General features: G+C 36.4%; 5 protein-coding genes and 1 pseudogene across 5 annotated transcripts; 4 read left to right on the forward strand and 2 right to left on the reverse strand.

Annotated features, from left to right (window-relative positions):
- Positions 1–3,012: 3,012 nt before the first annotated feature.
- LOC116860459 (olfactory receptor 5M3-like) lies at positions 3,013–3,945 on the forward strand. Its single transcript, XM_032846514.1, has one exon. The coding sequence runs from the start codon at positions 3,013–3,015 to the stop codon at positions 3,943–3,945; it is 933 nt and encodes a 310-aa protein (XP_032702405.1).
- A 7,355-nt stretch (positions 3,946–11,300) lies between these two features.
- On the forward strand, positions 11,301–12,233 carry LOC116860439 (olfactory receptor 5M3). Its single transcript, XM_032846495.1, has one exon. The coding sequence runs from the start codon at positions 11,301–11,303 to the stop codon at positions 12,231–12,233; it is 933 nt and encodes a 310-aa protein (XP_032702386.1).
- Positions 12,234–17,801: 5,568 nt separating this feature from the next.
- On the forward strand, positions 17,802–18,735 carry LOC116860456 (olfactory receptor 5M9-like). Its single transcript, XM_032846511.1, is given in 2 exon segments — positions 17,802–18,059; positions 18,061–18,735. Coding segments are annotated over 2 exon segments (933 nt in total).
- Positions 18,736–24,241: 5,506 nt separating this feature from the next.
- Positions 24,242–25,196, reverse strand: LOC116860491 (annotated as a pseudogene).
- Positions 25,197–38,206: 13,010 nt separating this feature from the next.
- On the forward strand, positions 38,207–39,166 carry LOC116860407 (olfactory receptor 1038). Its single transcript, XM_032846462.1, has one exon. It carries the CDS (start codon positions 38,207–38,209, stop codon positions 39,164–39,166), a length of 960 nt encoding a protein of 319 aa, XP_032702353.1.
- A 15,132-nt stretch (positions 39,167–54,298) lies between these two features.
- On the reverse strand, positions 54,299–55,240 carry LOC116860465 (olfactory receptor 5AL1-like). The gene has a single exon (XM_032846520.1). The coding sequence runs from the start codon at positions 55,238–55,240 to the stop codon at positions 54,299–54,301; it is 942 nt and encodes a 313-aa protein (XP_032702411.1).
- Between the last annotated feature and the right edge of the window lie 7,927 nt (positions 55,241–63,167).

The following is a 63,167-nucleotide window of genomic DNA, read 5'->3' on the forward strand; positions in this document are numbered from 1 at the left end:
TTTTCCATTTCTCTCACTTTATCCAGTGTCTGTCTCCTTTCCTCTTTGTCCCCCCATACACATGTGCAGAGTCATGGGATGGAACTTTTACAAGTTCTACTGTCTGTGCTCAAACCAGAAATATGTTCCAGCACAATGACTGACAAGCCCACTTGCTCTGAAGACATTAAGAAATGACCCTGTACTGTTTAAAACACACTACTCCTTTTCTGCCCCCTTCCTTCTACATCCTTGATGTTTGGAGTAAACCTAGAGAAAAGCTGGGAGAGCAATTTCACTCTACATGAGATTTTTCTGTAGTTCTCTTCTTTGTTAAAAACAGCACTCTTAAGATGTCTGTAAGATGCTGGCAGGTTCACTATGGGCCCAGACATTTCCAAGGGGAAGCAATTTTCTCGGGTTGCCTGAGGTGTTTCCCAGGATGCAAAACCAAGATATTCCTGGGCAGATTGGATGGCATTTGATCATACTACACATATTCCACCACAGACTGAACTGGTCACAGACATAGATGGATGTCCTTAGTGTCAACAGTTTGAATCTCATTTTGTTCCCCTGTCCAAATTTGTCATTAAATAGCTACTAAAATTTAAGACCTTCCTGAAACTGGAGACTGAGCTCATATGGCTTGTCTTACTCACTGATAACACTCCTCACTTCCTAATAGCATTTATCTTTTTCTTCTATGTTTTGATCACATTTGCCATAGTGAAAAAAAGCAGTTAAAAATGTTTTAATTGTTCTCATTACATATTACACATATGGTTTATTAATCATCCAATAAAGCAATGAATTTGTAAAAAAAAATGTTTCTTAAGAGTGTTTGGATAGAATAGACTGAGAACATTAAAAGGTTTCTTGCGTAAATGTGTGGAAATTGGGTAATTATTTGGAAGAAAGTGAATGAATCAGATCTCCCTGCAAAGCGAAAAGGATCTGGAGTAGAGTTGACAATGCCTTCTCTTTCACCGTTCTTCAAATTCATGGTTAGAGGAGGTAACAACTCTCTGAAGGTACCATTTTGGCAGAGAGGACCTATCATGCAATCCTTTTTCTTTTGCCTCAGTCACTCCCAATAGTCTAGGAAATGATGAAAGACATCTTGTTTTTCCAATCACCATCTGATTTCTGTCACATAAATTTCAAGCAGGAGATGAGCAGTGGGAGACAAATATAGCAGGAACACTAAGATAGAGACAAATCCTGGAGAATAAAGAGGGCAGGACAGATCTCAGATGATAATGGGTAAGAAAAATTAGATGTCTTTTCATACAAGAAACAGGTTGAACATAACAGTTTATTATGGATAAGAGAAGAACCAGTGATTTTTCTGGAAAGTATTAACTACATAAATGAATGAATGAATGAATGAATGAGTGAATGAATAAATATTAAAATATTGATTATGATATTTTTCTAACTTGTATTTTGCTGGCAAATATAACGGGATTTTATGAAGAACCAATTATCAGTTGTGCAATCTATTGTTTCATAAATAAATAGAATATATGTAGAATATTACTGCTGGCAAATGAGCTCAAAATTTTTAAACTAGTGTATTAGAATGTCCTAAATGGTATTCAGAATCCAGACCGTTAGCCATCTTAATTTTATACAGTGAAAAACTAAAAATAACTTCTCCAACCCTTCAAAAATGTCCTTAGCTTTTTGGTATGTTTTAGAAATGTCATTACTTAAAGTTTCAATATTGATAGAGGGGTATTGTAGGTCCCCATTCATGTCTCATTGTTCTTATTTTATTTAAAGTTCTAAGACAGAAAGAAAGGAAGAAAGAGGCTGTCATAGGATTTGGTAATGTTTCTAGACCCAAGGGAGAAGACATTCTAAAGAGAGGTGGTGTTTCAATTTATTCTTATTAGATTTGTTTGCAATGTGGGCAAATGCTGGCAATGATTCAATTCTCAATTAGGTTGATTTTCAAAATTTTAAAAATCTTAAATCAATGTGATGCTTTAAAATATTTTGCTTTTTTTGGATAAGAACAATTTGTTTGTAGTAACCCATTTTATACAGTTGTATTAAGTCATTTTTTGAAAAACAGTTCAATGTACAAAATTCATAAATGGACACTGAACTTTCTGATTATGAAACAACATTTCTTTGTGGCTTTGAGTAAATTTCTCTATATTATAGACCTTCAAAACTCTATAAATATAGTGAATAAAAATGTATGCACATTTTAAAATGTGGGGCTGGTTTAAAAGGTCTTTTCAGGAACTAGCAAGAACAAACATTCTCCTTCTGATTTTTGTTTGTTTGTTTTTGTTTTTGAGAAGGAGAGAGAGGAAAGAGAGGGGTAGCAGGTAAAGGAGGAAGAGAGAGAATCTTAAGCAGGTTCATTCCAAGGAAGGATTCTCACCAGGGGTCATTCAGTCACTGGAAGGAAGTTCTCCCAGTAACATCTGCATTAGCCTGCTATATGAATAAGATAACAACTTCTACTGTGCAAAACCACCAAGATTCCAGAGATTGTTATGACTGCTAACATTATTTTCTTTAAGATTTATTTATTCATTTTAGAGAGAGGGAGGGGAGGGGTAGTAGAAGGAGAGTAGATCCAAAGCAGATCCCCATATGAAGTTGGAGACTGATGCTGGGCTCGATCTCACAACCCTGAGTTCTTGACCTGATCTGAAATCAAGAGTCAGTGACTTAACTGACTGAACCATCCAGGCACCCCTCTTAAAATTTTTGTGTAGACAAGAATAACTATCACAAGTTCTATTGGTGTATTTCTATAATTTTATATTATTTTCCTATTTTCTCTATAAAAATTTCATACAGAGTTACATGCATAAGAGAAAGAGATACTGAAGAAAAGATGTCTGAGGGAAAAAAAAAACAAAAAGAAAACTAGCAGAGGAATTGAAAGAGAATGGGTTAAGAAATGATATTATACAACAAGAACAGCTATATTTGGTCTGTGTATTTTGTGATTTCTGTTTATTTTATTAGATAACATGCATCTTTACCTGGATCAGATTTAAGAAAATGCTCAATTTTACTGATGTGACAGAATTTATTCTTTTGGGATTAACCAGTCGTCCTGAACTACAACTCCTTTTCTTTGTGGTGTTCTTACTGGTCTACATTATCACACTGATTGGGAACATTGGCATGATCATACTAATCAGGATCAGTCCCCAGCTCAACAGCCCCATGTACTTTTTCCTCAGTCACTTACCTTTTGCAGATGTGTGGTTCTCCTCTAATGTCACGCCGAAGATGTTAGAAAATCTAGTAGCTGAGATCAAAACCATTTCCTATCCTGGCTGTATAGTGCAGTGCTTTTTCTTCATTGCCTTTGTCCACGTAGAGGTGTTCATCCTTGCTGTGATGGCCTTTGACAGATACCTGGCAATTGGCAACCCTCTGCTCTATAGCAGCCGGATGTCAAGGATCATCTGTATTCGACTGATCTCTTTTCCTTATCTATATGGCTTCTTCATTAGTTTGATCTCAACACTGTGGACACATGGTTTGTACTTCTGTGGGAACATTGAGATCAACCACTTCTACTATGCAGACCCAGCCCTCATCAAAATGGCCTGTGCAGGAACCTTCATCAAAGAATACACCATGCGCACCTTGGTAGATCTCAACTTCTTTTATTCCTTGCTAGTCATTATCATCTCCTACATATCTATCCTCATTGCCATCTTAAGGATGCGCTCCGCAGAAGGAAGAAAGAAAGCCTTCTCCACATGTGGTTCACACTTGACAGCTGTCGCTATATTTTATGGAACCCTATTCTTCATGTACCTCAGAAGTCCAAAGGAAGGGTCTGTGGAACAGGGCAAGATGGTGGCTGTGTTTTACACCACAGTAATTCCTATGTTGAATCCCATGATCTACAGTCTCAGGAACAAAGATGTAAAGGAGGCCATGAGCAAAGCAGTCAGTAGAACAATTTTAACTAAATAAAACGGAAACCTCAAATGCAGAATGAGACCCATAGTTCACTAGGCATGTAAATTGACTTTCAAATCATTCTGAGAAAATTTGTTATTTCTGTTTTCAATAAATAGACAAAGAATACATAATTGAGACAGGAGTAATAGCACCAAGAAAAGGGAGGCATATTGTAGACCAGACTCTCTGGGTCTCTGAGAACTGAGATGATAAGATGTGTTGACAATAGCATCCATTCTTTCCCTTTCACCCAATGTCAAATTCAGTAGTTTATTTTGTGACTGGGAATGTTTGTTCATGGCTTCTCAATACCTCACTAGTCACTCTTTTGAGTATGATTTTAAAAGAACTGTAATGGTCTCTTCTTGCACCTAGAATAGGTATTGGTTTGAGATGATAGGCTATTATCTTAAAATGCTTCAGTTGAATATAAATTCACCAGGAGGCATTGTTAAAATTGGAGACGACATCCCTGACAATTGGATATTTTATGTAGGATATGATATCATAAGATTTATATAACCATGGTAATTAATGTAACTATACTAGATGATTGTCTGCCTTTCAGATATATAATAATTAATTCAATAAACTTCATTTCTAGTGAACATACTTGACATCCTATGGTATCCATTTAAGATCCATTTTATGTCTTTTCTTACAATGACTATCAGAAGGTGATAACACAATCTCAGTGAGTTTTGGAACTTGGATTGTATTTCAATAAATACATTTCAACAAGTTACCTATAGAAAATTTGGGGGAGTGTAGAGATAGCTTTACTCTTTTTTTTTCTTATATGTTTTTTTAAATAGTTCAATTGGGTTTGGTGGCAGTGAGAAACTATCGAACCCTTAGTGTTTCTAGCACTTGCCTTTGTATATCTTGTCACATGACTCATATCAGACTTTCAAGTGAACACACCATTGTTCATATATAACACAAGATCTATCTTTTTTTTAGAATATTATTGCCTCAGTTTCAAAAATGCTTTTTAAAAAAAAATAAAGGTTTCGAGGCAGGAACAGCTAAATGTTATTGTGATTTACAAAATCTATAATCTTTTTCACAAGTTTAACAAGTTTCACAAGTATACACATGTATCTGTATGCATATTTGTATAGTGTGTATGTTTATGTGCTACTAGAAAGTGCTATCCAGTTGACTACTCTGAAGTAGTTTTCAGAGTAGTCAACTGGATAGCACTTTCTGGTAGTTTTTAGTGAAGAATTTCCTTTAGAATCCAACTTGTTGTCACATAAAATAACCACTATGATTATATCACTTATAATCTTACATGTCATAATATTATGGGTTTTCTTATTATACTACATTATTTCCACTTTCACTACATTTAATTTTATAAATCCAAACTGCCTACCTCTCTAAGAGCACAATTCCTTTCTCTACATAGCTATACCCTGACACACATTGTAAAACTTAGTCTAGTTATAGCCAGAAAATTTCATTTTTACTTCTTTTTTGCTTTGTTTTATCTATTTCTTTTTTGCAGAGTTCATATTTTTTGTACTGAAGCAATTATTTCTCTGATACTCTCTGTTTTATAAATGTTATCTCATTGTACATCAAGTTCTATGAGAGAAGAAACCATTTCTGTCTTGATCATCATTATAATACCAGCATTATAAACTCTGTACATAAGAAGTGGCTACTAAGTATTTGTTAATTAGATGAATAGACTGACTATTTTATGTCACATCTTTGTTTACAGCTTGGTGTTCATCTTCTAATTTAGTTTAGAAATGTGTTTTTAAAACATATTTATACAATGAGATACCACCTTATACCAGTCAGAATAGCTAAAATTAACAAGACAGGGAAAAACAAATGTTGGTGAGGATGTGGAGAAAGAGAAACCATCTTACACTGTTGGAGAGAATGCAAGCTTGTATAGCCACTCTGGAAAACAATATGGAGATTCCTCAGGATATTAAAAATAGAGCTACCTTACAACCCACAATTGAATTACTGGGTATTTACCCCCAAAGATATAGATGTAGTGAAAAGAAGGGGCACCTGTACCCCCATGTTCATAGCAGAAATGTTCACAGAGCTGAGATGTCCTTCAAAGGATGAATGGATACAGAAGATGAGGTCAAATATACAATGGAATATTAATCACCCATCAGACAGGATATCTGCCATTTATATAGACATGGATGGAACTGGAGGGTATTATGCTAAGTGAAATTAGTCAATCAAATACCACAATTATCATATAGCTTCACTCATATGTGGACCATAAAGAATAGTGCAGAAGACAATAGGGGAAGGGTGGGAAAACTGAATGGGAAGAAAAAATTGAGGGAGACAAACTATATGAGATTTGACTCCAAGAAACAAACTGAGGGTTGTGGAAAGGGAGGTGTATGGGGGGATGTGGTAACTGGGTGATGGGAATTAAAGAGGGCATGTGATATGATGAGCACTGGGTGTTATATTCAACTAATGAATTGTTGTACACTAGATACCTAGGCTAATTGAATTTAAATAAAAATATTTAAAAATTAAAACATTTTAAATAAGTATGTAGTCAGATCAACTAAACTCTGTCTTTGAGTTTCTTCATCAGGGTTGTCATAAAGAGATCCTTTGTCAAATGTTTAGTGGTAGAGTATGTTATGTTGTCCCCAAATCCAGTCTTCCCTTTTAGTGAAAAATAAAACCAAAAACTAGATGTGTTTCTCAGCTGTGCAGGTGGAAGTGTGTATTACATGCCCAAGCCTCACCATAACAGTCTCCCATGAGTCACTGTCTATTAACCCTTTATTTTTGTTTGTTCTCCAATTACAAACAAAAGTCTGTGAAGCCCAGGGATGGTGTGGAGTCACAGGAAAAAGTTCCAACTCATTCGATCCCTAGAAGAAAGGTCTCCCAGTAACATCTGCATTAGCCTGTTATATGAATAAGATATCAGTGTGGACTATGCTAAGTCCCAAGGATCTCAGAGATTTTTCTGACTACTAGTATTATATTAACCAATATGAACAGACTTCATACCAAAAATATGTACTTAAAATATTTATAATTAATTTAAACCACTTAGAATTTATTTTTGTTCATGGTCTGAATCTAGAATTTAACATTAATTTCCATAAAACTTCAACTACCACTATTTGTGTACTAACTCTCTATCCCTCTAATTATAAAATAATGATAATATTGTATATAAATTTGCTTTTATTTATTTAGTACTATTTTTTAGCATGCTAAACTGCTGTTTAATCAGTTCACTCATTCCTCTAGCAAGTTTTAGCTGAGTGTATTTATATACCCGGCACAGTTTTAGGTATTTGTTATCAATGAACCAAACAGAAAAAGAAATCTTTGGTCTCATGAAGCTTATATTCCAGTGGTGTGAGACATACAAAAACAATTATCATAAAATACAAGTGAATCATATAATAAGTTAGTAATTGTATGGCAAAATCTGAAAAAAAATTATTGTACAATAATAAGAGGTTCTCTGACTAAAGCATGAGAATGAAGATAAGTTTTATTGAGAAGGTGACGGTAAATCTATGGCCAGACCACCCTGAACACGCCTGATCTTGTCTGATCTCAAAAGCTAAGCAGGGTTGGTCCTGGTTAGTACTTGGATGGGAGAAGGTGACAGTAAGCAAAAACCTCATGAAAGTGGTCTAGATAGTAGCTATGCACATGTGCTTATATGTGTATGGGGAGGTAGTGCTCTAAGCACAAGAAACATCTAGAAAAGAGTTTAAATGCAAATATTCACTAAATATTCAAGGAAAAATTGGAGGCCATTGCTGTTAGAACCCAGGAATATGAGAAAAGTGATAGAATATGAGATCAAAGGCATAACAGGGTCTTAGCATAAGTAATATGAACTAAATTGTAATGAAATACAGGGGAGGAGATCACTAATTTTACATAGGGGCCCTCAAGGAAATGTTTAAAAGAAAATGAGTTTTTCATGACCCATATAGGTAGATAATTGCATTAAATAATCTTTGTGGTCTGGAGAGATCTCTGGTTAGAATAATAAAAACTCAACTTTCTTTCTCTGTGCAAGTTGTTCTATCTGGATTTCTCCATGCTAAATGAGAAGTTGTCCTGGCTTTTTATACTGAGAACCACCTTTTAACATAAAACCTAGAGCAATCACATCAGGCTTTTTAGTGTCTTGTAGAGGTTGGCCTTAAAAATTAAACTTAGCACAATATTTGAGGGGATAAAATGTAATTAACTTACCATTGAGAGAAATTCTGGGTCAGAGGTAGGTTACTGTTTACGATGTAGGCCCAAGACTTCTGTGGACAGTAAACCTTTGGTCCTAAGTAGCAAACTTATGCTCTCAAGTAGCAGTTACTCTCAAGACCCACACAGAGCTGTAACTCATATATACTTAATCAACACTCCTCAATTCCAAAGTATGGTTTCATGGTAAGCCTGGAGCATCTCGACACTATTCTGAGAAATATCTAGGTGATAGTTAGACATGTGCTTCTCTTAGTTATAGAGTTCACCTATTGAAAAGATCATTTCACCATTTTCTTTAGTCAAAAAATATTTCTTGTATATCTACCATGTGCCTCCATCCTAGGTAGGGCCATGAACAAGGCAATTGCTCTGCTGAAAATCTTCTTGCAGTGAGAGAAGAATGGATTTGGTGGGAAACCAGCAATTCCTCCACTGATCTCGATAAGCTGAAACAGGATCTTGTTGCCAGAACTAAAGTAGAGCTGTATGAGCATGACTCAGCAGTCAGGCCAGAAGAGGGAACAACTTGGAGGACATACATTGCCACGCACTCAAGCAAAGGGATCAAATGCATATTTTAGCTATACAAAGAACATATTTTTGTTCCTTCAAGTTCATAATGACTTTGATAAAATATACTCTATAGAATATATTATATACACCAGTCATATAGTAGAAATGAGTCATTTTGGATCAGTAGTTGAGATTTTGATCTGCACAATTAATAGTTACTTTTGGGATTGAGATGAATAGCAGTACAAACTCTGGAATCAAAGTCTGGAATCAGGAACCTAGACCCCGATTCATTAGAAATATGACCTTGAGCAAGTCACTGAAACTCTCTAAGCTCTAAGTCTCTTGACTGTAAAATAGATATCATAATAATGATGGTGGTGGTGAAAATTAAGTTAGCATGTGCAAATGTAACATATGCTTTATTGTTGTTAACCTTCTCATGTTCTTATTCATAAAATGAAGGATGTGAAACAGATACATTTTCCTGCTCTGATATGATACAGTTTTCATTGTAGGGAATGATGCTACCTGTTTCACCTTTCACTGGAAAAGCCCAGTGGCACAGACCAAGGACTGCAGAACACAAGACTGACTTGTACAGACTGAGTGAAACCATCACCCAGTTGAGCATGATGCAAACCCAAAACAAATTGTGTTCTTGGATCCCAGGACGCATGCAAAATAACTTGAGTTTGGGGAAAAACCAAATTGTGCAAACCTACTATTAAAAACCAAAACTCAACAGTGTGGACTTTCCTCTAGAGGGTTAGTTGCCCCTGGGGTTCTTTGTAGGCAAAGCTTCTTAATTGGTTCTTCTTCTTCTTCTTCTTTTTTTTTTTTCTTTTTTCCTCTAAGGCAAAGATTTAAGGGAAACTTCTCTTGTGGACTTTCAGGTTCTCTTTTACCTGGTATACATTGCTTATCATCTCTCATGTAGCATTTTCTTTTCACTTCTGCATTCTTACTGGGAATATTTCTCGTCATTCTCAGGTTGGTATAAAAATATATCTATCCAGATCTGTCAGACTAAGTTTGCATCTCAGATTTTAACTTCTCTTATTTTCTTTAAAGGTTTTATTTATTTATTTGAGAGAGAGAGCAGGAGCGAGAAAAAGCTAGATAGCACAAACAAGGGGAGCAGCTGAGGGGGAGGGAGAAGCAGACTCCCTGCTGAGCAGGGAGCCCAAAGCAGGGCTGGATCCAAGGATCCTGGGATCATGACCCCAGCAGGAGGGAGTCGCCCAACTGTCTGAGCCATTCAGGTGCCCCTATCTTCTCTTATTGTTTATAATTACCATTAATTATTCTATACATGATATCTGTGTATGAAGGTGTCTATTTATGCACATGGAAATGACAGAGAAATGGGAAAGATGGAGGAAAGAGACAGAGAGATACAGAGAGAGAAAGATATTTTCTACAGAGATTTGATCATTTGATTATTACAAACTACTAATGGAAACTATAATTTCCAGGAGTGCATTTAGTAATAATTGTGCCCTGTGTATTTATTATGTGTGAATATGTAATGTCTTTTCATACTTATAATTAAACAATGAAATGAGTATTATTGTTACCGTTGCATCATATTAAGTCATAGAGAAATGAAAGACAAAGAAAACAAATATAAAACCAGTTCAAGTTCTTACATCATGGAGCCAGAATTCAACACAAGTCTAACAACAGAAACAGAATTCTTTAACGAGAATACTGAATATTTTCTCATGCCTGGTCTTGTGGGGAAAAAAATCTGTATTTACTGATATAATTTGAAATATGGAGTGATGCAATAGGGGAATCTCCATAACATAATAGTCAATAATATTTAGTAGATTATAATTATATGCTAAGAAGTCCACATCCAGAGAATATGTATAAATTAATGAATGTAGTTAAGTAGTTTACCCCTTTATACCTGGCTTTGATGACCAATGTGATCAGTTTGTGCTCTTTAAGTGGGTGGAAGCATGAGATTAGAATAAAAATAATATTTTCTCTAACACTTAGGGCTGGTAAATTATTTGATTAAGTGGCTTCCATCCCTAATCATGGAGAATATGCTTATAATGAAGAAGTGATGAGGTAAAATATTATTTTTGCATTGAGTTGAAGAGACAATTATGACCCTTCATAAATATCTTAAAATATGAAACCTCTAAACATGCCAATATTGGAAACAAGAGATGTTTAATAGTCTTGGAAGGGTGTGTGTGTGGCTCAGGTCCTGAACTCAGGGTCCTTGGATCAAGCACCACATAGGGCTGTGTTTAGTGGTGAATCTGCTTGAGATTCACTCTCTCTGTCTCGCCCTCCCTCTGCTCATGCTCTCTCTGAAATAAGTAAAAAAAAAAAAATTAAATATAAGTAGTCTTGGAAGTTTGACTAAACACAATATTTAGTAGCAGTATGTTTCAGTCACAATATTCATATAACTGTTATGTACTAGGGCATCTTAGTAACTTTCAGTCATAGATAGTGAATAAAGAAATATAAAAGAGGCATGAATAAAAATATAAATTAAGAAATAAACAACACTTGATTTTTAAATTTATTTCCTCCTAGTTATCCCAGAGATTTATAACAAATACTGACTTGGAGTTGAGAAAATGCTCAATTTCACTGATGTGACAGAGTTTATTCTTTTGGGACTAACCAGTCGTCAAGAATGGCAAGTCCTCTTCTTCATCATTTTTCTTATGGTCTATGTTGTCACTGTGGTAGGCAATATTGGCATGATCATGTTAATTAAGGTCAGTCCGCAGCTTAACAGCCCCATGTACTTTTTCCTCAGTCATTTGTCATTTGTGGATGTCTGGTTTTCTTCCAATGTGACCCCCAAAATGTTGGAAAATCTGTTATCAGAAACAAAAACTATTTCTTATGCCGGTTGTTTGGTACAGTGTTTCTTCTTCATTGCCCTCGTCCATGTAGAAGTTTTCATTCTTGCTGTGATGGCCTTTGATAGGTACATGGCAATTGGGAAACCTCTGCTGTATGGCAGCAAAATGTCTAGGGTGGTCTGTATGCGACTGATTTCTTTCCCTTACATATATGGCTTGCTGACTAGTCTGGCCGCAACCCTGTGGACATATGGCTTGTCCTTTTGTGGGAATATTGAGATCAACCACTTCTACTGTGCAGACCCACCTCTCATCAAAATGGCGTGTACAGGGACTTTTGTAAAAGAATACACAATGATCATACTTGCAGGCATTAATTTCACATATTCTCTGACTGTGGTGACCATTTCTTATCTGTTCATTCTCATTGCCATTCTACGGATGCACTCAGCGGAAGGGAGGCGAAAGGCCTTTTCCACCTGTGGCTCCCACTTGACAGCGGTCATCATATTTTATGGGACTCTCATATTCATGTATCTTAGACGTCCTACAGAGGAATCTGTGGAGCAGGGGAAAATGGTGGCTGTGTTTTACACCACAGTGATCCCCATGCTGAATCCCATGATCTACAGTCTGAGGAACAAAGATGTGAAAGAAGCCATGAAAAAAGTTATCAGCAGAACATGTTTAACAAAATAAAATACAATTTTGTTAATATTGTCTTGTGTGATTCATAAGAATTTGTCAATAGATTGTGGTTCAGCATATCAATAACTTTTACAAAAGCTAGATATTTTGTGCATTAATAATAAAAAAAGAGAAAGACTCAAACCCAGTGGAAAAAAAGGAGACAAATCAACCATATTGGTGTGAGTAGTAAGTATTAGTTAAAATTAAAAAAAATAATAATTGATTGAAAAGTTTGTTTGAGCCAAAATTTGCAGGTGCACTAATTGAAATTATTCAAATATTTAACTGAAATGAAATATTTTGTTTTTCTTATTAAAAAATGCAATGAATGATTATGGAAAATACTTATCAATTTGCCTATTTAGAGAGTAAATTGGAACAGTAAAAATAAGAACATATTTCATTTAGTTTTCTAGTATGTTAATATAAAAATGGTGGTCTCAGTAATGGTTGTGAGATTTTATGGAAACAAATACTTTTTCTTCAATATGAATGGCAGGTCTATTCAGAGACTACTACCTTGAAAAAAGCTATCCTCTTGTATGTCATCCCTTTTCAACATTTTTAGTATTCATGAGAGATTTGGCATGGTATGTAATTCTCTTACAGATTCCAGTAACTGCCATATTTAAATGCCACGGTGGCCATTGATCACTGACCTTCTCCCTTGTTCCTGCCAAAGGGTCTTCAGTTGGACAGAAGAGTGGGTAAAATCAGCAAATGGATGCATAATTTTGAAAGCACAGCTCTCTTGATCCCACTTAATAAATAAATTAAATTGGTATTCATGTGGAATATTTTTCACATCTGTGACTAAGATGTAGTAAATATTTTAAAATAATTTTTGTGTTTGAAAGACACAAAGTATTTAGGGTGGTGTATTTGTTGCTAATGATAACATGACCCACCACTCTCATACTTCATTTCATGAAATACAAGCATGAGAAACAACTTTAAAACTTGGACTTATTAAATTCTCTATATCAATACATACATCTATAATACATACATTAATAATCTGCTTTTTTGATGTAGAAAATACAAAAATACAGCAATGGAACCAACACACACTTAAATTACACATTTAAGTAATTACAAATTTATCTGGAAAGATATAAATATAAAATGACATTGATGCAATATGAGAATAAACATTCTTCTTTGTCCACTTTTGAGTTTTTATTTTCTTCAAGGGGAATCAACAATGTATATGAACTCACTTCCACACCCATACACACATGTCATCAGCAACTTTTTTTTTTATATTTCATTTATTTATTTGACAGAGAGAGAGAGAGAGAGATCACAAGTAGGCAGAGGGTGGGGTGAGGCAGGGAAGCAGACTCCATGATGAGCAGAGAGCCCGATGTGAGGCTCGATCCCAGGACCCTGAGATCATGACCTGAGCCTAAGGCAGAGGCTTAACCCACTGAGCCACCCAGGTGCCCCATCAGCAATGTTTTAAAGGTATTTGCGTTTAAACAAACTGGTAATTTAGATTAAATCACACTTTATCACTGTGCCTATAGTTGCAAAACTTAAACCCCTCCCAAAACTTTAAGATCTAACTCAATTTTACTTTTGGGGTTAGTTAAAAATAACTTTGTCAGGACAACTGTTTATTCACCAGTTGGATTTTGTTAGAGAACTCTCAATATGCCAGTTAGTTGCTGATTACTAATAAATTTCAAAGTATGATTTTAAAACATTTTAATATGTAGGTTGTTAACAGTCGGATTTGGATCTTTGCTATATCTCTCATTCTTTCACTGCCCCCCCACACCCAAAAAAATGAAAAGCTATCCCTATTTATTTTTTAGATATTTAGTTTAGTGCTCCATAAAGAATGAGAACAGCATGTTCTGGGTTTGAGTTTCCAAATTTCAAATTAATTTGTGGGTCTCCTTGTATAAATCATTTTTATTATTCATCCAGTTAATTTTTAGTTTCTAGTCACTGCTCTCCAAGGTCTCTCCAGAATCACAATTTCTATGAATCTAAGTTTTTAGTAGAACTTAAAGCAATTTTTCCATTTGTTGAGAATTTGAGATATTTTTGCAAAGTACTTTGAAAAATAAATCTTATTGTTACATTCATGTCTACATCTGTCACCTTCATTATATTTAAGCATCTCTAACATAAAGCACATTTATCTCTCCTTGTCATGATACAAACCAAGAATATTTTCCCAAGATGCATAACTGCTAAATGTGAATGAAAGAATGTAGGACTCATGTAAAGGTGGGAGAGATTACACCATGTTATCCAGAATTTTGATTTCTTAATTTTACTATAAGGGTTACCCTTCTCATTAACAGCCCTTAACTTCTCCTACCCCTGAGATGTTTCTGGAATTTTAATCATTATTCCTTTCATAATTACCTGGCTAGTTTCCTGGGGAGATATTCTCAATGCTCTCAGTGTTCAAAATTCTATTATAAATAGTGAACAATTATCATCTGATGTTCTCCTCTGATGAAGGTAGGTCTACAAATCGTGTACTCTATGCAAAACAGATTAATGCAGTCAAATCTTTTCATTTTGATCCATATTTTGAAGATGAGACTGAGACTTTATTTGTAGATTTATTTGTTATCACAGTGCTTTATATGATATTACTGAGAAATATTCTTTCCCTATCCATTCAAAACATCCTAAGAATGAGCTCATTATAATGCAGATTTATACAATTTAATCCTTGTCTGTTACCCTTTACACCGTTCTCTGCAAATACCATTGATTTTCACATTGTTGTTTTAAAATAGATGTGAATGAAGTTGAGGATATCCTATCAGTGCTAATGATTGGGCCAGTAATTATACCTTTACTGTTTTTCTTTATGGGAAGTTCCTGAAAGGTTAATAAAAAAATATACATATTTTTGTAAATTATACATTCTATCTTCTCAATTGTTTTGACAGATGATGCACTTATGCAATAAACTGACTCTATCCCAGAACTCACTGGGACATCTGATCCCAGATCTAAACTTCGAGGGGGAGGGAGAAGGAATGGTCAACTACCTCTGAAGTTCAGCCTGCTCAAGGGTCGTGCAAAGGACTAGTTCATCTAGGATGGACTGTTAAAAGGATACCTTTGTTATGTCTTGGAGGATAATCAAACTAAATTTTAAATGTAAAGAAATAGGATAATAGAATAAGTAATCAAAGAGGTGACAACATAAGGTCATTAAGGGTACAACACTGCAGTTAAATTAATTGGTTTGCATCCTAATCTTGTCAATTCATTGTTGTCTGGCCAGGGAGACCTAGTTAGTCTCAATGCTTTGGTTTCTTCATTGCAAAACGATGATGCTAATAGAATCTGTTTCATAGGACCTTTGCATGCTAAAGTTTCAGTGAGCACTCAGTAAAACTTAGCTATTCTTACTGATATTATGAAGCTGAGACTGTTGTCACTAGAAAAATCTGTCTTAGTTTTTGTGTGTTGGAATGTTGTAATATATTCTATAAAGCTGAACTGGAGATCACATCTTAAAAAATTCATAACTGTGAATATTTCTGAATATCAATTTACATGTAATATCTCAACTAGGCACCTTAAAGAGTTCCCAAGATGAATGAGACAAACTCTACTACCATAGAGCTAAAGATTATATGTAGAGGAAAATAAATACACACTCATACAGGAACTAAAACAAAATTGGAGAAATAGTTTGTTTCTTATATACCTTGAAAAAATATATTTATATCATTTTATGCTTAAAATAATAAATAGAACCATTAACCAAAGTCAACTCTGTGAATTGGAGAATCATGGGTTCATCAGGCAGGTCAGGAGTTTTTGCACAGGGAAATCCCTGACCTTAGATCTCTTCCCCAAACAAATCTGACTCAGTATTCCCATACTTGAAATGAACCAAAAGATGAGTTACAGTCATGGAAATCTATAGTAATGGGAAACTTAGATCAGAATTAAAACTTTGGTGCCTATTATGTTATGTACCCAATTAACAGCATATTTAATTCCATTATTAAATATCTTCAAGGTAAGAATATAGTTCATTGAGATTAGTTCACTCCTGAATTCATCCTGCTACTCATTACGGGTGGCCATGATACAATCACAGAGCCCATACTTTTTTTGTTTTTACACTATATAAAGTGATGTCTCTAGCAACACTCTTTTTCACCATGCCAAGCTAATATTTATCCTTCTGAGCTTTTCCATTCCATGCCATTCACCCTTCATATTTTTACACAGATTGCTGTTTCTCACCAGTTCAGAAGTCCCCTCCTCAGAGAAATCTTTAATCACTGTCTGCACCCTGCCTCCTCCTATTTCTTATCTTTCTAGCATGCTGTAGTTTTGTCACAGATGTCCACTTCCTAAAGTATCTCACTTGTACATTTGTGTATTGCTTGCTCTTTTCAACGATAATAGAGTATGATGCAAACCAGAATCTTGTATATCTTGTTCATTCTCAGATTTCCAGAATTTAGAATACTGCTAGATATAGGGGTACCTGGTTGGCTCAGTTGGTTAAGCATCTGAGGCTTGATTTTAGCTCAGGTCATGATCCTAGAGTTGTGGAATTGAGCCCTGTGTCAGACTCTGTGCTAGGCATAGAGCCGTTTGGGCTCTCACTCTGTCTCTTCTCCACCCCTCTCTCCCTCTCTTAAAAACACAAAACAAAAGAACTGTTGGTATAACAAATATATCTGCCATAATATTGGCTTTGATGTTTGTGAATCAATTAAGGTAAGCAATTATAAATCAAGGCCCATTTTCAAGAGTAATAGACCCTTCAAACACTATTATTATGGGGAGCTCAAATTTCCATCAGTTAATCCTACAGATGTCCTTAAGAACTTATGGAAAGTTTTTACTTCTTGAGAGAAGTAAGATAGAAAAGTGTAGTAAATGGGGAAAATATTGTTTGGGAACCTTTTCCTTGAGAGGATATTAAGTGTGAATATAAATAAGGATATATAAATAGCATTGATTGCATATGAAAATCAGTAGAATCTGAAATAACATGTCACCTAAACTTTACTTCATGATATTTACTGTTGACATAATTTTAGTAGTGCATGCAGCAATCAAATATGCATAATGTTTAGTCAAATAAAATAAAATATGATGTAGGAATTTCATATGTTGAAGGTATATGATAACATATGGTGAAAATATGTCAATAACTAGACTGCAACATCAATGTGTAAGTCCATAAGTTGGAGAGGATTTAGCCATTCCCTGACAATTTTTAGTCTGACTTGGATCATATTTGTGCCTTGAGATTTTAACATTAGTGTAATAATTAAGCAAATGTGAATGTCCAATTTTAGTAATATATGATAGCAATGTATGTAGTTATCTATTTTACTGATAAAGAACTAATAAATATTCATGGTATGTACCTACCTATAAGACCTATTAAGGGAAACAATGAAGCCTACCTATTCTAAACTTGGACATGGTGCATAATTGCATTGATTTTAAATTATTTCAATCAGAATAAGGATAAATGTGGCTCAAAAGTTTCAAGAATAAAACAGATTCATTCCTGTTTTTTATTTCTCTGTAGGTACTACAGACAGGCTCTATGTTAAGGCAATGCCAAATTTCACAGATGTGACAGAATTTATTCTTCTGGGCTTGACCAGCCGTCAGGAGTTTCAAGTTCTCTTTTTTGTGGTATTCCTTGTCGTTTACATGATCACTCTGTTAGGGAACATTGGCATGATCATTTTGATCAGCATCAGTCCTCAGCTTCAGAGCCCTATGTACTTTTTCTTGAGTCATTTGTCTTTGGTGGATGTGTGGTTCTCTTCCAATGTCACCCCTAAAATGCTGGAAAACTTATTATCAGAAGACAAAAACCATTTCCTATGTGGGGTGTTTGGTGCAGTGCTACTTTTTCATTGCCCTTGTGCACGTGGAAGTCTATATCTTGGCAGTGATGGCTTTCAATCGTTACATGGCCATCTGCAACCCTTTGCTTTATGGAAGTAAAATGTCCAGGACTGTCTGTGTTCGGCTTATCTCTGTGCCTTATGTCTATGGGTTCTCTGTTAGTTTAATATGTACACTATGGACATATGGCTTATACTTCTGTGGAAACTTTGAAATCAACCACTTCTATTGTGCAGACCCTCCTCTCATCAAGATTGCCTGAGGGGGAGTCCACATCAAAGAATACACGATGATTGTTATTGCTGGAATTAACTTCACATATTCTCTCTCTGTGGTTCTCATCTCCTACACCCTCATTGTAGTCGCTGTGCTACACATGCGCTCTGCCAATGGCAGGAGGAAGGCATTTTCCACATGTGGCTCCCACTTGACAGCTGTTACTATGTTTTATGGGACTCTCATATTCATGTATCTCAGACGTCCCACTGAGGAGTCTGTGGAGCAGGGGAAAATGGTGGCCGTGTTTTATACCACAGTGATCCCCATGCTGAATCCCATGATCTACAGTCTGAGGAACAAAGATGTGAAAGAGGCGGTCAACAAAGCAATTGCCAAGGCAAACAAGGGTCAATGAAACTTCATTAAATATTTTTGTGGTATGTTGCTACCTATTATGAATGTCCAGGCATAAAAGTCTTAATGCAACAAGGATTTTCTAAAGGCAACTCTTACATACAATAAAAGGTCCAATCTAACACATGATGCCTTACTCCAGAAGAGACTCCAACGGCTAAGACTGCTTTATTCTATATATACAACCTTATTATCAAAACTGACATATTAGTGTCATTCAGAGTGTACATAAAATTGTGTTAAGTGTAGTCATTGGAGGAATTCATAAATGACTCTATATAAATAAATATTAATTACAGATACCTTTGCTAGAGTTGAACATGAATTCCTAGGGTATTTCCCTATACACATGCTTCTCTACCTAGAAAAAGAGTAATAATTCATATATATTTCATGACCTTAGGTATGTTAATGGTTCCTGATTAACCAAAAAGTGTTCTATAACATTCATTCACACATGGACTTCTGAAAATGGAATTGTATTCAGAATCTTCAACCTGTGTCTCAGGACCATCATAAGTTCTATCCTCAGTATGTGTTGTTTGATAGTTAACAATGTCCCTGCTTCAGTAAGCTGTTTATTCTAACTCTACTCTTTAGTTTGGATTCTGGTAAAACTTTTTTTTTTTTTTTTTAAGATCTTATTTATTTGACAAAGGGAGAGAAGCCGGGTAGCAGCAGAGAGAGGGAGAGGGAGAAGTAGGCTCCTCACTGAACAGGAAACCTGATGTAGGGCTTGATCCCAGGATCCTGAGATCATCACCTGAGCTGAAGGCAGACGCTGAATGAGCATCCAGGTGTCCCTTGATTCTGGTATAACTCTTGATATAAGCTGATAAATACAGAACTGAAGAATATAATGTTAGTGAGAAGAAACTAGGATCCAGCAATAACGTCGGATCATATCAACCAAAGGTTTAATAGGACAAAGTCTGGCAGAGGTCAGATTTTATATATCAGAAAATTCATAGATTCATTTTTTAAATTATGCTGAGGACAGGAAACTCCTTTGTCATAAGTGTTCACCCTTTTAAGAGCAGGAAATTTATCTATTTATTCTTGTTACTTTCTATTTATTTATGAGCCTCTTTCTCATTTGTTGTGGTTGTCATCTAAAGTTCGGTTTTCAGATTCATTTAGAGAAAATTATGAATTAGTTTAAGAAAAATATGTAAGCAAATAGTAAGTGTGATATGTTAATGAGGAAGTGTGATATATTTCCAAGTGTGATATGCTAATGAGGAAAAACCATAAGGCATAATAATAATCTAAAAATCAGAAAACACAACTGATGACCACAATCCCACATACACACATTTGCCTGTCATATATCTATATCATCTATATCTATGTATATCTATATCTATAGATATAGATATTTAGTCATTGTGCATATATTATATAGTATAATGCATACAACAACTTCTTGGGGCTGCTCTCAGGTCCTACTTCCCTTGGGGTTTATATATATCCATTGTCTTAATTTTTTCAGAGTCCAATAATTTCTGCAATGTCCAAGACATTGCAAACCATTACATGGTTTGAGTGAGACAAAGTCCAATAGGTCTGCTGTGAAAGTTTCTCTTGTTATACCATCAGTTAATTTTAGTCATATAACATTCAAACAGCATTGGGGAGAACTCAGCTATCCAATGTGCTTCCCACATTGTTCAATGAACTGTAGTCTTAGGATAGAACCAGCTTTGAGTTTCTGAGCTTCATAAGCACCATGCACTCAGCACTTAAAAATGTTAAAACATCTTTTCATCTTTTTCTCACCACTCAGAGGTGGATTTGAGGAGCCAGAAATATTAGCCAATGTCATTTAGCTGGAAGTGGTAAAACTTAGGTATGAACTCAAGACCTTAAGATTCCAAGAACTACCTTCTATTTAACTCAGATGCTATGACTTGAATGTAGACAGATTTTGATTTCTGGTCATGCCTGTGTTTGAATCACAAGACACTTGAGATGAAAACAAGAATGACAGAGAGAATAAAAAGGAGAATGAGGGCGCCTGGGTGGCTCAGTGGGTTAAGCATCTACCTTCAGCTCAGGTCATGGTCTCAGGGTCCTGGGATAGAGGCCCACATCGGGCTCTCTGCTCAGCGGGGAGCCTGCTTCCTCCTCTCTCTCTGCTTACCTCTCTGCGGACTTGTGATCTCTCTCTGTCAAATAAATAAATGAAATCTTAGAAAACATATATATAAAAAAAAAAGGAAAATCAGCTCATGGTAAGAAAGAACTCATATATAACCCTGACACATACCACTAGTATGGCTTCATTTGATAATGAACTTCATTTTGTTTTTTTCTTCACTGTTAATTGTTTGTCATTTCATTATTGAATGAAAAAACGTATTGCCTGCATCATTAGATCCATTCTAACACCTACCATAGTACATAGGTCATAAGAGCTTAGCCTTATAGTTGCAGACTGATTTATTTAGAATCCACCTTCTGCTTGTCTTATTGTTGGAGGAGGTCATTGAGAGGACACGACTGCCAGTTGACCCTCAAGCTGGACCAGGGCAACTGGGAGCTCTTTACTCCTTCCCCTGTCTTTGGAATGTTCTCCCACAGTAGGAGCCATTTTTGAGGATAAAGCCTTGGAGAGCAAAGTGTTGTTGAAGACCATCTGCACGTATATGTGACTGAACCCTGTGAAAGCCTCCATATAAACTTTTAAGATTCTGGCAGGAACCTGTGGAGATTTACTTGTCTTGTGGCCACCTAAGACCAGCCTCACATGTAAGTTTCCTTCCTTATGAGATGGCACCTATCAATCTGGAGGGCTCTACCTCTTCCTTTGGTCTATCTTTGTCCTTACATGAAGAAGCCAGTTTCAAATTTCACTGAGGAAACTCCCAAGGTTAGAAATTAACACTTACTAAAAAAAGGTTGTTGCACTTGAAAGCCACAGAAACCATTCAAAGTATCTTAATAAAAATAAGCAAGAAGCAAGTGTGTTTTTGTCTTAGTTTCTGTTTTTAAGTAAAATTATAGTGCTATTTTACAAAACTCAGGGGTAGGGACCATAACTAGGTTTTACAAGAAACTAGTAGTTGGGTGATTTGGATTTCTTATTTTTCTTTCTCTACAGATCAGCATTCTGTTTTTTAGTGCACAGGGAAGTCTTAAATGAAAACCTCAGCTCCAGAATTCACTTAATTTAAGATTAAATGATCAGCTGAGACTCACTGGAATTACAAGATTACAATGACAAATTCCCTTGAAAGACATCTGATTGGCTTATTCTCAGTTATGTAATCACCTCAATGTACTGTGCTTTTAGGGGTAGGACTCCTAGTACAATGACAATGTCCCCTTCCACATCTGTGAGGAAGGAGAATCTCAGAGGGGACAGTAACTTTGTAAACAGGAATGCCGTCTACACTGTGTTCCTTTTGTCTCCTTAGCCATTCATTCACTCCACCCCTGTACTACCATTCAGAGTAGTTACAGGGGTTGAATTAGACCCTAAGTGGGACACATTGTAGAAGATAAATTCATCAAACCCTATCCTGGGAATTGATCTTGCCAGACTGAAAAACCTAAACCCTGTGCCTGAGCCAAAGCCAGGCATGTCATAATATACTGGCAGAATAACAAAGCAGAAGGGGTATTTGTACTGTAGGTATTTGTACTGTATTTGTACTGAACGCTGGTGGACTTCACCCAAAAGAATCAGGACTGAGAATTTATTTATTTGTTTATTTATTTATTTTTAAATTTTATTTATTTATTTGACAGACAGAGATCACAAGTAGGCAGAGAGGCAGGCAGAGACAGAGGAGAAAGCAGTCTCCCTGCCGAGCGAGAGCCCGATTGAGGGCTCGATCCCAGGACGCTGGGATTATGACCTGAGCCCAGGGAAGAGGTTTTAATCCACTGAGCCACCCAGGCGTCCCTATTTATTTATTTATTAATGGGCTTTCAATACCTGTTTTCCACACTAGTACTGCCTTATCCCACATATTCCCCTTTCTCCTTGGGGCCTGATACAATGCTTCCCTTGAAAAACTTCTGGAGGCACTTGTGGCTAGTAGCTCATGCTATTGGAATTCTTGCCTTGGTGGCACATTAATTGCCTTAATAACCCTTTTCTGACCCTTTAATTTTCTCAGAGTGTTACTATCTCCTATCAAAACTAGAAGTTTGTTTTTGTAATTATTTGGTTGATATTTGCCTTCTCTATCAGAGTTCAGCCCTATCAGGTAGGAATGTGTCTGCTTTGGCTCACAATATCAAGCACACAGTGGACACTGAATATTTGAATTTATGAGTGAAAAAAATTAATTTATTACATTACGGTCGAAGGTTTAAGTGGATTTGGATTTTTTTCCTTATAATCACTTCAACATAGAGCTATATTCTTGGAATGTGACAGCAATCATAATTACCATATTTTTTTCTTTTTTTTAAATTAATTAATTTTTTTTAAATAAACATATAACGTGTTTTTATCCCCAGAGGTACAGGTCTGTGAATTGCCAGGTTTACACATTTCACAGCACTCATCATAATAACTACCCTCCCCAATGTCCATATCCCCACCATCCTCTCCCGTCCCTCCTCCCCCCAGCAACCCTCAGTCTGTTTTTTGAGATTGAGTCTTTTATGGTTTGTCTCCCTCCCAATCACATCTTCTTTCATTTTTTCTTTTCCCACCCCCCAACCCCACCACACTGCATACCATATATTTTTAACTACATCTGGCCTGTCCCCCAATCCTTGGTAAAGTCCCCATATCCCCCAAAAATATCCCCATATTCCAAAGAAACTTTGGAAAGCACAGCTTTGCTTAGGGAATTTAGGGATAGGTATACATTTTTGCTTTGATAGGGTAGTAAAGGGGAGTAGAGCTTTCTAAAAGGTAATCATGATTCTCAAATCTGCATAATGGAAAATGACATCTTTTCAAAGGACATGATAATTGTATAATACCAGAGAGTGACCAGCAATGTATCTAGTGGTGTTTAGAGGGAGAGTGAGGACTGGTGGCTAGCAGACCAGGTAGAGGTGGGGGCAGGCTATGAAATGACATCGGAATGGACAAGAAACTTACTTCACCAATTTCCCTGCCCCCTTCTCTGTCTTCCACTAATATACAAAACAAAAATACTTTTTTTAATTAATTATTTTTATTAACATATAATGTATTATTTGCCCAAAGGATACAGGTTTGTGAAGAAGCAGTTGACTCATCATTTGAATAGTAACTATTGAGGTCGGTATTATCTGGGTGATATACCTAAATAGTAATAGGCCCTTACTTATACAGCTTTTCTGTTGCTTTACTCCACAACAATTTGTTAAAAGTTTAAATTCTACTCCTTTAAACATTTCATCTTATTAAAGACTATATGAAAAATATAACTCATGTACAAAATAATTTTACTCATATAAAGGGTGGTAAAAATGAATTTACCCCATCAAAATCTTATAAAAGATTATAAAAACAACGTATCTACATGGCATTACTCCAAGTTAGACATTATTCCAAGTCATTTTTTAAAGTTTGTTAAAAACAGGACATAACATTTGTCAATTGCTTTCCTTGAGGCATTTTTTACCTCTTGGTTCCTCAAGCTATAGATCATGGGGTTTAGCATAGGAATTACTATTGTGTAGAACACAGGCCATTTTGTCTCTGTCAAGGGAATGGTTTGATTTTGGCTGCAGATACATGAAGATCAGAGTCCCATAGAATATAGTCACAGCAGTCAGGTGAGAGGCACAAGTAGAGAAAGCTTTGCACCTCCCTTCTGTAGATTGGATTTTCAAGATGGCGGCCATGATGTATAAGTAAGAAATAAGAACAGTGGTCAAAGAGCTGATCGTGTTGAACCCAGCAAAGATGAAAATCAAGATTTCTTTGAGGCTGGTGTCCAAGCAGGTGAGGGCCATCAAAGGGACATCATCGCAATAGAAGTGATTGATGATATTGGGGCCACAGTAAATCAGTTGGAAAGTAACAACTGTGTGGAGTAAAGCAACATAAAAGCTGTATAAGTAAGGGCCTATTACCAGTTGCATACACACCTTTCGGGACATAATCACCATGTAGAGAAGAGGATTTCAGATGGCCACATAACGGTCATAAGCCATAACTGCAAGAAGGAACATCTCTGAAATCAGGAAGTTCAGGAAAAAGCCCAGCTGCGTTGCACATGCATAGAAAGATATAGACTTGTGCTTGCTTAGGAGGGTCTCCAGGAATTTGGGGGTTACTGATGAAGAGTAACAGAGGTCTACGATGGCCAGATTACTGAGAAAAAAGTACATGGGTGTGTGAAGTCGAGAATCCAATCGGATTAATGAAATCACCCCAAGGTTCCCTATGAAAGTTAGAGTATACACCACTGAAATGAGCACAAACAGAATGACTTCAAACTCTCTATGGACTGAAAAACCTAAAAGAATGAATTCCGTCACTTTGGTTCTATTCCTTTCAGCCATTTATTTCAGTCTCTTAACTGCTGAAAAAAGACAAGATAAAGTCAGAGACAAATTATTTAGTCAAGGAATTGTCACCAGATGCCAACTCTTGCATGTTTTAGCTTCAGAAATTATAGTTCATTGAGGTGGAATTTAAAAACAAATACATCCCATTTCAAACTGTTCTCTCTGGCTGTTCATAATTTTCTGAGGTCAAAAATTGAAGGACAATAGAAAAATAAATTGATGGCTATATAGTAAAAATGACAAACAAAAAACCCTTTATATGTTTGTAAAGATTTTAAGTTTTAGATTTAGATTATTTTAAATTATATTGGGTAAGAGGAAGAAAACAAATTTTTATTTCCTGCCCCTTTATTTTCTTCTTCATGGAGCAAACCCATAATGCATCAATTAGTCTTTTTGAATAGATAACCTTTTTTTTCAGTTTTAACAAATATGCATTATGCTGAATGAAAAGGTAAACAGGATATCTGATGGGGAAAATGGACCATTAAATGTTTTTATTTGTGAATTAGGCAAATTTTGAAGTGTATATGTTAGTTCATTTTCAAATACTGCAATCTAAAAATTAAAAAATAATATGCTTGTGAGTAGGAATAGAATATGTATATTTTTAAAAATATAGTTATTTGGATTATAGTGTTTATGGTATTCTATTTTAATTACTTCCAATGTTTATAGTTGGAAATGTTTTCCAGCATTTCTGGTAAATTCTCAGTGAAACAATAGCATGCATTCTTACTTTTAAAAGATGGCAACCTCTTTGTCAAAAGAAGGAATGATTTTCAAGAAAAAATACTCCTTTCATATGATGTTTGTAAAGTTTTCATTGTCAAAAAAATGACTTTTGGATGCCTGGGTGACTCAGTCAGTTAAGCGTCTGCCTTCAGTTCAGGTCCTGATCCAGGGGCCTGGGATGGAGCCCAGCATCTGGCTCCCTGATCAGCAGGGAATCTTTCTCCCTCTCCTTCTGCCCTTCCCCCACCCCAACCCACCCCCAGTTTGTGTTCTCCTTCTTTCTCTCATGTTCTTTCTGTCTCTCTCAAATAAATAAACAAAATATTTCTAAAAAGGCAATGGCTTTCATGTCCGCAGTTATGAATATATCAGTATTACCTCTTGGTCCAGCTTAGCGATCCAAGCTGTCAGTCATTATTGGTGAGTCACTTTCCCTTATTGGATTCTGTATTTATAAGACATGTGAAGCCATGTCTTTCTCCAATTACCACCATATTCACAGTCTAAGAAGACCCTTGACCTTCAGTGTCTTCTCACCTCCATCTCCAAAGTCAGAATTAATTTATCTTATTCCTCCGTATATAACTCGCCTGTAGTTATCACAACTTACATCGTGTGGTTTTTGGGAGTTACATGTCTCTTTCCACCTCTGAGACTGTGAAAGTTCACTTTAATTTTGTGAGGAAAGTAAAAGATAAGAAATTCTCACCATAATCAAATACACATGCACATACATACAGTGTGTGAAATCTCTTTTTCTCCCCAAAGGTATTACCCAAAGGGAAACAGTTTTGTCTAAGTGGTCAGAAAAATCATCTTTTAAATTTTCTCTTCTTCCTTTATTGACTCAGCTTAACACTGTAAATGGCACCTAATGCATTCTCCAAAATTACATAAAATATATACATGCACACATACATGTATTCATACAAACATATATAAGTGATGTGTATGGATATATATATGCATATGTGTATGTGTATAAACACACATGCATACTTGCATACATAAATCTGACATGAAAACAATTTTCTCTCTCATTCATTTTCTTCCTTCTTGGTAGAACCAAAGCTCACCTTGTGAGAGGTGTGTTTGGATAGAATTTTGGAACTGGCTTGTCTTCCTGAGCTGGCATCTCCCTTTTCTGGGTGTAGAACAGAAGGGGAAATGAGAAAGTGTTGATGGGATCACTTTGGATGTTTGAGAGGTGGAAGTTTTATTATTGGGTTACTTTTCTTGGTACACATACTGGAATCAGGCTCATTTTCTTTCCTTGTACAACCATTAAAAGAGAGGAAAAAAATGCAAAATCTACATTTTCATCAATTTCAGATTTTGAAAAGACCAGCCCCCATTTTGGTGTATTACTTTCACTTCTGAATAGCTTTTTAATACACATTTCTTGAACCCATCAAGATTTTCTTCTAAGAGAAAAGGCAATACATACATAAAAGCTTGTCTTCTACAGAAACTGACTTCTGAAGATTTATCAACAGTGAAATATATTTCTTCCAAAGAAAGCCTTAGTCTCAGTGAGCTATTGAGGGGAATAGCTTATTCTGGGAGTGTTAGGAGGATTATTTCATTCTTGCGTTTAGATGTTAGCTTCATCCAGTTGGAGCGGAGTCAGACAGGGTCATCTATTTTCTTTTTAATGGGGAAAACTGGATGACTTGGGGAAGGTCTGTGGAAATGACCAACCATACCTGTTTAACTTACCTGGTTGTGGAAGAAATCTTCCCCTGAATGTTTTCAAAGGGGCCTCCTTCCAATGATACTATGCAATGATACTATCCAATGATAGTGAAGGTATGTGAATGTGTGATATAGGCTTTATACAATGGAGTCTTTATTCCCTAGCGAGTTAATTCCCAGTGTTCCACAGACATGACTACCTTAGGGTCACTGACACTCCAGGGCACAACTATGATTAAAAAGTTCTAATTAGGAAAAGATTAGTCCAGGAAACAAAATTGACATTAGGTCATATTCAAATTAGAACTGTCTCACCATAAAATCACTAGTCTTTGGTTATTTATGTCCAATCCGATTTACGTAAACAAAACAAAGAGAAGCGAAATCAAGTGGCAAGCAATTTAAATTACAACCATTTCTAATGTCATTATTTATAATTGTCCCTTCCTGCCTATGTGACCATTTTAGAGGGATTCTGGTTTAATCATTTGTCTTATCTAGCTGAGTGAGTTTTAAATCTAGAAGTTCTAAATTTTTTTAAAAAAGATTTTATTTATTTATTTGACAGAGATCGCAAGCAGGCAGAGAGGCATGCAGAGAGAGAGAGGAAGTCAGGTTCCCTGCTGAGCAGATATCCCCATGTGGGGCTTGGTCCCAGGTCCCTGGGGTCATGACCTGAGTTGAAGGCAGAGGCTTTAACCCACTGAGCCACCCAGGCGCCCCTAGAAGTTCTAAATTTTTAAGCGACAACTCTGTTTATTTTTTCTTTGCTAAGTGTGGACATGAAAATAATAACAAATCCCCTTTATTTATATTTTAGAGAGTTGACATTTAACCTTTAAAGTCACGTTTCATTAATTTGTTGTATGACCTAAGACAAAAACCTAAGCTCTTTGTCCAAATAGCTAATTGCCTTGATGTTATTTAATTAAATAACCCATCTTTCTTATTAATTTACAATTTAAAAGTATCATTTTATTTACTAGAATAATTCAATAAATTTGACTAGCTTCTGATTATAATAAATATCTTGGAGTATTAGAAATTTATCAAAAGCATTTTTATATATCCTTTCTTTTGTAAAATAAATATTTTACAGAATATAAATGAAGTATATGTATATGTATGCTGATTATAAAGCTTTATACATGGGAAGATATAAATGCAAATATAAAAATAAATATATGTCACATATAAATATATATAATCTACCAGAGGTCACTGTTCTTTAAATGTAGGGGACTTTTGATTTTTTTTCTTTTATATTTTTATGTATTTCATTAAATTGGGCTCATAGAGTATATGAAAATTTACTACTTATGATTACCATTTTTACCATCCATATATCAGGATTTTACATGTTATTTAAATTTCTTTCCAAAGCATTTTTTTTTTAAGATTTTACCCATTTATTTGCCAGAGAGAGAGCACAAACAGAGGAAATCACAGCCAGAGGGAGAGAAAGAAGCAGGCTCCCGTTGAGCAGAGATCCCGATGCGGGACTCGATCCCAGGACTCTGGGACCATGACCTGAGCTGAAGGCAGAGGCTTAACCCCCTGAGCCACCCAGGTGTCCCCCCAAAGCATGTTTTCTACTATAACTACAACAGTTCCTATTTCGACATTTTGTGATTTAAAAAAAAAATTATAATAATTCTTTTATTCAAAATTTGTTTTGAATGATCCAGTATTTTAGGGTAGACTGCTAAATGGCTCTAAAGGTTCAGAATATCTGAGAAACTAAGGGAAATTCCAGCTTCTGTACTGCCCTTCTTCATCTGGTGATTTTAATTAAATAATTGATGGTCATTAAGAAAAAACTGAAGTCAGAGTTACTCCAGTGTTGATGATGAAATTGTCTCTCTGTGTCTTATTAAAAACTCTTCATTGCAAACAGAATTCCCTACTGTAATTGCTTCACAGAGGCTACTTGATAATCAGTTTCAAGGGGCCTTATTAAAATGACAAGGTTTTCACCTTTTTCATGGGGACGTATTAAATGAAACCAATTTCAGGAATCATAAAGTTTCAGTGTAGAATTAATGAACCTGCAGTTTAGTTTGAGTGTGTGGAGATAATCTTCTGATTCCTTGGGGATGGCTATTTCCTCTACCTTGAACTGCCTTCCTTTGGGAGGTAAGATATTTTAGTAGGAAGAGAAGGGGATGTGGAGTCAGATCTAGGTTTGCAAGCAGACCCTTCTGCTATCTACCCATGTGCTCTTGCGAAGGCCATAAATTCTGAGCCTCAATTAAGAAATGAAAATGCTACTTATAGCACGGGGTTATTTTGAAGAGTAAACGCATAACAGATTTTAATTACTTTGCAAACTGCAAATTGATCATATAATGATTATGAGTAGAATATTAATGATCATAATAAGAGGCACTAAAATTCATTGGGTGCTTATTATGTGCCAGACAAGGTACTAAAAAGTTCTACATACATGTGAATCAAAAAGCAATTCTTATTCTTTCACAAACAAGAATCCCACTCTAACAATGAATGCCACATCACACCCAGGGAATAGAACTATTAATCACACCTCTAAATTCTCTCATTTTTTAGGGGATACACATCAGTTGCAACATGTAATTTTTTTTTCCATTTTGAATTCCACAAATTGTAATGTTTCTACATATCGGTCTCTTTCAAATTCATTGGATGTAATTCCATAATGTTAAGCCGCTATCTTTGAGGGAACCCTTGAAATACATCTGATATATCAGTCTTGTATAGGAGACATTTCTATTATTTTTTTCTATATGTGGTTTAGGCAAAACTCATTATTATGATCTACAATGTTGTGTATCTGTGGTCCTGACTGTCTTTTCTAATTTCTCCTGCTTTTTCCTTCCCTGTCCACCACAAAATTCCTTTCCTTCATTGATTGTAGCTATCCATTTTGTCTTTGCACATTCTGTATCACTGAAATATTATTCCACAATTTTTCCTCTCCGTAATGGCTAAATCTCTCATCTTCTTAGTACAAGGTCAAAAGTTAACATCTTGGTAAATTTTCACTAAATTCACATAATTTTCTCTTTACCTAATCTCCCAAAGAAGGAAGAATGCTGATTGATTATTTCTCAGGATACTCTGCATCTTCCTTATGTCACTGTTCTATTTCTCATGCTATATTATAATATGCATTTTCCTTGTCTGTCTCTCTCACTAGACTCTGAGCTACATGATAAAATAATATAAATAAAATAAATAAACACTTAAAAATAATTTTCAGTAATTAGGGGAATAATTTGAATAAAATGACCTAAAAGAAAAGAAACAACATAGTAGATTATTATTATTTCTGTATTTCTTTAGTGCCTTTTTATTTGAATATTTTTGAGTACATTTTAGTTCAATACACACATATATAATAGACCTCACAAGATTGTTAATAGATTCTTTCCATTTTGTTTTTTTAAAGATTTATTTATTTATTTTGGGGGTGGGGTAGAGGGAGGGGGAGAGAGTCAAGCAGTCTCTGCACTGAGCATGGAGCCTGAAACAGGGCTTGATCTCACAGCCCTTATGATCACGACCTGAGCCAAAACCAAGAGTTAGATACTCGACCAATACACCACCCAGGTGCCCCACACCATTGTGTTTTTCACATTTCTAGTAAGTAAGAGTGCCATTTCTGGTGAAATTTAATTATTCTGATTCATTGATTTCTTTGGGTTTTGCTGATCACATTATTTATGAAACATGTTTTTATTCCTTTCTTTAAAAATTTTACTTCTCTTAATTTTGTTTTGTACAGATTTCCTGGCCTCCTTGATAATACTTTAGATAGAGATGTATTGATATTTTAACCTCCCAACTAATATGACTATTCACAAATTTTAAAATGTGTTTATCCTTTTAATAAATGAATTGTTATTAGTAAATATTTTTAGTAGGGACATTTTCAAACATACACAAAATTTTATTCATACTTCTTACCACATTCACTAGCCCCCCAAATTTATTTTGAAATAAATCCCAGAATTCACACCATTTCATCTATCAGTGTTCTCCAGACAAATATCTCCAGGGAGAACCTCTAGTCAAAGTTGTGTTACTGTTACTTGTTTCAACAAGGGAGGTTGAACACCATGGGAAACATGTCCATCTCAATAAGGGGGCTTAGGTATCAAGCTTAATATAGGATTTCGTCCTGTGAAGTTATTTATGGTAGGGTTCAAGAAAGCATGTTTGCACTCTGGATTAGTTGCTGTCATTGAGTGCCTGTGTTTCTATGATGTGATATGTTAATGGTTCTTATTTAGAACATGGACAAATTGGAGTCAGGTTAAAGCTTTAGTTGGTAAAGAAGACACAGTCCCTTATATTAGCCAGATGGAGAAGATGTTTGACCATTTTTGTGGTTTAGACACAGTGTTCTCGATTTTGTCTAGATCTATGACATTATTACTGAGTGACTTTCTTTTTGTCTTGCTTCATTACCATTACCCAGTAAACTTTTCTCATGTTGGTGCTCTGTGAAATTATTGACATATCATTAATATTATTGATATGACACTACAGCTTAGCTTTTAGTGTCAGACTAGATCCCACCTGACAATTCTCAAAAAATGTTTTTTCTTCCTCATATCCACATGTATCTCACTGAAGATACATAATTGTGATCACATGGATAAAGTGTTGAGTTAATATTTTAAGCATGTACTAAAAATCCATGCACCTTACAGATCATTTCCTCATTTCTAGGAATAGTAATCTTATCCATTCTTTAAATCCCATCTTGAGTTCTTCATTTATCCAAAGGTCTTAGGATACACCCACCCTCACTTAAATAGAAGTGATCTTACTTACTAGCAACTTCCCAAAACGTTTAATTTTCAAAAACAAAACAAAAAAATGAGATGACTTGCAAAGGAATTTGAGAATTACTGGTCAGATTCCTGAGAATAAACCTATATAATTCAAATGAAGAGATGTGAACAAGCAAAGAATTGTGAGGCACTTAGAACCTAAGAAAAGTGCAATCTTATCACTACCTCAAGGTTTGAAGGGACATAGGGAGTTGGAGGAGCCCAGTGGGAGGAAGGCTATGGATGAGACTGGAGAGTGTTGCATCTGCTGCTTAAGATATGGTACCAACGCGAGGCGAGAGCAGGGGCAAGGACGAAGTGCACTGACCTCCCTCTCTGATGCCATCAAACCTCTTATCACAACTTCCTTATGGCTGCATCCAGTTGGATCCTGCTCTCATGCATGTCTAGGAGATGCAGTTACTATGTGTATGCTTAAAGCAGAGAGAGGACGAGAAGTGCCAATTCACGGTTATGTCTCTGGGGTCAAAATATGATTTTCACTTACTCAGTGAGTGACCTTGAACAGGATGCCCAATCTCTCTATACTTTGGTTTCCTCCTTGGACAATAATAATAATACCTAATTGATAGGAATATAATATGGTATAGCTGCTATGGAATACATTATAGAGGGTTCCTCAAAAAAATGAAAATAGAACTATCTTATCCTTCATCGATCTCACTTTTGGATATATATCCAAAAGAATTGAAATCAAGATCTAGAAGAGATATCCAAATCCTCATGTTCCTTGCATCATTACTCCCAATAACCACAGTGTGGAAGCAACTTAAATGCCCATAAAGAAAATGCGGCATATACCTACAATAGAATATCCTTCAGCCTTGAAGAAGGAGGAAATTCTGCCATATGTGAGAACATGAGGATATTACACTAAGTGCAATAAGCCAGCTACAGAAGGATGAATACTGCATTATTTTAAGTAGAATAATGAAGCATCTTACATTGACTCATAGAAAGAGTAGAATGGTGGCTTCCAGGGACTGGGGGTTGGAGGATATGAGAGTTGTTTGTCAATGGGTAGAAAAGGTCCGTAAGTTCTAGAGCTCTGCTGTACAACATTTTGTCTATAGTTAACAGTGCTGTATTGTGCACTTAAGAAATTGCCAAAGAGGTTCCATCTCATGTGAAATGTTTTTACCATGATTAAGAAAAGAAACAAAAGCTGAAAAAAGTGTGGTTTATTAAATGATAAGGATACAATATACATTTTTCCAGGTTCCAGAGGAAATCTGACAAAGAACTGAAGAGCGTTCATTGTCTGTATCAGTAGGATAATTATCAGACAAGCTGTAAAGAGCTGGCTTCAGTGGTGGAGGGAAAAGTTGGATTGGAAAGCACAAAAAATTGGGAGAACTTGGAAGCAGTAGACAAATTTTCCAGGAAATTTTGCTTCTTCTATGAGTTTTGTTTTACACACATGCTTATCTAGTAATGTATGATATATAGTAGACTTAAAAATGGTTTTCTAGTTTGAAATTTGGTAAGAAACTGGATTTTACCATTAATAAAAACACATTTCCTTTTTTGTATAGATTCACCAAGCTAGAATCTGAAACTGGTTTTCAGGTATGATTTTGGATTATTTTGGCTTTATTTACTTTTTGTTTTCTCTTACTTTTTAAAAAAAATTATTTATTTGACAGAGAGAGAGAGATCACAAGGAGGCAGAGAGGCAGGGAGAGAAAGAGAGGTAAGCAGGTTCCCTTCTGAGCAGAGCCTGATGTGGGGCTCCATTTCAGGACCCTGGGATTATGACCTGAGCTGAAGGCAGAGGCTTAACCCACTGAACCACCCAGGCACCCCTCCTCTTACTTTTTAAAGCAGACATCTTCTGAACACTTACTTACCATAGAGTTTACTGAATCCTTCCCATACATTAATTTATTCAATCCTCACAAAATCATAAAGGATGTACAATTTTTATTTGATTTTGCAATTGAGGCCTAAAAAATATGGACATTGTCTAAGGTCTAATACGTTAGTTACTCAGGATTTAAGTGTTAGTCTTTTCCTTTCACAAAACTTGTATTTTTATTCAAATGAACCAAGGTTCACAGTCTTTTCATATTGTTTCTACTAGTATAGTCTATTCTTTCCTTCATGGACATTGTCTGATTGGTATACTTGAAGTATGGTTCCTTTAGGAATACAGATAATTAAAAAGATTTTTTAAACTCCCCAATATAATTTGTCCAGCTCATCTTAATTTGAGAAAAATAAGAAAGAAAATATTACAGCTCTCAGATATCTCCAGAGGTTCAAATTTAAACCCAAAGGGATCTAGGAACTAATAAATCACCCAAACAACTTCAGAATGAGCTCACTGATAGTTTAGGATTATTGCTAAGCCCAGGTGAGTCATGGAATTTGTATATGGAGTGAATCACCAATGCTCTATCAATAACTAAGTTTTCCATTAGAAACCTCTCCTCTTGGTGAGCTGTGGTATTCGATGGAATGAATAAGCCTGCTTTTAGAGAAAATGCCTATAACATCCTAACTGCATTTCTTAGTTTCATACTCCTTATTGTTACACTCTTTGCTTTTTGGTACTTTCTAAAGGATGTCTTCTTCCTTATTCATCTCCAATTCTCTGTCCTTCCTTCCATCCCTACCTTCCTCCCTTCTGTCTGTCTGTCTCACACACACACACACACACACACACACACACACATTCCTTTAAATGACCTCATATTGAGTTAGTGAGATAATCTGGAATCACCCTCTGTCCTACAGTAGTACCCACAAAAGCTAGTTGTTATTATATAGCCAATGGAGTACAAATACAAGAGCAGGTGGGCTTTTCTGTTTAAAATTCTATTATAAGAATGGGCGACCAAGGATGGCTCTACACTTAAGTGCTGGTAACAGTGTTTATCTCTCCTTGGTCTTTGGAAACACCAAATGTTCCCTAATAAATAAAGAATGAGTACTCACTGTAATTTTTGAATCGTGACATAAAATAGAAATCCACTGGATTTCATTTTTCTAATTTTGCTTCTCAGAAGAGATGTTCTTGATGCCTCGAGAAGGGTTTTAAGACAATCAGACTTATACCCGTGCTTCCTAACCCTCTTTTATGTTATGCCATGTCATTGGTATGTGTTTTGGGACACACAAAGGGAGCACTGATGGGTGAAGAAGTCACAATGTCTGCACATCTGTACACCTGTACACCTAGTATACTGGTGGTGCTCAGTGTGCCTCTGGAGCCTGGTAAGCTCTGGAGAAGAAACCAAGCTTGGTGAAGCCCTGGAATGATGGATGCTTGGCTTGGAGAAGCCATACAGACCCTTATAAAAAGCAGAGAGCAAGACCTGGATAAGACTAGGCAGTGAGTAAATAGAGAATAACTTGGCTTATAGAGCAGTGGATAGGAGAGAAGAGGTTTATCAATGGCTATTTCTTTCTTCCCTGTTTATTGAACTCATTTTCTGTGTAAAGTTTTGCCATTATGTTAATTGCCAAAGTGTGTAGACACATCAGGGATAGTTCCCTAATCCTTACTAAGCAGAGGCAAACCCTTTAAGAATTAGTATAAAGAAAAGAGTTAATGTGCTCAAAAACAATTTTTGAGAACCTCGATGGGCAAAATGGAATCTATAAAGACTGATGGAGAACCAAATAAATGAAGTTCTTTTTTGTTAAAAACAGGATCCAACTACCAGAAAGGACTAAAAATGATCATCACTAATTAATTTGGTACTCAAATAACTGAAAATAACAAGTATTTGTCTTGCTATACATAGTTAAGTAAATATCTAAAATGTTTCACCAATAGCTCAAATAGGTATAAAAGATGTAGTTTTTCATATTATAAGTATTGGCATTCATATATAAATGAATTTATGTATATACACATATATGTATACATACATACACATATATGCCTAAAGTTAAATGTATCAAAAATAGTGTAATATTATGGTAATCAATAATTGCCATCATCCATTGAAAATAAGAGACTCCTTTGTAAAATTAGGTAGTATAAAACATTTTTTTGTCCTTAAATTCATTTGTTCATTCAATTTCCATCAAAAGAAAAAGTAAACCTAATGTAATATATTATGTTATAGAAAGTATTTCCCTGGTCATTTTTCCTTACTCTCCTAAAACTCAAATACATGCACACACACACACTGGAATTTTATTATTGTAACAATAGACTCTATAGCTTTTATATATTACATTAGTAAAATATTTCTATTTGAGTTGTAATCACAATTAAGTGATTAAAATAACTGATATACTCCTAATGTTGATGCATAATTGTTCGATACGGATTTAACTTTTATTTGAAATTTATCTTATTAATAAGAATGGGGTATATTTATGCAATCATATGAAAAGAATTATCTAAATGCCCAAATGTTGGAGCAAGGAATCATACACACATTCCAGGTGAGTGAGAGATACGCCTTGCATTTGTGAACTGTGAAAAGTGTGAGTTTTGAAAAGGGAAGATGAAAACAAAACAAACAAAAAACCAAGATCATAGATGCCTTCTCAGACAAATGAGTTTCAGAAAGGAACAGATAAAAATAATGGAGGGATTGAAAATTGATTTTCTTGAAAATATTCTTGTCCACATATCCTTTGGTGAGTCTTTTCATGTGAGTAGAAATAACCATACTCCAATTTTATTTCCTCTAGCATGGTGGAGTCACTGTTACTCAAACATATTCAGCCATAGGTCAGGCAAACAAAACCAAAAGAGAAATAAAAGTAAGTTTGAAAATATGGCTGATTTTTGCTTGCTATTCTCATGAATTTGTTTTTTAGGCTACTTCTTCCCAAACATGTCTGTATTTGGAATCTCCTGGGGGGCTTTAAAATACTGATGCCTGGGTACTAACCAGACATTTTGATTAAATTGGTAGGGGGTTCCTGGGCATTGAGATGTTAAAAAACTCCTTATGTGATTCAATGTGCAGTCAAGTTTAAGACAAAACTCACTTTAAGAAGGACACAATGAAACAAGAAACAACAGTGCTTATTAAGTAAATCTTCAGGTGAAATATGTCAGTGATTTTGAGGACTTCCCCTCAAAATTGACAGAGATGTGGAAATGACAGAATAATTAGGAAGACTTTGAGACAGTGTTTGCTTTAGAACAACCTATAGAAACTAATTGGAGGCTATGAAAAAAAGTTACTTTTAAAAAATTAGAGGAATTGATAAAATAATTCAGAGAGTAGTAAGGTAAATACAAAATCATAAATGCTCTGTTTCATGAGCACTTTAACAAATGTCTATAGGTAGTCTTGTTCCTAGGGTGATTTAAAAGTTTCTTGAGTTTGGAATCCAAACTCCACCTTAATATTAATATTAACATAGCTTCATTTATGAGTTACCTGTTTTTGTGCTGCTATATTTATATGCATACAAAGAAAAGATAGTAGCAACAAAAACACTGAAATCTTAGTGTTAGTGGTCTCAAGTGTTTTCTATCAGGTGGTATTGCAATTTTAACCAGCACCCTTCCATGTTCTTAAAAATTACAAAGCAAAACAACGTTCAAGAAAGCTATTCTGAGAGTATGGGACTCCTCTCCCTGAGGCAAGGATGCATGTCATCAGAGAGCTAAGGTGTACTTTTTGCGCACAAGACAACATGATTCAAGGCAAGAAGACACCAGCAATCATCTTTTGTCAACAGTGACAAGGGCCATGAGAAGCGTCATTTGTATTCCTCAACTTGCAACAAAATCAACAAAATTCACTGGGATAAATGGCCAATGTCAATATTACCTATGTCACTGAGTTCATTCTAAAGGGAATTACAGACCGGCCAGAGCTTCAGGCCCCATGCTTTGTGGTGTTTTTCATCATCTATCTGGTCACAGTGCTGGGCAACCTGGGGTTGATAACCTTAATCAGGATTGATGCTCGACTCCACACACCTATGTACTATTTCCTCAGTCACTTGGCCTTTGTTGATGTTTGTTACTCCTCTGCTATCACACCAAAGATGATGGTGAATTTTGTTGTGGAACTCAATACTATTCCTTTCCATGCTTGTGCAACACAGTTGGGCTGTTTTCTCACCTTCATGATCACTGAGTGTTTCCTTTTGGCTTCCATGGCCTATGATCGCTATGTGGCCATCTGTAGTCCTCTGCACTATTCAACCCTGATGTCAAGAAGACTCTGCATTCAATTAGTGGCAGTGCCATATATATACAGCTTTCTGGTTGCCCTATTCCATACCATTATCACCTTCCGTCTAACTTACTGTGGCCCTAACGTAATTAACCATTTCTACTGTGATGATCTCCCTCTCTTGGCTCTGTCCTGTTCAGACACACACATCAAGGAAATTCTGATCTTTGCCTTTGCTGGTTTTGATATGATCTGTTCCTCTTCCATCGTCCTTATCTCCTACATCTTTATCATTGCTGCCATCCTAAGGATCCGCTCTACCCAGGGGCAACGCAAGGCCATTTCCACCTGTGGCTCCCATATGGTGGCTGTCACTATTTTCTATGGCACCTTGATCTTTATGTACCTACAGCCTAAATCAAATCATTCCCTGGACACAGATAAAATGGCATCTGTATTTTACACAGTGGTGATCCCGATGTTGAACCCCCTGATCTATAGTCTAAGGAACAAAGAGGTGAAAGATGCCTCAAAGAAAGCCTTGGATAAAGGTTGTGAAAACTTAAAGCTGTTAAAATTAAGAAAATAACAATAATAAATTCTTTATTAAATGCAAGAAGGTAAATAAATCAAACTTTCTCCTGCTGACATTTCTTATAATTCTTTCCTAATCATTTGAAAATGTGACTGTGCTTCCGCAGACCTTAACTTTTTCTACAAGAACCAGGGCAAGTCTGGAATGTCAGTGTGATTCAGAGAATCCCATTCAGGCCATTGCAGCCATTACAGCCTTTACAGACCACTGAAATTATGGTAAATACACCCTCAGACACATATTTATGCATGTCAAGCAAAGGGTGCTGCGTGGTTTTGTTAGAATTTACTATTCTGGAGCTAGGGCTGCCTGAGTTTGAATGCTATGCTCTTCCTTTATTAGCCGTGCCCCTTGGACAATCAACTTAAACTATGTGACTCTGTTTCTAATTCTGGAAAGTAAGAGGACCCAATTCATTAGTTTGTTTTAAATAAGAAACAAGTTAACATTTATGAAATGCTTACAACAATATCCTGTGATAATAAGTGCTATGAATGTGTTTGTTGTATAAATGTTTGTTAACTAATTGAACTTAAATAAAATAAGATTTAAAAAAAAAAGTTATTTCATTGTGTTCTCAAAGGCTTATCAATCTGGAAGAAAGAGGAACAAAGCTTGGTTAGATTTCTACTACCTTCCAGGGAATCAAGTGATATCAAGTAGTCTTACTTAATACAATCAAGTAAACCTAAGAAATGTCTGAGACTTGACCTCTGGACCACAATTATGTATAAAGTGCCTAAGTTCACATAGCTGGTAATATGATAATTCTAAGAGCAAATTTTAGTCTATAACTTAGAAATATATGTGAGGACCATGGCACAATCTTTGACACCTAATATGGGGTTGGTAAAAACCAGATTATTTTTTATCATCATTAGTGACATGGACCATCCTGAAGATGTGTTCTTACTCAAGGATTTTTCTGGTAAGTACAACTGATTAGTGGTTTACTTTGAATAAAGATTCAACTATTGTCTTGTCATATTGATATTTAAAGCTTTAGACTTTCTATTAGATTTTCTTTAATTTGGCTACTCTTTATGTTTTTTCAGTTTGTTGAATGAAGACTGACTTGTTCTAAAAAGAACTGTGCCCTTTCTGTATGTTGTTTTTAAGTGTTTTATTTGAATAAAAGGCCATTACTCAGTTCTAAAATTTTTGCACTAACACTCACAATAATATTAAGAATAATACAAATAAAAATATCTGACATTTATTAAGTGTTGACCACTGTTTAGCCTAATTGTATGTGGTTAGCATTTATCAACTCATTTAATATTGTTATCAATACTAAAAAATAAATCACACACATTGAAGTTTAATGTGTGAAAATCAGAATTTATGAAGTAGAGAAATTAAGGGGTCTTTAACCTATTTTACCTTCCAACAGAATAATTTAAACATGTACAAAGTTGGAATTCCTTACAAATATGCTTTATTTAAAATAATTCAGTTATTTTAGAGACAGAGGATTTTCAGGAATATATCTAGAATGTAACTGTTCTGATAAATTTAATGCATACTTTTTTTGTAATGTTCACTTCTAATTCCCTCATATTCTCTCAATTATATTTCTTATTATGGATTAGTTCAGAGGAACCCATTTTTTCTACATTTTTTGACCTCACCAAAGTAATATCAGAATGTAATCTATAAAGAGCCACTAGTGATTATATATTTATAGACTTTCCCCCCCTTAATTTGGTCATTTAACAATTAAAGTATGCATAGGGTGTTGGCATTTTACCATGTAAGTAATCACACAAATTGAAGAACATTAGAGAGAACTTTTCTTAAAAGTCTCAACTTAGGGGTGCTTAGGTGGCTCAGTCGGTTAAGCGATCTGCTTTTGGCTCAGGTCATGTTCCCAGGGTCTAGAATCCAGCCCCAAATACGGCTCTCCACTAAGCAGGGAACCTGCTTCTCCTTCTCCCTCTGCCTACTTAGGCTCTGTCTCTCTGTCAAGTAAATAAATAAATTTTTAAAAAGTCTTAATTTATTTTTTCACTTTTCTAAATATTTTATTTATTAGACAGAGAAAGAGAGAACATGTGGGGGGTGGAGAGGGGAGCAGAGGGAGAGGGAAGAGGCAGACTCCCCACTGAGCAGGGATCCTGATCCTAGAACCTTGGAATCATGACCTGAGCTAAAGGCAGATGCTTAATCCACTGACCAATCAGGCAGGCCTTGAAAGTCTCAATTTTTTGATGAGAAGATTGTGTCTCCATTTGCTAAATCCTTTCCTTAGGTTGTAAACCAAGGCAGTTTTATGATAGCAAATGGGACCCAGTGACATCAAAGTATTGAAGTGAAATATAGTTAGGCTTTATGGGAACAGTTAAGAATTTGATTTTTCAGGGGTGCCTGTGTGGTTCAGTGGGTTAAGCCTTTGCCTTTGGCTCAGGTCATGATCTCAGGGTCCTGGGATCAAGCCCTGCATTGGGCTCTCTGCTCAGCAGGGAGCCTGCATCCCCTCCCTTCCCCCGCCACCTGCTTGTGATATCTCTCTCTGTCAAATAAATAAATAAAATCTTAAAAAAAAGAATTTGATTTTTCAGGGAGATGGGAGATTCTCAGAAATGTTTGAAGCTAACATCCCTGGTGAGCAAAGGAATAATAAAGACAGTAGGTACTCAGATCCATATGTGGTAACCTTTCTCTTTACTTTCTTTTCCAGAGTGTATGAGCAACAGGGTTTCTGTGCCAGACTAAGGCTCACATATTTTTTTAAATTATTTCTTTAACTTGTGAAAAATTTAACTTAAATCTAGTTTTTAGGTGACATTTTTGTGAATCACCATTCAGTGTTTTAAAAATCCCAAGGTTGTATAATTGTAACTGGAAATATAAGATAGCTATTAAAAAATGAAGCTTTATGGTTGGACAAAAATTGAACTCAAATCCTGTCCCCACCCCCCATGATAAGATTGGCGTTGTGTTAATCAATTACATAAACTATTTAGAATTTTTGGTTTTTAGATATCTGTCTCAATTAGGGTGCTAGGAAAATTAACTGAGTGTGACCTCATGTGAAATTTCCCTTCTTTCTAGATGTGTTTCATTACCTCTCAAGTGTTTAATCCAATAATTGATTCACCTGTTAATTTGTTTGTAACCTAACTCTAAATTTCAAACTCCTGGCAAACAATGATCATTTTATATTTTCCTTTTTTTTCTCTCTAATCCCTTGTAAGACTCAAATATTCATAGATGGTCCAATATAATATTAGAATAATGGAAAAAAATAAATAAGAAGTTTGTGTTACATCAAATCCTTTTTTAACTACCTTAATTACCTTGATTTTTCCTCTCTACATGCTGTCTTTGAGTAATCCACAATATAACCAAAAAGAGTCCAACATATCTTGAAGCAAATTCTGTGAATACATTACTAAAGTATGAGGAGTGTATCTTGTACTATTTGTTGATCCCCCTAGAACATTTTCTTTGTGTTACATCATTTTAAATAATTTATGGAAAAACAAAACAAAACAGAAAATGATGTTTCACAGGAGCAATAATGTTATGGTTAATCTTTAGGGATCCTATTTGCTTAACAGTCAAGGAATAATCATTTGAAATTTCAGATTACTGTGCTGATCCCAATTATAATAAAGAATTATTAACTAACAGAAAGATTATTTTAACACAGGGGAAAACAGCTCACAAAATATTTAACTGTATTTTACTTAGTTTTTTTCTTTTAGTATGGATTTTATTAAATTTTGAATTTTAGTAAGAAGTAGCAATATGCATTTGATCAAAGTTCATTGGCTTGCTGTTGAACTTCGCAAGGCTACCAAGTATTGCTTTAGATTGTACCAGAGATCCAACCTTGTATCTGAAAGTCATTATCTGTTGAGCTGTGGGCAAATAATAATTAAACCATGAATTTATCGACCTGCAGGTACATTTAACTTATTCTCAGAAAATTGTTTGAAAGTTTTGGTCAGAGGAACACGACTTACAGTGAACTTCGCTTTGTTTCCTGAGGTCTTTTGGAAAGCATGTAGGGCACGCTAACCACAGAGAAGCGAACACTCTTCTTTAAACTCTTTAGCCAACTCTGTTTCTCTCCACTCCACATACATATGTATATAGAGTGATACATAGAAAGATACATAGGCACATTGCTTATTTTTACAAAAGAAAAAAAAAGAACAATTAAATCTTATTGAATGTGGATATTTTATCCTAGGAACACTGTTTTTCTGAGGTTTTATAATACCACTGTCAAACAGAATTAAAACAACAAAAAAAATCTAAAACATAAATTGTATAGAAGCCACCATATTTTTTGCATTTTAATTTTTTGCATTTGATTTTTATTTTGCATGTTTCTGCATTTTTAAAAACTAATCTGTAATGATTATATGAAGTGTAGCTTTCCCCAGAGACTTGAAAACATCCATCTGTATGTATGCAGCTATGGACCTCTGAGAATGTTCATCAATTGTTTTAGATCATAGGGAAAGAGAAGAAAAAATGAAACAAGACAAAACCAGAGATGGAAACAAACCATAGAGACTCTTAATCTTAGGAAAAAAACTGAGGGTTGCTGGAGGGGAGGGTAACTGGGTGATGGGCATTGGGGAAGGTATGTGTTGTAAGAAGACTGATGAATCATAGACTTAGATCCCTGAAACAAATAATACATTATATTTTAATAAAAAACATTAAAAAAGAAATTTTAACTTTACCCTTCTGTCAAAATCATAAAATCTATTTCTAGGATTTATTATTAGGACTAAATTTTTTTTTTTTTTTTTTTTTTTTTTTTTTTTTTTAGAAGGAGAGGTTGGGGAGGGGCAGAGAGAGGAGGAAGGGAGAGAATCTTAACAGGCTCCAAGAACAACCAACATGAAGCCTGACTTGGGGCTCCAATACCTAGCCCTGAGATCATGACCTGAGCAGAAATCAAGAGTTGGATGCTTAACCAACTGAGCCACCCAGGCAACTCAGAACTAATTTAATCTTTAAAAATTGCAATTCTTGGGTGCCTGGGTGACTCAGTTGATTAAGTGTCTGCCTCTGGCTCAGGTCCTGATCCCAGAGTCCTGGGATCGTGTCCTGGGATTGGGTCCATGTTCAGCTCCCTACTCCATGGGGTGACTGCTTCTCCCTCTGCCTCTGCCTCCCTCTCTCTCTCACTGTCTCTTATGAATAAATAAAGAAAACCTTAATTAAAAAAAATTGCAATTCTTTTTGTGATTTATTGTTCCAACTATCTATTGCAATATAAAAAAACAAAAAACAAAAGACCCCCAAAGCCTCGTGGCCTAAAGCAACCATGATTTATTATCTCTCATGAGTCTGTGACCTAACTAGACAATCCTTCTTCATATGCTGGAAGTTGTGCCGTAGTATGTGTTACCCAAGATAATCTTGATCACAACAGACACTTGGTGAGGCTGTCAGCTGGAATACTTTCTTTTATGCAAGTGACATTTCCAGGTATTTAGCTTGGGTGTCCATAAATATGGTGGTTGGGTCTAACGTTTAGCACTCCAATGGAGAAAAAGAGTCAAGCCTTAGAAATTACAGTGTAACATCACTTTTGAGCATTTTATTTAATAAAGCAAGTCACAGAGCCACCGCCCCTAAGAGAGGTAACTATACAAGTGAGTGAATATAGACTTAGGGATTTGTGTGGACTATTTGGTAGTAACCTACCACAACTATGATCTTTCCAAATCTGTCTCAAGTCACTTAAATAGAACAAATGCATAAAAAATATGACACATTGAATCATTAATGTCTTAGAGTATTAAAACCCATACATTTTGAATTCAGAAGCATTGGTCCCAAATCCTAACTTTGCCACATACAAGGTGTGTGCTCTTGAGCAAGTCACTTATTATCTTTAAAATTCAGTTATTTATAAAATGGGGGATAATGCATACACACAAGTTGACTACAATTGTTTAACTTGAGAAAATGCATCCAGTAATATGGATCAATGAAGAGTTTGCTTAACCTTAGTTTCTCTATCAAAAAAGAAAAATAAATAAATAAATAACTTCAGAGCAGACTTCTTCAAGGATATATAAATGCTTTACTTTCAAAATTTGTTCATGTACTGGGAAGATGTTATGCTAAGTGAAATAAGTTAGACACAGAAGGAAAAATCCTGCATGATCTAACAGAAAGTAGAATGGTTGACAGGAGCTGGAGGTGGAAAAAGAAATGAGGGAAATGTTGATACAAAATTCTAGTTATGCAAGATGCATGTGCTCTGGAGATACAAAGTAGAGCAATGTGACTATAGTTAACAGTACCATCGTGTGTACTTGCAGTTTGCTAAGAAGGCAGATCTTAAGTGTTCTTATGATAGAAAGGAAGGAAGGAAGGAAGGAAATGGTAATTATGTGACATGGTAGATATATTCGTTAACTTGTTACAATTATTTCAAATTTGTACATATATAATTTAAAACATAAAGTTGTACTCCTTAAATATATATGATTTATTCCTTCCAATTATATCCCAATAAAGATTTTAAAAATTGTCCATTGGGGATTTTATCATCTTGGCATTTCACAAAACATGATGTAAGATTACTATGTTGATAGAATCTTGTTAATTATACCTGGTGAACTGTGAGTGGCAAGATCCTTTGATGCCTTAGTAACATATGGGAGTCAAAAATTAGGGGAATATTCAATACACAAATATTCAGAGTACAGTAATTTCCTCAGTACATTTTCTTTAAGCTGAATTTTAAGTAATACTCCTTGCACTTCCATCATCTCCAAAGTAAAAGACACATTGCTGTGCCACAAACTGTCAGCAACTCAGAAATGTGTACAACATTTTTGGGAACCCTTTGGACTTAACAGGCAGCGTATTCCATGTTTAGGATTATAGCTCTGAGCTATTTGCTGGGTATTACAGCAGACGACCTGATTTGATTCAGTTCCAGGCAAAGAAAGAGCAGATTCTGCAAGTGATCCAGTGATTTTGGAGATATCTGTATTGGAAAAGAATGATGCCTGGGTCCTTGGAAGCTCAACTCCACATTACCATAGGGACCTTGGAGCGAAGCCAGACCTTCTGATGAAGAAATAAAATAGCTTTCCATATTCTACTGTACCCTAGTAGAAACTAAATGCTCCTGGATAAAAAGACACCAAGTGAAAACTCAGCATCAGTTACCAATAATATGTTATAGGTTCACCAACTCACAACTGGGGCTGGCACAATAGCAATCCATTGAAGATGGAAGTAATTCATTTATAACCTGGCTAAATTGTGTTGAAATGGCACTAACAATTTATATGAACAAGTGATCCAGGTTTTTGTATTATTTATCTCTGCTCCACAGACTCCTGCCAATCTATGCTATGGTTCATGGGTTAGAGGTCCCACTGGAGAAGTTCTAAATAAAATTTGGGCTGAGTGCAAAGAAAGGCTGCCATGTTATGTAGGAATTAGTCATAAGTGGACTTGTGCCTCATTACATTACAACATACAAGGTTGTCCTGAAGGATGGTAGTAGGATTCTTCTCATAATTCAATCCTGTGACCCAATTTCTGAATTTGTGTCTCCTCTTCCTACAATATTAGGCTATTCTGAGTTACAGGTTTGGAGTTCTAGAAGACAAATATTTCTACCAGAGTCTTAATTAGTGTTTTTTTAAGTTAATTAATTAATTTATTTTTTAAATTAACATATTATGTATTTTTATCCCCAGGGGTACAGGTCGGTGAATCGCCAGGTTTACACACTTCACAGCACTCACCATAGCACATACCCTCCCCAATGTCCATAACCCTACCCCCTCTCCCAAGCACCCTCCCCCCATCAACCCTCAGTTTGATTTGTGAGATTAAGAGTCACTTATGTTTTGTCTCCCTCCCAATCCCATCTTGTTTCATTTATTCTTCTCCTACCCCCTTAACACCCCACCATGTTGCATCTACACTTCCTCATATCAGGGAGATCATATGATAGTTGTCTTTCTCTGATTGACTTATTTCGCTAAGCATGATACCGTCTAGTTCCATCCACGTCATCGCAAATGGCAAGATTTCATTTCTTTTGATGGCTGTATAGTATTCCATTGTGTATATATACCTCTTCATCTTTATCCATTCATCTGTTGATGGACATCTAGGTTCTTTCCATAGTTTGGCTATTGTAGACATTGCTGCTTTAAAGATTCGGGTGCATGTGCCCCTTCAGATCACTACGTTTGTATCTTTAGGGTAAATACCCAGCAGTGCAATTGCTGGGTCATAGGGTAGTTCTATTTTCAACATTTTGAGGAACCTCCATGCTGTTTTCCAGAGTGGTTGCACCAGCTTGCATTCCCACCAACAGTGTAGGAGGGTTCCCCTTTCTCCGCATCCTCGCCAGCATCTGTCATTTCCTGACTTGTCAATTTTAGCCATTCTGACTGGTGTGAGGTGGTATCTCATTGTGGTTTTGATTTGTATTTCCCTGATGCCGAGTGATATGGAGCACTTTTTCATGTGTCTGTTGGCCATCTGGATGTCTTCTTTGCAGAGATGTCTGTTCATGTCTTCTGCCCATTTCTTGATTGGATTATTTGTTCTTTGGGTGTTGAGTTTGCTAAGTTCTTTATAGATTCTGGACACTAGCCCTTTATCTGATATGTCGTTTGCAAATACTTCTCCCATTCTGTCAGTTGTCTTTTGGTTTTGTGAACTGTTTCCTTTGCTGTGCAAAAGCTTTTGATCTTGATGAAATCCGAATAGTTCATTTTTGCCCTTGCTTCCCTTGCCTTTGGCGATGTTCCTAGGAAGATGTTGCTGCAGCTGAGGTCGAAGAGGTTGCTGCCTGTGTTCTCCTCAAGGATGTTGATGGATTCCTTTCTCACATTGAGGTCCTTTATCCATTTTGAGTCTATTCTCGTGTGTGGTGCAAGGAAATCGTCCAATTTCATTTTTCTGCATGTGTCTGTCCAATTTCCCCAACAACATTTGTTGAAGAGGCTATCTTTTTTCCATTGGACATTCTTTCCTGCTTTGTTGAAGATTAGTTGACCATAGAGTTGAGGGTCTATTTCTGGACTCTCTATTCTGTTCCATTGATCTATGTGTCTGTTTCTGTGACAGTACCATGCTGTCTTGATAATGACAGCTTTGTAATAGAGCTTGAAGTCCGGAATTGTGATGCCACCAACTTTGGCTTTCTTTTTCAATATTCCTTTGGCTATTCGAGGTCTTTTCTGGTTCCATATAAATTTTAGGATTATTTGTTCCATTTCTTTGAAAAAAAAAATAAAAGGATGGTATTTTGATAGGAATCACATTAAATGTGTAGATTGCTTTAGGTAGCATAGACATTTTCACAATATTTGTTCTTCCAATCCAGGAGCATGGAACATTTTTCCATTTCTTTGTGTCTTCCTCAATTTCTTTCATGAGTACTTTATAGTTTTCTGTGTATAGATTCTTAGCCTCTTTGGTTAGGTTTATTCCTAGGTATCTTATAGTTTTGGGTGCAATTGTAAATGGGATGGACTCCTTAATTTCTCTTTCTTCTGTCTTGTTGTTGGTGTAGAGAAATGCAACTGATTTCTGTGCATTGATTTTATATCCTGACACTTTACTGAATTCCTGTACCAGTTCTAGCAGTTTTGGAGTGGAGTCTTTTGGGTTTTCCACATATAGTATCATATCATCTGTGAAGAGTGATAGTTTGACTTCTTCTTTGCCAATTTGGGTGCCTTTAATTTCCTTTTGTTGTCTGATTGCTGAAGCTAGGACTTCTAGTACTATGTTGAATAGCAGTGGTGATAATGGACATCCCTGCCGTGTTCCTGACCTTAGCGGAAAAGCTTTCAGTTTTTCTCCATTGAGAATGAGATTTGCGGTGGGTTTTTCATAGATGGCTTTGATAATATTGAGGTATGTGCCCTCTATCCCTACACTTTCAAGAGTTTTGATCAGGAAGGGATGCTGTACTTTGTCAAATGCTTTTTCAGCATCTATTGAGAGTATCATATGGTTCTTGTTCTTTCTTTTATTAATGTGTTGTATCACATTGATTGATTTGCGGATGTTGAACCAACCTTGCAGTCCTGGAATAAATCCCACTTGGTCGTGGTGAAGGATCCTTTAAATGTACTGTTGAATCCTATTGGCTAGTATTTTGGTGAGAATTTTCACATCTGGGTTCATCAAGGGTATTGGTCTGTAGTTCTCTTTTTTGATGGGATCCTTGTCTGGTTTTGGGATCAAGGTGATGCTGGCCTCATAAAATGAGTTTGGAAGTTTTCCTTCCATTTCTACTTTTTGGAACAGTTTCAGGAGAATAGGAATTAGTTCTTCTTTAAAAGTTTGGTAGAATTCCCCTGGGAAGCCGTCTGGCCCTGGGCTTTTGTTTGTTTGGAGATTTTTGATGACAGTTTCAATCTCCTTACTGGTTATGGGTCTGTTCAGGTTTTCTATTTCTTCCTGGTTCAGTTGTGGTAGTTTATATGTCTCTAGGAATGCATCCATTTCTTCCAGATTGTCAAATTTGTTGGCGTAGAGTTGCTCATAGTATGTTCTTATAATTGTCTGTATTTCTTTGGTGTTAGTTGTGATCTCTCCTCTTTCATTCATGATTTTATTTATTTGGGTCCTTTCTCTTTTCTTTTTGATAAGTCTGGCCAGGGTTTTATCAATCTTATTAATTCTTTCAAAGAACCAGGTCCTAGTTTCGTTGATTTGTTCTATTTTTTTTTGTTTTGTTTTGTTTTTTGGTTTCTCTTTCATTGATTTCTGCTCTGATCTTTATGATTTCTCTTCTCCTGCTGGGTTTAGGGTTTCTTTCTTGTTCTTTCTCCAGCTCCTTTAGGTGAAGGGTTAGGTTGTGTACCTGAGAACTTTCTTGTTTCTTGAGAAAGGCTTGTACTGCTATGTATTTTCCTCTCAGGACTGCCTCTGTTGTGTCCCACAGATTTTGAACTGTTGTGTTTCCATTATCATTTGTTTCCATGAATTTTTTAAATTCTTCTTTAGTTTCCTGGTTGACCCATTCATTCTTTAGAAGGATGCTGTTTAGTCTCCATGTATTTGGGTTCTTTCCAAATTTCCTCTTGTGATTGATTTCTAGCTTGAGAGCATTGTGGTCTGAAAATATCCAGGGAATGATCCCAATCTTTTGATACTGGTTGAGACCTGATTTAGGACCCAGGATGTGATCTATTCTGGAGAACGTTCCATGTGCACTAGAGAAGAATGTGTATTCTGTTGCTTTGGGATGAAATGTTCTGAATAGATCTGTGATGTCCATCTGGTCCAGTGTGTCATTTAAGGCCTTTATTTCCTTGTTGATCTTTTGCTTGGATGGTCTGTCCATTTCAGTGAGGGGAGTGTTAAAGTCCCCTACTATGAATGCATTATTGTTGATGTGTTTCTTTGATTTTGTTATTAATTGGTTAATATAGTTGGCTGCTCCCACGTTAGGGGCATAGATATTTACAATTGTTAGATCTTCTTGTTGGACAGACACTTTGAGTATGATATAGTGTCCTTCCTCATCTCTTATTATAGTCTTCGGCTTAAAATCTATTTGATCTGATACAAGGATTGCCACTCCTGCTTTCTTCTGATGTCCATTAGCATGGTAAATTGTTTTCCACCCCCTCACTTTAAATCTGGAGGTGTCTTCAGGTCTAAAATGAGTTTCTTGTAGGCAACATATAGATGGGTTTTGTTTTTTTATCCATTCTGATACCCTGTGTCTTTTGATTGGGGCATTTAGCCCATTAACATTCAGGGTAAGTATTGAGAGATATGAATTTAGTGCCCTTGTATTGCCTGTAAGGTGACAGTTACTGTATATTGTCTCTGTTCCTTTCTGATCTACTACTTTTAGGATCTCTCTTTGCTTATAGGACCGCTTTCATTATTTCCTGTAGAGCTGGTTTGGTGTTTGCAAATTCTTTCAGTTTTTGTTTGTCCTGGAAGCTTTTAATCTCTCCTTCTATTTTCAATGATAGCCTAGCTGGATATAGTATTCTTGGCTGCATGTTTTTCTCGTTTAGTGCTCTGAATATATCATGCCAGCTCTTTCTGGCCTGCCAGGTCTCTGCGGATAAGTCTGCTGCCGATCTAATATTTTTACCATTGTGTGTTACAGACTTCTTTTCCTGGGCTGCTTTCAGGATTTTCTCTTTGTCACTAAGACTTGTAAATTTTACTATTAGGTGATGGGGTGTGGACCTATTCTTATTGATTTTGAGGGGGGTTCTCTGCACCTCCTGGATTTTGATGCTTGTTCACTTTGCCATATTAGGGAAATTCTCTCCAATATTTCTCTCCAATATACCTTCTGCCTCCCTCTCTCTTTCTTCTTCTTCTGGAATCCCAATTATTCTAATGTTGTTTCGTCTTATGGTGTCACTTATCTCTCGAATTCTGCCCTCATGGTCCAGTAGCTGTTTGTCCCTCTTTTGCTCAGCTTCATTATTCTCTGTCATTTGGCCACAGGAAAATACGCTTTAACCAAATCAGAAGAGACCCCAAATCGTGGGGGGGAGAAAGGGGATAAAAAGAGGTTCAGAAAAAAAAAAGGAAACAATTAAAAAAAGAAAACAAATAAAGAAAAAAAATATAAAAAAGAAAAAAAATATGTATATTAGATAAACTAGTTAAAAAAAACTTTAAAAAAGAAAAGGGTAAAAGTTAAAAAAAATTTAACAGAAGAAGCAAAAAGAATTGAAAAAAATATTAAATTTACTGCAAGACTAAAGAATCATGGGGAGAAAGCCATGAGTTCCGTGCTTTGCTTTCTCCTCCTCTGGAATTCCACTGCCTTCCTTAGTATTTAACCTGCACTCCTTGGTAGGTGAACTTGGTCCTGGCTGGATTTTTTGTTGATCTTCTGGGGGAGGGGCCTGTTGTAGTGATTCTCAAATGGTTTTGCCCAGGTGGAATTGCACCCCCCTTCCCAGGGGCCGGGCTGAGTAATCCGCTTGTGTTTGCTTTTGGGAGCTTTTGTTCCCTGAATGCTTTCCATTAGAGTTCCAAGGACGGGAATGAAGATGGCAGCCTCCCCATCTCCGGCCCGGAGGAGCCGAGGCCTGGGGCCCCACTCCTCAGTGAGCCCTCAGAGAATAGCACCCAATCACTCCCGTCTCCCTTGCCTCCAGCCGCGTTCCGAGCTCACCCAACCTGCTACTGGTTCAAGGTAACCCTGAGCTGAGAGCTCATTCCTCGGATCTGTCTCTGTAGCCGGCTTCCCTGTTCTAATACCTGCAAGCTCCGTGACACTCAGACATCCCTGATCCTTTTGTGACCCTGCGGGACCTGGGGCCACGCTGACCCCGCATGGACTTCACCCTAGTTTAGCCTCTGGAGTGATGTCCCTCAGCCGAACAGACTTTTAAAAGTCCTGATTAGTGCTCTGTTGCTCCACCGCTTGCTGGGAACCAGACCCTTTCCCCCGCGGTCTATCTCCCATCGCTTTGGATTCACTTCTCCACCAGTCCTACCTTTCAAAAAGTGGTGGATTTTCTGTTTCTAGAATTGCTGTTCTTCTTCTCTTCGATCTCTCATTGGATTTGTAGGTGTTTGCAATGTTTAGATAAGCTACTTAGCTGATCTCCCGCAACCTGAAGTAGTCTCAGCCTGCTACTTCTCCGCCATCTTGCGTAAACTCTCTTGTCCGTTTGGTTAACAAAACGGACAACTTCACGCCTACGGACCAGCAGGCAAACAATGAATTAGTGTGTTGGCTAAGGTGGTCAGTTCTAATTAGCATAAGAAATTAGGAGTACCAATGCACAAATGGGCTGGAACACAGGAATTCAGAGTATCTAGAATTTTCTAGCTCAGTGACAATGCCATTGTCAATGGGCAACTGCAAAACATATACATTAACAAGGACAAGGCAATTAGATTCTTAGTAACCATGTGGAATAAAGCTTGTGTCACTCCATTCAGGGGTAATTGGTGCAGCTAAAGTCCTGGTTGAATGGGAGGGAAATATAGAAGGGGTAGTGTTTGAACGATCATGTTAAAATGTTCAGCCAAGAAAGTTTGGCAGTTGTTTACAAAACTAAGCATGCTCTTACCACATGACCCAGCAATTGTGTTCATTGGTATTTAAGCAAAGGAGTTGAGAACTTAAATCGACACAGAAACTTGCACATTGATGTTTATAGCTGCTTTATTCATAATTGTCAAAACTTGGAAGCAGCTGTCATTTGGTAGGTGAATGGACCAATAAACTATGGTTTATTCAGACAGTCAAATGTTTCAGTACTAAAAAGAAATGAGCTATCAAGCCATGAAAAGACAGGGAGGAACCGTACATGATCACCAAGTGAAAAAAGCCCATCTGAAAAGGCCACATACATATGATCCTAACTCTATGACACTATAGAAAAGAATGGAGGCAAGAAAAAATTCAGCAGTTGCCAGGGGTGGGAACGGTTGAGGACAGGTGAATAAGTAAAGCACAGAAAATTTTTAGGGCAATGAAAATATCTGTATAATATTACAATGATGGATGTAAGTCATTTTCCCAACCCATACAGTGTACAACATTAAGAGTGAACACAAAGGAGAACTATGGACTTTGGATGATTATGGTATGTTAACATAGTTATAATAAAATAAAGTCTTAAAAAAAATGTTCAACCATATCAATAGGGACATTTAAAGTAAAGAACAAGGTCAGTTTTTCAGGCATTTTTTAAACCAAAACCCTTCAAACAAGCACCTTGTTATCTTTTACTCCAATTCAACTATGGAAGAAAATCACATCTGGTATTTTCAATAACATTCACATAGTTGATGTCCTGCAAGACTGCTTAAAATTTTCAACATCACAGTGAAAAAAGATAAAGTTATGCTATTAAGTTGCTTTGTTCTTCACCTCTATTACTGAAGCATCTCCTGGAAAAACAGAATGGATGGTTTTTATCTCTTTTTTACAATTCAACAATTAAACAAACATTTATAAAATATCTACTACAAACATGTGTGCAAAACCAAGAAAATATCTATTTTTTTCAAGGAGATAGTGATCAGAGAACTGAGCTTCAGAGAACAAAAGTTTCTAGACTTACTGGCACTGTACCATGTATAAGCCTTCACTTAAATTCCTAACATCCAGTATTTCTTTAAAAAAAAACAAAACACACACACACACACACCTCATTATCGATTACTAGAATATACCTTTTCAAAAATTTTCCTGAAAGCATTTTTTACTTCCTGATTCCTCAAGCTATAGATTAAAGGATTTAACATGGGAATCACCACTGCATAGAATACCGAGGCAAATTTGTCTTTATCTAGTGAGTGGCTTGACTTGGGGTGCAGGTACATAAAACTGAGGGTCCTGTAATATATAGTAATAGAACACAGGTGAGAAGCACACGTAGAAAAGGCTTTTTGTCTTCCTGCAGCAGAATGGATCTTTAAGATGGCAAAGACAATGAACACATACGATAGGAGAACAGTGATTAGAGAACTGAACACATTGAACCCAGCAATGATGAACAACATCAACTTTTTGACTTGGGTGTCAGAGCAGGCGAGAGCAATCAAAGGAATATCATCGCAGTAGAACTGGTTGACCACATTAGAGTCACAGAAGGACATGTGGAATGTAGCCATTGCTTGTATGAGCCCCACGGTGAATCCGTAGATGTAAGAGCTAGTGACCAACTGGATGCAGAGTTTCCTGGGCATGAGAACGATGTAGAATAAAGGGTTGCAGATGGCCACATACTGATCATAGGCCATGACAGACAGCATGAATAATTCCCCGACTGAAAATGTGATAAAGCAGCCCACTTGAGCGGCACATGCATAAAATGGCATGCTTTTAATTTCTCGTAAAGAGTTCACAAGGGTGTTCAGAGTGATGGCAGAGGTACCATAAAAATCAACAAAAGCCAGATGACAGAGGAAAAAATACATAGGAGTGTGAAGTTGAGGACTGATTTGGATGAGCACAATCAGACCAAGATTACCCAAGACAGTAACTAAGTAAATCAATAGGAAAACACAAAAAAGAGTGGCCTGAAGCTCCAGGTTATCTGTGAGGCCCAAGAGGACGAACTCAGTGACTGCCGAATGATTGCTTTTTGCCATGAAATAGATGAACAATAAATGATGAATGACAAATCTACAATAAACTCCCCTAGGGGACACACTCTGAATAAACTTCACTCTGTTAGGAATAATCAATTCAATGTGAGAGGATAGCCCTGGCGAGCCAGGGTGTTACGTTAAATTCAGCCAGAGCACAATCTTGATAAGCGTTCTGAATTATGTGTGGATTTCGCTTATGCTTTTAGCGTGAAAGGATTTGGTCCAGGCAGAAATTCCATGATATAAAGTTCACTAAGATGCTGAAGAAGAAGAAAGAGTATTTTGATTAAATTTTTATAATCAATACAATGGCAAAGTCTGTGTTGTGCTTTTCTTTAAATATAAAGAAATAAAAAGGAACCTGAAGAATGCAAGTGGCTTTGACAACATATATCAAAATGGATTCTTAAGCTGTAGTTCATAAAATTATTATAATTTCATCATTACATAAGAATATTAAGAGTTACCAAAATCATGGGTAGAAAATATAAAATGAAAGTCAAAATCAAACTATTAGTATTATTTTTAGACATCCTGTTTGGTGTAATTTACAATTTTCTTCTTTTTGGTTATCTCCATTTTTTTTTTTTAATACACATATACTGGTATCATGCTTAGTGAAATAAGTCAATCAGAGAAAGACTACTATCGTATGATCTCCCTGATATGAGGAAGTGGCAATGCAACATGGGGGGTTTGGGGGGTAGGAAAGGAATAAATGAAACAAGATGGGATCAGGAGGGAGACCAACCATAAGTAACTCTTAATCTCACAAAACAAACTGAGGGTTGCTGGGGGGAGGGGGTTCGGGAGAGGAGGGTGGGTTATAGACTTTGGGGAGGGTATGTGCTATGGTGAGTGCTGTGAAGTGTGTAAACCTGGCGATTCACAGACCTGTATCCCTGGGGATAAAAATAAAAATACATTATATAGTTATTAAAAAAATAGTAATTAAAAAAAAGTAAAAAAATAAAAGAAAGAAAAAATACACATATACTATTAATACTAAGGAAAAATAGGACTGTGATTTTTCTGGCTTTGTCTTTTGGCAAAATGCACACTAGAGAATAATTTTCCAGATTGTAAAACAGCTTTCAATGATTAGGAGACATTATTTTACCTTTTTTCTTCACGTGTCTAAATGGTCCAAAATGAATAGAATTGAAGCAGCATTTAGAACAGCTACAGGTTACAGAACATTTCCATAAACCTATGCTGGATTCTGAATGCATGAGAGCTGGCAGAATTGAAATAATCTCCCTTCCTTTCTTCAGCACAGCAGAGGGTAAGTTAACTTGATTTTCCTTTATCACTACATTGTCTCATGTTATTTCATATGGTCAGGACACAGAGAGTCAAGGCAGGTAAAATATAGCAAAATATAAAAAGCACTTTCCCCACTTAAATTTTGATTAATGTATCCATAAAAACTTTATCTTGGTTACTACTTTTATCTTTTCTCTCCCCTTCAGCACTTAAATATATATATATATATATATATATATATATATATATATATATATATTTGACAGAGAGAGAGAGAGAGAGCACCCGCACAAGAAGGGGGAGCTGCAGGCAGAGGTAGGAGCAGGCTCCCTGCATAGCAGGGATCCTGACATGTGGGTCAACCCCCAGGACCACAGGATCAAGACCTGAGCTGAAGGCAGACACTTAACCCACTGAGCCACCCAGGCATGCCTTCCCTTCAGCACTTTCAACCAAACACCTTAGAACAGGCACTTACCCCCAATTTTTCAATCATATTTATGACTTAACCAGGTATAACCTACCTGCTTTTCCCATTAAACGGAGAAATCCCCTCACCAAGTTTACTGCCAACTTCCCTATTCCTGAATCCAAGAAAGCCCCCTACTTTTTTTTTTTTTTTTTTGACAACTTGGTAGCATTAAACTCTATTGAATACATCTTTGGTTCCCAGAACAGAACAGTCTCTGAGTTTACTATGTGTCCATTTTGATTTTCTATCTTAGAGGTTCTGCTTCTATCACCTCCGCTTTAGACAACATGTTCTTCAAGCTCTCTCCAAAGCCCCCCACATTTTCCCTTTTAACTTTCTTGTTAGGGATTTTGACCAATCCTAAATCCTCAATAGGCTTCTATATGCTGATGATACATATGCGAGAGTATCACATGCAGAAAAGAACTTATATTAAACTTACATTAAATTTCTGTACATTGGACCTGATACTCAAAACCTGGAGTATATATTTTATGTCTTCGATGAGCAGTGCCATTATCCATTCAGTTTCCCAAATGAGACTAATCTTTTACTTTGCTTTCCTGTTCCCTGTTGTAATATTCAATTTGCTCCAAGTATTTCCTTCACACTTTACATACTTTTCAGATCTGTTCACTTAGACTGTTTCCTTGATCCAAATCACGATGACTTTTTGTTTTGTTTTGTTTGCAACTGACCCCTAATTTTTTTTTTAAGATTTTGTTTATTTATTTGACAGACAGAGACCACAAGCAGGCAGAGAGGCAGGCAGAGAGAGGAAGGGAAGCAGGCTCCCTGCCGAGCAGAGAGCCAGATGTGGGGCTCGATCCCAGGACCCTGAGATCATGACCTGAGCCAAAGGCAGAAACTTCAACTCACTGAGCCACCCAGGTGCCCCTGACCCCTAATTTTTAATCTTGACTCCAGTGTTTCCTATATCTTCCTGGTTCTCAGGTTTTAGCTTATATGAACTTTTAGAGATGTGGATGTCATTTTTATGATATAATCATTGAGTGTCTTCCCATAGCTCTCAAGATAAAATTATAAGGTCTTTAACATGGCTGAAATAACTCTAGAAAATCTAGTTCCCGTATCTCAGATCAGGCTGCTCTCATTTGATATTCATCAAATAGTGTTTATGTCACAGGTATTTCATATTTTTCCTAGGGTTTGATATCTCATACACAGTCATTCAGTGGAACTATAAACCCCTAAGTAGTCTGGTCTACTGCACCTGGAAGGAATATTTGTGAAGCCAGTAACATTTAAAATTACCCAGGTGTTATGAGACAATTTGTATTGTGTGTGTATGGTCCCTCAGGAAGCTTTTTTTGGGGGTATTACATTATTTTTAACAAACACTGAAAAACAACATAATTATATATATTCAAAACAGGTAGTTATTTGATGTTTAGTGTTTGGGGACCAAGTTATTTCCCTTGAAATGGTAGATCATCTTCTGGGCTATTACTTAATGGAAGAATCTAGGGTAGAAGAATAATTTAATTATCTCTTTTGGGAAAACAGTTTGATTAATTGCTATCTGTGCTTTGATTGTTATATCTGCTTTAAATTTTGTCACATTGGTTTCATATTAAAATTATGAATTTATTTAAAATAAATGCTCAGTTTGTGGGCCTTGGATTTAGTAGCAGCTTTCGAAAAACACTGGACAAAAATCAGTTTCCCAAGGAGCAACATCGAAAGCTTTCATCTGAGATTAATGTTTCAAACTGTTGTTATGATTGACATTTCAATTCAACAGCAAAGATGAATTTAAAAGAATGTTGATTTTCTTCTTCCATCTCTAGAAAACTGAGTGCAAAGAAATCACAGGGCACTTGATACCTTGTTGTAATCACTCCACAGCATTGGATCAATCGCTTTATCTAAATTTGCTTTAGATGAAAAGCAATACTGTCCATAGGGCTGGTGAGGCTGGCTGGTGTGGCTGTTTAGCCTCAGCACAAGCTATGCAGAACAGAAAACAGATGAGGTATGAAGTAGTATCTCATTTTGGTTTTGATTTGCATTTTTCTGATGACTAATGATGTTGAGCATCTTTTCATGTGCCTATTTTCTGTTCATGCATCATCCCTGAAAGAATGTCTATAAAAACATTTGTCCATTTGATAAAAAAACAAGCAAACAAACAAAAACCTGTGGTGGAAATACACTGTTATCTTAGGCAGAAGGAGGTCAGAGCAAAGAAAAGGGAAGAGAAGGAGATGAAGTCTGAGAGTTGACATGGCCACATCATTCAGAGGTTTGTGAATCAATGTAAAGCCTTTGCCTTTCATTTGAATAAAATGAGATGTACTCGAAGGCTTCTAAAATGAAGTCTCCTTTTTTCCCCCAGTTTTGGCTTACTTTTCTTTTTAATTCCTTAAGACTTTGATAAGATTCTAAAATCAAAATGCATAACAAAATATATTCAAAATAAGACTGTCTTCCGTACCTGTCAGCACCCACTTCATTCCCTGCCTTCCCTGTAGGGAATGACTTTGTTCATTTCCACGTGTCCTCTTACTCTGTTTTCTTTTTTAAAAATCAGATATAGGGGCACCTGGGTGGCTGAGTGGGTTAAGCCTCTGCCTTCGGCTTAGGTCATGATCTCAGGGTCCTGGGATCGAGCCCCACATTGGGCTCCCTGTTCGGCAGGGAGCCTGCTTCCCCCTGCCTCTCTGCCTATTTGTTATCTCTCTCTGTGAAATAAATAAATAAAATCTTAAAAAATTAAAAAAAAAACAGATGTAATAAAATACATATCTTTTTTACATATATATATTTTTCTTCTTTCTTTCTTTCTTTGAGAGAAAGAGAGGGATGGGAAGAGTAGCGAGAGAGAATCTTAAGCAGGCTCCATGCTCAGGACAGAGCCCCGCAGGGGCCTGGATCTCACAACCCTTATATCATGACCTGAGTTGAAAATCGAGAGTAGGCATTTCAGAGACTAAGCCACCCATGCGCTCCACATGTAAGTATCTTTAATCATCCTCTTTCCTTGTTTTATGTGAAGTATCCTTTTTACTTTTTCTTTTCCACTTTATTTTATATTGAAATTTTTTTTCCTTTTTAATATCTTTCTGATTTAATATTACGTTCTGATGCTCGTCATGTAGCACACCTGAAATCGTCCCCATTTCTAGAACAGCTGTGCTTACCACTGGGTATTTGGGTGCCAATATGTTACTAATATAAATAATATTCCAGCAAATAACTTTGCACAGGTGTTATTTTGCATTTTGTGCTAGTATTTATTGGGATAGTTTCTAAGAAGTGGGTTTGTTGACTATTACAAATTTACTAGGTATTGCTACATATCCCGCCATAGACATTACATGATTTTTCTATCAGCAGTGTATTATGGTATTTATTTCCCCTCATGTAGTCAAATTTTTGTGTTTTGAAATCCTCATGAGAATTGATATCTCTCAGTGTTTTATATTTAACTTGGAAAAGACTGTTGACTCGATGGTATTTCCCTTCTTCCTTTATATACAGACTTGGCTTTTTTGACCTCTGAGCCTCTACAAGGAAAAAAAATATATACATTTTTGGTGAAATGATACTTTTAATATTTTTTGGCTGAATGAATCAATGAAAGAAAGCGTGACGGAGATCAATGAATTAGCTGTCACTTATAAATAAAAAATGAGATCCAAAGAATTTAGATCGCATAAATAAGCCTTGGGGAACAAAGTGGACTTTTGGAATGTTTCAGCATTCAACAGAATGTCTGAAAAAGTATTATGTTATCAAAAAATGTTTACAAAATGAGCATTAAAGAAATTAAAGGATCACTTCTCAGCCTTTTGGCTATGATCAAAGGTAAAGAAATTAAATTTGTTAGTTCCTTTTTACACTGCTGGGAATTTTGTCTTCAAACAAAGGGTCTTATTGTAAAACATTCTAGAATTTTATTTCAGAATTGGCTTTCTTCTTTATAGATCACCAGCATGAGCTTATAGTAGCAAGATGAACTGTTGAGAAAATCAGTTCTAGGAGTACCTGGCATTGATGATGCCAGCCCAGTAGAGTCTGCCTGCTTCTAACATTGAGGTGACTGGAAATCTGTGTTTCAAATGTTTGCTCTCAGTGTCAGGGTTTACTCCAGGTATGGATCATAAAGTTAGTAACAAAATGCAGTGACTTTAAGAATTGTTATACAGGGAGGAGTCAAGATGGCGGAGAAGTAGCAGGTTGAGACTACTTCAGGTAGCAGGAGATCAGCTAAATAGCTTATCTAAAGATTGCAAACACCTACAAATCCAACGGGAGATCGAAGAGAAGAAGAACAGCAATTCTAGAAAGAGAAAATCAACCACTTTCTGAAAGGTAGGACTGGCGGAGAAGTGAATCCAAAGGGACGGGAAGATAGACCCCGGGGGGAGGGGCCGGCTCCCGGCAAGCGGCAGAGCAACGGAGCACAAAATCAGGACTTTTAAAAGTCTGTTCCCCTGAGGAACATCGCTCCAGAGGCTTAACCGGGGTGAAGCCCACGTGGGGTCAGCGTGGCCTCAGGTCCCGCAGGGTCACAGAAGGATCGTGGGTGTCTGAGTGTTGCAGAGCTTACAGGTATTAGAAAGAGGAAGCTGGCTACAGAGACAGAGCCGAGGAGTGAGCTCTCAGCTTGGGGTTACCTTGAACCGGTCGCAGGCTTGGTCAGCTTGGAGCGTGGCCAGAAGCCAGGCAGATGGGAGTAAATGGGCGCTGTTCTCTGAGGGCACACTGAGGAGTGGGGCCCCTGGCTCTCGGCTCCTCCAGGCTGGAGACTGGGAGGCCACCATCTTCATTCCCATTCTCTGGAACTCTATGGAAAGTGCTCAGAGAACAAAAAGCTCCCAAAAGCAAATATGAGCAGATTACTCAGCCCGGCCCCTGGTAAGGGCGGTGCAATTCCGCCTGAGGCAAAGACACTTGAGAATCACTACAACAGGCCCCTCCCCCAGAAGATCAACAAGAAATCCAGCCAGGACCAAGTTCACCTACCAAGGAGTGCAGTTTCAGTAACAAGGAGAGCAGAATTCCAGAGGAGGAGGAGAAAGCAAAGCACAGAACTCATGGCTTTCTCCACATGATTGTTTAGCCTTGCAGTTAATTTAATTTTTTTCTTTTTCAAATTTTTTCTCTTCTTCTGCAAAATTATTTTTAACTTTTACCCTTTTCTTTTTTAACGTTTTTTAACTAGTTTATCTAATATATATATATATATTTTTTCTTTTTTATATTTTCTCTTTATTCATTTTCTTTTTTTAATTGTTTCTTTTTTTTTTTCATTTCTTTCTGAAACTCTTTTTATCCCCTTTCTCCCCCCTCACGATATAGGATCTCTTCTGATTTGGTTAAAGCAAAATTTCCTGGGGTTGTTGCCACCCTTTTAGTATTTTACTTGCTCCTTCATATACTCTCATCTGGACAAAATGACAAGGCAAAAAATTCACCACAAAAAAAAAAAAAAAGAACAAGAGGCAGTACCGAAGGCTAGGGACCTAATCAATACAGACATTGGTAATATGTCAGATCTAGAGTTCAGAATGATGATACTCAAGGTTCTAGCTGGGCTCCAAAAAGGCATGGAAGATGTTAGAGAAACCCACTCGGGAGATATAAAATCCCTCTCTGGAGAAATAAAAGAACTAAAATCTAACCAAGTTGAAATAAAAAAAGCTATTAATGAGGTGCAATAAAACATGGAGGCTCTCACTGCTAGGATAAGTGAGGCAGAAGAAAGAATTAGTGATATAGAAGACCAAATGACAGAGAATAAAGAAGCTGAGCAAAAGAGGGACAAACAGCTACTGGACCATGAAGGGAGAATTCGAGAGATAAGTGACACCATAAGATGAAACAACATTAGAATAATTGGGATTCCAGAAGAAGAAGAAAGAGAGAGGGGAGCAGAAGGTATATTGGAGAGAAATATTGGAGATAATTTCCCCAATATGGCAAAGGGAACAAGCATCAAAATCCAGGAGGTGCAGAGAACCCCCCTCAAAATCAATAAGAATAGGTCCACACCCCATCACCTAATAGTAAAATTTACAAGTCTTAGTGACAAAGAGAAAATCCTGAAAGCAGCCCAGGAAAAGAAGTCTGTAACACACAATGGTAAAAATATTAGATTGGCAGCAGACTTATCCACAGAGACCTGGCAGGCCAGAAAGAGCTGGCATGATATATTCAGAG

Source organism: Lontra canadensis, unplaced genomic scaffold, assembly GCF_010015895.1.
Source record: "Lontra canadensis isolate GAN:19392208 unplaced genomic scaffold, GSC_riverotter_1.0 scaffold176, whole genome shotgun sequence".
In the NCBI taxonomy this organism is placed as follows: domain Eukaryota; kingdom Metazoa; phylum Chordata; class Mammalia; order Carnivora; family Mustelidae; genus Lontra; species Lontra canadensis.

Coding starts and splice junctions, on each gene's coding strand:
- LOC116860459 (XM_032846514.1), top strand. CDS start 3,013: ATGCTCAATTTTACTGATGTGACAGAATTTATTCTTTTGGGATTAACC.
- LOC116860439 (XM_032846495.1), top strand. CDS start 11,301: ATGCTCAATTTCACTGATGTGACAGAGTTTATTCTTTTGGGACTAACC.
- LOC116860407 (XM_032846462.1), top strand. CDS start 38,207: ATGGCCAATGTCAATATTACCTATGTCACTGAGTTCATTCTAAAGGGA.
- LOC116860465 (XM_032846520.1), bottom strand. CDS start 55,240: ATGGCAAAAAGCAATCATTCGGCAGTCACTGAGTTCGTCCTCTTGGGC.